The 72,089-nt window shown below is 35.7% G+C and overlaps 2 protein-coding genes across 2 annotated transcripts; both read right to left on the bottom strand.

Annotated features, from left to right (window-relative positions):
- Nucleotides 1–47,276: 47,276 nt before the first annotated feature.
- LOC149174981 (cysteine-rich receptor-like protein kinase 44) lies at nucleotides 47,277–48,331 on the bottom strand. The gene is made up of 2 exons (XM_089422727.1): nucleotides 47,929–48,331; nucleotides 47,277–47,754 (listed from the first exon to the last, which is right to left on the bottom strand). Exons 1-2 carry the CDS (start codon nucleotides 48,202–48,204, stop codon nucleotides 47,440–47,442), a joined length of 591 nt encoding a protein of 196 aa, XP_089278853.1. The 5' UTR covers nucleotides 48,205–48,331; the 3' UTR covers nucleotides 47,277–47,439.
- A 194-nt stretch (nucleotides 48,332–48,525) lies between these two features.
- LOC149174980 (antimicrobial ginkbilobin-2-like protein) lies at nucleotides 48,526–51,651 on the bottom strand. Its single transcript, XM_089422726.1, has 2 exons — nucleotides 50,651–51,651; nucleotides 48,526–49,315 (listed from the first exon to the last, which is right to left on the bottom strand). The coding sequence occupies exons 1-2, from the start codon at nucleotides 51,627–51,629 to the stop codon at nucleotides 49,161–49,163; spliced, it is 1,134 nt and encodes a 377-aa protein (XP_089278852.1). The 5' UTR covers nucleotides 51,630–51,651; the 3' UTR covers nucleotides 48,526–49,160.
- Between the last annotated feature and the right edge of the window lie 20,438 nt (nucleotides 51,652–72,089).

Raw genomic sequence — 72,089 nt, 5'->3', positions numbered from 1 at the left:
AGCCTCTATAGGACCTTAAATGATAAGTTGTGTCTAACTCGATCAAAGGCATTGGCTATCTAACTTTATGATCATGTTTTTTTCTCCTTGAATCACTAGTATAAAATGATGAAATTAATGACTAGGTGATTGAAAAAATTAGTCACTATAGCTTTTCCAAGTGAAATACTACAAAAAATGAGCAATCTTAAGTGATTAACTAAAATGACCAACATAAACGACTAATTTAGTCTCAGGGTTAAAATATATGACTAACTAATAAGTGATACAACTAAAAATGACTAACGTGAATGATTAATTTAGTATAGTAACATAAACATGACTACATAACAAGTAATAAAATAGTACAAATTAGTCGTTTATGTTAGTCATTTTAATCATGTCAATTCAACAATCTAAACTTACAAGTGATAGGGGATTCAAAGGTAGTTATATTGGCTGAAAGGTTATACTTCCTTAACACTTCTTTACTGCATCAATGGACTATTAGAGTTATGGAGCTGATTAGAACCTTCAGGGTTATACCCTTTGATCACATTCACAGGTAATTACATTAAAATATTGATAGATTATCCAAAATGGGAGTGGGCTTATAGTTGGGTCAAATACATTATGAAGAATACCTACAAGGAGAAGTGTTGAGTAATTAGTAGATGACACATTTCCTTTAGTTGAACACTTAACTTTTTATGAGTATACTCTGGAATTGATGAGGCTATTCAGAAGAGATGTAAAGGAATTCTGGGTGGAATTCAATGCACAGTGAGTGGTTTGGGAGAAATGGAAGCCATTCCCCAAATCTACACAGCTGAGAATCCAACAGCGCCTCCCTGTAATTGTGCGTGAGCTCGGCTCCGCAGCATGAGGGGGGCAAGAGCAGTTTAGTGGGGAAGGGATGAATGGATTATGGCTTGCAGAAGCCATGGCCTTATGCCTGCTACGAATTCCTCGACTTGAGCACTAGATTAATGGTGCCTGCAGGCCGACTGTGGCTTGCCATAAATTGGCATGGAAGGGGACACAGGTGGCCCTGTGGCTTGGATGCATGTCGTCCTTCTGTCTAATCTGCATTAATATCAAATTAATCACCCACATTTGGGTTTAAACCCTATGTTAAACACTCCATGCTTTGGTATTGATGTGCAAAATTAAATTTCATGAAAAATATATATTTATAATTTATATAAAACCATACATAAAATACATGTAATTATGGTAAAATTATACAAAATATCCTAGGATTTTCCTCATAAAAACTTCAAATACTTATGACTAGCTTAGATCCATCTTAACCCCATATCTATGAAGCACCGAGATGGATCCAATCTCTCGAGGTGAAAACCTCTTTTTTTAGTGTAAAACTTGAGTAAAGGTGTGCACCTCGAGACATTTGATCCCTCTTAGTGCTTGATAGATCCGGGGTTAAGATGGATCTAGGTTGGTTATATAATACTATATAATATCTATTCTTGTATTTATGTGTCTCTTTCTTATTTGATCTCTCTATTTCACCCCCAAACATGCACATAATCTCTCTCTCTCTCTCTCTCTCTCTCTCTCTCTCTCTCTCTCTCTCTCTCTCTCTCTCTCCACCTTTCCCCTCTTATGTATTTCTTCTTCCTTCCCTCTCTCTCTCCCCCTCCAACTCCATATCTCTCTCCTTCTCTCTCTTGATTCCTCTCTCCCCATTTCTCTCCCACTTCCCTTGATCCGGATTTAAACAGGAACGCAACAAATTACATATATAACCATAAATACAAAGATGCAATAGAAATAACACTTCATTTAATTAATATCAAATACTGAAATATGCTTACAAACAGAATGGAAATAAGACTATCTTGGGTGATGGTAGCTTATCTCTGAGAAGAGATGTGGTGGCTACATGCCTCTGAACTGCATCACAATGAGGCTCAAGGGCCTTTTTATTATTGAACAATAAGAGAAAACCGTAAACAACCAAAGCCATAACCCGAGGAGATGTAACACCAAGAGTTTATTGGCCCTGTTGGGGTGAGTTGGACATCCAACTTCCCGAGGTTGCGACTTGGTCATATTATCTCTGTTTGATGCACATCATAACCTGTTGGAAAGATATCTCCGAGGAATACGACGGAAAATATGATTTTAAACAAAAAGTCGTTGGCGGTAGATTGCCAAAAAAACGTTGTTTAGGGCCTCGAAATGCATCCAGAAGTTTAGGACATGAAAAACTGCTAAAAATAGTAAATTGTGCTACAATTAAGGAGACTGAAAAATTGAAAGAAACAATGGTGGGAGTCCAAGTGGAATTGCTGGGCGGGCACCAATATCCATCTAGATCATTCCTCCCCCCTTAGGAAGCAATGGTCCCCATTGCGTTGAGCTTGTCCATGAGATGAGGAAACTTCTGCTGAACTTGGTGCCTGGTGAGCCACTTGCCCTAGTGAAGGAGTTGGCCTGCTTTGATAACTCGATACAGTTGTATCTTCTACTGGTGAGTGTTCTTGATCTATGTGTCCATGATCCGATCAGTTGTGGCTTCATCCATGCAATCTAGATTTAACTCTGTAGGTGTGAGTTGTTTTATAATGTCCGATGTGTCCAACAATGGTGGGAAGTATGGTCGAAGGTGTTCCACATTGAACATTAGGTGTAGACCAAGGAATGGGTAGTGGTGTAAGGACCATATTGGAGTGGTCTGAGTTTATAATAGGCTATGGTAAGGCATTCCTTTTGCAAATGCAACTAGACTTTGTCACCCACCCGAAATGTGTGTGGCACTTGATGTTGATCATGTCATTGCTTGTACTTGGCATTTGATTTCTCTAGAATGTCATGGAATTGCTGGCAGATATGTTGTATGTGCTCAATGAAGTTGTTTGCCTTATCAACTTCTGACTGGATATGAGCCGAATCTGCCCAAGTAGCTGCAAATGGTATGGCCACATCAATGGGACATAGTGGCTGGAGTCCCAAGCCCACCTGATAAGGGTTGTGGCCAGTCAAGCTGTGGATAGCCCAGTTATAGTTTTGCTGGAAATAGGGAGGGCTCTCATCCCATGTTCATGGATGCTTTGAGTTGTACATGTCTAGAATGTGTACGATCATCCTATTGACAACCTCTGTCTGGCCATCAGTTTTGGGAGGGAAACTTGTGGACTTAGTGATCTTGGTGTCCAACATCGACGAGAGACTGGACCAAAATGTATTGGGGAACCTATTGTCCTGATCTGAGATAATAGACTATGGGATCCCAAAGTGTACCATGTTATATGGAATTTGTATCTACGGATAAACACATTTTATCTAAGTGGGTAGCTACACTTAGAACAGTAGAAATAAAGTGGTTTAACCTTTTCCTATAATAGATAGATGAGATGAAGGAACTTATTTGTGATCTTTCGCTTCCTTGATCTCCTTTGAATTGCTCCTGTTGTTCCCACTTGAACTAAATCCGCTCCACTGGTACCTGCCAACAGAAATAGAAAACGATAACGATCAAAGCATACACGATATATTTACTATAAACTAATGGAATCAAAAACATTGAAACATATATGCATGATAGACATGAACAAGAATATGGGAAAAGGAACAAACAACTTTATTGATGTAGAAGGAAGAGTTACACCCAAAGCAGTTTGATCCCGTGTCACTCCTCCAACTTCAGTCCAAACCCTCATCACACTAAAAGCACATCAATCCAGCAGCATAAAATTACTTGACATGAACTCAAATCTCAAACCAACAGTATTTCTCTACAATTTTCAAATTCCAGCCTCTTGATCACTATGATGAGTGGTCAATTTATAGGGAAATGCTGGTGGTTATGCCATAAATTGGGTATTGAATGGCTTTCCAAAATTTGAGTTAGTTTCCATGGAGAAAGGGATGAAATGATAGATGGGTAATTGATCCATAGCTTATCCAAAGTTGACCTTATAGGATGAGATAAGAGCTGGGCATCCTTCTAGAATGCTCTAGAATCAGAGAATATTTCCAAAATCCAATGTGAATTTCGCTCATTCTCGCCCAACGTAGGTCAAAGAGGGCCTAAGTACACTGCAATGCAGGCCTAAATGGGCCTACCTGCTCTGTAATGCAGTTACCATTGACCAAGGCTACACTGGTGTCCCAAGGAAGCATTTCAGTAGGGTTTTAGGCTAGGAAACTTTCATGGATGGAAGCATTCAATTTGATGACTTGTCTAGGGCATGTAATAATTGAATTAGGGTTTGATGAGCCCTAATTGTACTGATCTGAATGTCAGGAGTGATGTGCCCAAATACACTTGTAACAACCCACACTTGTTCAAAGAAGAGTTTAGCAATGGCTTCAGTTATGATATTCTTCTTGTAGGCCGCTAGAATGGCCATCTTCAAGAATTTGTCAATGACCACAAAAACACAGGCATTTCCATGCTTAGTAGAAGGAATTCCCAACATATAATTGATGGAGATGGATTTCCAAGGTCAACTAGGGGTAGGAAATGAAGTATAGAGGCCTTGCTTCTTGATGGTCGATTTGACAATGGCATAGGCAATGCAGGATCTGATGTACTTCCCTACATCCTGTTGAAGGTCCAGTGAGTAGAAATACTTTTTTAGTATTGCCACTATTTTCTTGACCTTGAAATGCCCAGTGGCCCGACTGTAGTGCACTTCCCAAATCATCTTGGCTTACTCACTTGAAGGAACACAAAGGTGTCCCATGTGGCATAGTAGGGCATCCTGGAGGTGAAAATCTGGAACTTGCTGACCCTCCAAAAGCATATGGTATGCGTGGCCGAACTTTGGGTCACTTTTGTATAGAAGTGGTCAATCAGAAGTATCATGCCCACAAGAGTTGAGCATGGTGGTTAATGCCATGATTGGTGGTCGACTGAGGCGGTCTGCAACATTATTGTTGCTACCCTTCTTATACTTGATATTCAAATGGAACTGTTGCAGGTATGTGGACCACTTTTGATGGTGATCATTCTGCAACTTCCCTTGTGTCTATATGAACTGCAGGGGTCAGTGGTCTGTGTGGATGACCATTTCCTTCACCAAATTGTGATGCTTCCATTGTGAGCAAGTCTGCACAATGGAATACATCTCACATGGAGAACCTACACTACACAAACATACCAAAACTTTATTCTCCCTTCCCCATGTGATTCATCTATATGAACGATATCATGTTGCATAAATAGAGACTTATATTTATCATATTATGTGAATTATAATATCATGTAATTGGTTGGTCAATGTTCAATGTTTAGTTTCACCTTATCTCTTTTAGGTGGCTGATCTCATTTAATGGGTTGGTCAATGTTTAGTTTAACCTTATCTCTTTTGTGTTGATTTGGTATTCGATAAGGAGGTTTTCACATGTTAAGTTTCTTTATTTTTAATTTTTATAGAATTTTGTATAAATCGTGAAGTGTTTACTCTAACATTTTATCCTTTTCTTTATCATTAAAAATATGAAATTATAGTTACACCTTTTCAGCCATGGGGTGAGCAAAAACTGTTCACCTGCTCATGCTCGCTCTCCATTTTCATGTCCTTCTATCAAGTTAAAATCCAATGCGTGGAAAGGTTTTGCAGAGTCTTTTTATTCCTCCTTCGATATCGATGCCTTTGACCAACGCGTATGATATGAAATTGGCGGTTCCACGTATGATATGAAATTGGTGGAACCGTTGGATTGTTTACCATTTGAAATTAGTTTAGGTGCTCATGAATTTGAAGTGCTAGAGAAATGGGAATTCATTAGGGAAGAACCAGAAGAAGGCACTGAATTATTATTACCATGATATGTAGTGCGATCGCCATCATAATTTTCATTTTTACAGACAACTTCTATTAACCCTCACTGATTTTTATTCTTCTGTGTGGAGCTGGTGTGAATTTTGAGATGATGTCCACCACCTGTAGCCGACATCTCACACAACCACATGCTCTTTGGTGGCACGTGATTGCACCTGTTCTTGATTCTTTTATGGGTAAGATATATTGAAAACTTTGTTATTCAAAGGTGAAACACATAACTTATTTGTTGTTGCAGGCTCTTCATTTGAGTTTTCATGTGATAGAAACAATGAAGACATTATGAAAGAGCTTGTTTATTGCATTACATAGCACATATTTTTATACAAAACCCAGTTACAAAAGTTTTGCGAACTATCATTAACATTTTATCTAATTCCGCTGATTATTACCGACTGACAGTTATTAACTAGTTTTCGACTATCACCATCATATGATCAGGTGTGATTAATGTTCTTACACCTTCCCTTAATCATGAAGACCTAAACTTTAACTTTCCTGCTGGTTTAAGTCTCAGCTAGCCTTACAACAAAACATTTCACTTTAGCCTTCTTACTAAAGGGTCCATGCTTTTTGATTTGCTGGTGTAGTTTCATCGTCACCTTTCTCTCTTTCCTTATGAGCTCGTTCAACTGCTCTTTGCTTATGTACTTAACCTTAGCAACCTCTTCTGGATTGGGATGCAAGGTAAGATCCTGAACAAGGCAATCTAATTCACGATCTCCCCACTTTCTACGAGGAGCCACCAAAATGCACTCATCTTCGAACATGAGCAGCCTTTGAACAACATCCATGGTTGTATCTGCAACTGTCGCATCCATCTTAGAAGCAGATCTAATCACATTACTAGCAATTGGGTTCAAGGATAGGCAATTTTTTCTCTCATGTGCAATGGGCTCCATCTCTTGATATTTAGGCTTGATAGTGCACTATCACAATACAACTCCACGTTTCGGGAAACAAATTTACTAACAATGGCATTAAACCATCAAATTTACCCAACACACCGCAATTTTTACTTCAAAATTAAAGGTTCTCTCCATTGAATGGGCCTCTACCTCGACTACAACTAAACACATAGATTACACAGTTGGACAGGCTTACTCTGCTTCCAGCCTCACAACCCTCACAAATCTCAGCCCTCTCGATGATCTCTGGATGCTCACAAGCCTCAACGAGTAGCTCAATGGCTCCTACTCACCACTCAATCACATAATGCCACTGGCCCCAGCAGCCACACATGCACCCGCGACCATGCTACGCGCTCTATTAGCCTCTTGCCACCAAATTTAGCAAAAAATGCTTAGAACTCTGGCAAAAATAAACAAATCATGGGAAACTATCACTAGTTCAACATGCCCTCAATAAGAGTCGTCCTTCACACAACAAGGGATTGTTCTACCTTCTTGCCAGCGCTATGCCTTGAAGCTTTCAGAACCTGTAACTAATAGTCCTCCAAAAGAAATGGGCTCTCTTTGTTACCTAAATACAAGAAACTGAGTATAAAAAATGAGTCTCACCGCTCCAAAGCTTAATCGAAAGCTCTCCACACAACTCAGTTCCAAACTACACAATGCCTCTGAAACTATGGACTCCAAGACTGCACTTAAAAATCAGGAAGGCCCTCAAACTTTTGATTTAACACCATATACTCATCAAGAAATGGTGATTTAATGCACTAGTACCACACACCCAACCACTTCATATAATCGACTCTCCACGTTCTCCACACACAGCAGATATTGCAACACTTTTGTGCGGAAAATACAACATCCCACACCAAGGTTAGCACAACTCCAACATCAAGAAATTAGAACCTTCAGTTGCATGTTTGATCCACGCATTCGCTACATGCTCTCACTTGGTTCACAACAGTGCAGCAAGGCAAGGCCAATGCTCCTCACACACTCAAGGAGGAAATCCTCAGCTCACCTGAGCTCCGATACCATGACAAAAACACTGAAGACTCTATGAAAGAGCTTGTTTGTTGCATTACATGGCACATATATTCATACAAAACTCAGTGACAAAAGTTTTACGAACTATCTTTAACTTCTTATCTAATTCCGATGATTATTGCCGACTGACATTGATGACATTCCGACTTGTTGCTGACTATCATCCTCATATGATTAGGCTGACTATCATCCTCATACGATCAGGCGTGATTAATGTTCTAACATCTTGGACCTCTACAACTTCAATTTTTCTTTCGCTTGGACCTCTGCAACTTCAATTTTTCTTTTACCGGGCATGTCTGTGGGCAGGCGGAGCTATCAGTGAGAGCGGAGGTTCAACTTAAATCGACCCATTCCCAATTTCTCTGTCTCTCTATCTCTGTGATGGGTCACATAATTCTTTATTTCACTCTATTACTGGTATCCTTTAGTCATCTCGATAATAACCTATTGATTGAACCTAAAAACATTGAAATGTTTTTTCCTTTTCTAGGTTGATGTCAATGTAAGGGATTCTGTACATTCCAGCTATTTGAGTCCCCTCTACAACAACTAAACCATTGTTGTCAAGCCTTGATATACTTTCAATATATTCCTCTTAAGCTGAGCTCCTTGAATTCTTCTGAAACAAAATTATTTCCTACGTAACCTTGAGTCTAAATTATTTGCTAGGTAACCTTGAGTCTGATCTGCTGGGTCATAAAGATTTTTTTTGTCTCTTCAGCTGGAAGACAAGGGAGAATACACAGACTACAACCATGTGTCTCAACCTTGAAAGGGATAATTCTGATTTTCCAACATGTCATTCCATGTGTGTAAAGTGCAGCATAGCTAGGAAATATAGGCCCATAATAGCCATCAATAATAATCATGAGTTTACAACAGTAATAACATTATAAAAAGTTTGTTCTTTCTTCCGCTGAATAACACCACCCATAAAAAAGACATCCAAGCACAAACAACATGTTTGACAAGGCAAAACCAAGTAAAATATCGTTGCACAATGCAAATCATTCTATTATCAAAAGCATATGATGAGATGATCATCTCAGATGTGTTCCCAATTGTATCATTCAGAAGGCTTCCAACTGTGGGACTAATGTAAAATGCTTGCTGCTCTACTACAAAACCTAGTCGCTCAAGGGAAGGTGTCATGTCCCACCAATTGAACAAGAAAGCCCATCAATGTTCTTCGTTTTAAAAATGAGCTAAATTCACAAATTTGGTTAATTTTGTTTGAGTGTAATTTGAGACACCAGAGGATGGCCATAAAAGCAAGCTTGTATGTTCAACCAGGTATTGTCCAAATTCTCAGCTTTTAACTTATCAGAAACACTGAAGACTCTTTAGAAGAGCTTGTTCATGCTCTGATACCATATTAGAAACACTGAAATCTCTTACCACCGCGGACATGAGTGGTGCAGTGGTGTTGGAACGTGAAGCTGTGGGTGCATTCTGCAGTTACTAAGGTCTGGTTTATGGTTGCATAGTGAGCCTTGGTTTGGGTCACTTTCGACTTAGTGTCTGTTGCGCTGATGCTCGTGGATGAAGGCACTGATATGTTGCATCCCCTCTGGAGTGTAAAGGAGCAGTTGCAGTGGAAGTTGCAAGAAGTTGCAAGGCATCGATAGCATTGTGTTGTGAGACTTGAGGGCCTGGTCATGACTGTCAAAAGTGCTGAGAATGTGTGGAATTGTTGAGCAACGCGTTGACTTGAAGTTGAGATGTTTTCCAAGCTAAAGATTGGTGTGTGGAATTGCTGGGCAGTGCGTTGAGTTGAAGTTGAGCTGTTTTCCGAGCTGAATTTTTGGTGTGGATTTTGTTCTCTGTCGTGGTATCAAAGCTCAGGTGAGCTATGAGGATGGCCTAGTAGTGTCTGCGTGAGGCTGATCTGAGTTAGAGGAGTGTTGTGTATTTAGATTAACAGCTGTTGTTGAAGAGTGTCATGTTAAGTGCAGACTGTGTGAAGTTGAGGGACCGCTTGTAAGCCTCTAATGTAGTAGAGCCCCGTGTTGTTGCTCTACGGTGTGGGATAAGTGCATATGTGCAAGGTTAAGGGTTCAACTGGCATTGAGTTGTTGTGTGATCGTCATTGAAAGAGGCATGAAAAGAGGCCAGCCCGCTATGGAATAAATCCTCGTTGAGTTGAGCGCAGTATAGAAACATTGACAACATGTGTAGTTGTTGAGGGTGAGCCACTTGAATCATGGAGCCCGAAGCTTGGATACACAGTGGAGTGTGGATATGTTAAGTTTTTGCGTTGAGAGTGAGAGTGTGCTATTGCGTTGAGAGTGAGAACGTGGAGACCTGGTGCAGACAAGGCCGAGGACTGTTGGAAATTTCTGGTAATTTCAAACACAGTTTAACTGAACATAGAGCAATGCTCTGTTTTGTCCACAGGATCTTATGCACAGGGAAGCCAAATAAAATTTCTGAACAAAGCAGAGTTTCTCAGCTGAAATAAACTTGTATTAATTTATAAACTGTCTGGTACAATTTTTTTCCTCTCACTCAGAGGGATTCATCAAAAACTTTCACCAAAAAAAATGCTCTGCCTCTTTTACAACTGATTTTACACTGCTATGTAAAATTTTCATTCACTGCTATGTGAAAAGTTTTTACATTGATTGCTATAAAAATAAAAATTCCTTACATGGGTTTACTGCAAAAAAAAAACTTTCACATTCACTTCTGAGTGATTTTTTTTTTTTTTATTACATTCATGGGTTTTCACATTACATATTCAAAAAAAAAAATTACATTCCATTCCCATTCGTTTCAACGAATAGCTACAAGCACCTGTAAGAAGAATCCCAAATTTCATTCACTGCCGGGAGTCTTTCTTCATTTCATCCCTACTCTGGTTTCATTTTTTTTCGCACTTCAGTGCTCTCTCCTTTCCTCTTCATTACACACTCAATTCACATACAAATGAGTGCACACACAAAGCATTACAAATACGAATGCATATCTTATGCACTGCTGTGCATCTCCCCTGATTTCTATTCGCTGCTGCGAACTCAGTTTCTTTTCATTCCATGTGCAATAAACTCTTCCGCACTGCAGTGCTCTGCTTTTTTCATCCCCGAGTGCAAATACAATTCTAGTCAATGCATACACACCATATGGGTTAACCAAAAACATTACATGCCGTAAAACATTAAAAACTTTACCTAAGACTATGACAAATCATTAAATGCATTAAATGAAATCGACGGTAAAATCAAAAACTAATGTTCTGGAAGGTTGTATGAGATCCATGTGTGTTGACCTGATCGGACGCATTTCGCATCCTTCAGCCACACAACCCAAACGATGTTTACCGCCCGGGGAATGAGCAGTTTTGTATTCGTATAGTGGACGCGTGGCTGGAGCGGATTGTGTTGGAGGCCCTTCAGGAAATACCACTTATGGCAAAAGGCAGTGCGGGAAAGTCTTCGTGGTTTTCTTCAATGGTTTTGCAGTCACCATTTACACACAGCTTCCGGCAACACTGCACGGCAGTTGGAATTAGTATTCCAACACTCCCCTTTAATTTCAACTACTGGGCATTCAGTCATACCCAAACATTTCCTCAAAAAATTCAAAGCTTTTCTGGTCCAATGGCTTGGTCAAAATTTCTGCGACCTGTTCCTGAGTCCTGCAATCTTCTATGACAGTTTCTCCATTGCTCACCAATTCCCTGATGTAATGAAACCTTGTGTCAATGTGTTTCATTCTCTTATGAAACACCGAATCCTTAGATAATGCAATAGCTGAGCTATTGTCACAAAAAATCACTGTTTTTTTTGCCTGCTCTTGGCCTAAGCTCCTCAACATCCTTCTCATCCAAACTGATTGACATGCTGCTGCTGTAGCTGCCACATATTCTGCCTCTGATGTAGACAATGCCACGATAGGCCGTTTCTTAGAAGCCCATGAAATGGCTCTTGGACCCATGTGAAAAACATAACCAGATGTGCTTTTCTGATCATCTCAGAATCCTTTTTGCTCCCTGTTTCAAAAAAAAAATGGTCTTCCTCTTAACAGAGGGATTACAAAACTGCTGTTACAAAAGAGTCTTCCTCACACAGAGGGATTCTCCAAGAGATTATGCTGAAAATAATCTTCCTCTTAACCAAAGGGATTCACCAGTCTATGTTGAAAAGCAACTTCCTCTTGACAGAGGGATTCACCAAAGACAACGGATCTTGCTCTTAACAGAGGGATTCACTGGAGATTGTGCTAAAAAGAACCTTCCTCTTTAACAGAGGGATTCACCAAGACACTGCTTCAAGTGCAGTTCCAAAACAAAAATAAACTTCACTGTCTCTTCTGAAAAATACTCTCTCTCTGTCTTCAAAATTAACACTACTGAAGCACTGTTGTGTCTGCACTGCTGTGCATTTTTCAAAAACAAAATACTCTGTCTCTTCTGGAACAATTACTCTGTCCCAACTTACAAATTTACACTGCTGTGTAAAAACAAGATCTTACATTTACTGCTGTAAAGAAAAATTTCTTTTACATGTGTTGCTGCCCATTACATTTTGTTTCTTCAACAAAAAAAATCTTCATGTTGCTGCATTTTTTCATATTCACACTGTTGTGTGTTTTTACTACATATTCTCCAACAACAAAAACAAGACTTACATTACCCTTTTCACTGTTGTGTGAAAAATTTCATGATTGCACTCATGCGTGCTTCCGTTTTCTACATTACATGCTCCTCCTTCATTTTACTCTGCTGTGTAAATTCTTCATTTCATTTTATTTTTGATTTTACTCACCTTCTGCTGCATTTTGTTTCGCACTGTTGTACGTTTCTTCCCATTTTTCTTATCGCACTGCTGCACCTTCACTTTCATTACATTACATTGAACAATAAAGAAAACTTACCTCACACTTCTGTGTATAATGCATTACAATACAACAACAACAAAAAAATCACGCAACCCCTGTTTTTACCCTCTTTGCACTTCTGTGCATTTCGTTCCCCTTTCTTTATTCGCTGTCGGGTTCTCTCCATTTACATTACCATATTACATGTCGTGTAAAAACAAATAAACTTAAGAACTTTACCAATAACTCTATGGCCATAATAAATTCATTTACTACTTCGGCATGGTGAGGAATTAATACAGTCAGGTTTACATACGGTTTTACCAGACATACAGAGATCAAACAAAAATTTCACTCCACCCAATCTCCATGCCCTGCAGACTTTTCTTCTCTGCTTTTATGGCAGATTTAATTTCATATCTCTCCCCTATAAGAAGATCTTCATCAAAGAATGACTGTTAATATGGTTCAGCAAGGATTTTATAAGAACCCGTTCACTAATAGCTTCAGCAATAATGATCAAGAATTACAGGCTCCCCCTAAGTGTATGCATCATCTCCTTTTGGAAAAGTCTTCTCAAAAGAAACTTAGATTGGCTGGGGAGCTCGAGGGACTTTTGGACTGTATTTCCTTCCTTCTCCATACTTGTGTAACTTTCTTCTTTTGCATAGGTCTAGCTTGTGTAAGATCCCATGTTAAGTTACAATCACGTGCCATATGCCCAATGTTATGACACTTGAAACATTCTACATTGTTCATGAATAAGATTTCATGATTTCTTCCCATAAAATTGTTTCTTGGAGATTGTCGGAGACCATAACATCTATCTCTATGAAATGCTCTACAGTCTTTTGCCATATGACCAAAGTTTGAACAAGAATAACAATAACCAAAAAATGAACTTTGGTACTTGGGAGATGGAGGTTCCTTTGATGTACTTCTGAAGCTTTTCTACCTTGAGATCCTTTGATGATAACCATTGCCTCTTGCCTCTTTGACATTATCAACATTTCTTCTTGGAGCTAGTTTTCTACTTGGAGTAGGATTTCTTCTATTGTAGCCTTGATCTTTCTCCTTGCCTTTGCTGGAACTAGGAGCATCACAATTTCTTTTTGCCTTCTTCACATCTGCTTGAGGGTTCACCTGCATACCCGAGTCTTGATTTATCAGATGGAGATCTGTGATAGCTGAGCATGTCATCCAAGGCCTGAGAGCTCTTCATGATTTTGTTCATCCCTTCAACCTTTTTCCTGAGGAGGGCAATTTCTTCTTCCAATCTTTCACACTCATTATTCTTCTTTGTAAGTTGTTCCTCAGTTTCTTCCTTGCTACGAGTAGCTTCAGATGCTACTATATTAAGGGAGATGATATCTGACTTCATTTTGGAGATTTCTTCATTCTTTGCTTGACTGCTTTCCATTTTCTTCTCGGCTTCTTGTGCTTGTTTCCTGGCTTCTTGTAATTGAGACTTAAGGGAGGAGACCTCTACCTTGTACTGTCCAATCTCTTATACAAGTTTGTTCACTCTCTTATGCCTTTGTTCAAGTTGACTTGACAATATATCTTCCTGCTTATTTGCTTTATTCAATTGATTTGTCATGGATATGACTTCTTCATAATGCTTCCTTTTGCTTTGATCAAGTTCCTTCTTAAGCTTGGCGAGCTCTTCATCCCTTTCTTGTACTTGAAGCTTGATGAGGTCAACCTTCTCATTTTCAGCTTCTATGATGGGTTCAGAATTTCCTTCTTGACTGATGGTCATGGTTAGTGCTCCCTTTGCATGAAGGTCATGAAGTCTGTCCCATATATCCTTTGCTGATGAATATTTCCCTAGATTCTTCTTTACAGAATCAGGTAGTCCATCCAAGATTGTCTTTGCTGCTTTTGCATTGCACTCCTTGGATTCTTTATCCATCCTGCTATCATCAATCACTGATTCCCAAATTTCAATCCCTTCAGACTTTAAGAAAGTCCTCATTTTTATTTCCCATATATAAAAATTCCCATTGAACCTTGGAGCCTCTAATAGAATGTTTTCAAATTGATTGTTTTCTATTTTCGTAGTAGAGGGAGACACATCCTTAGGAGGATTGGAGACTTTCTTCTTTGACCTTGCCATTCTTTATTGTGCCTCAAAATACTTGACTGTGTATTTTAAAAATCACTGACTGTTTTCAACATGAAAAAAAACTTTGAGGAATACCTGGATTTTTGACTGAGTCTTCACTCTGCTGGAGAAGCTGCTGCAGCAAGAAACTATTTCCCTTCATCTTCTTTGACACCTTCAAAGAGCCTGGATCTGCTGTGATACCATGTTGTAAATTTCTGGTAATTTCAAACACAGATTAACTGAACACAGAGCAATGCTCTGTTTTTTCCACAGGATCTTATGCACAGGGAAGCCAAATAAAATTTCTGAACAAAGCAGAGTTTCTGAGCTGAATTAAAATTGTATTAATTTATAAACTGTCTCGTACAATTTTCTTCCTCTCACTCAGAGGGATTCATCAAAAACTTTCACCAAAAAAAATGCTCTGCCTCTTTTACAACTGATTTTACACTGCTGTGTAAAATCTTCATTCACTGCTATGTGAAAAGTTTTTACATTGACTGTTGTAAAAATAAAAATTCCTTACATGGGTTTACTGCAAAAAAAACTTTCACATTCACTTCTGAGTGAAATTATTTTTTTTTTATCACATTCATGGGTTTTCACATTACATATTCAAAAAAGAAATTACATTCCATTCCCATTTGTTTCAACGAACAGCTACAAGCACGTGTAAGAAGAATCCCAAATTTCATTCACTGCCCAGAGTCTTTCTTCATTTCATCCCTGCTCTGGTTTCGTTTTTTTTCGCACTTTAGTGCTCTCTCCTTTCCTCTTCATTACACACTCAATTCACATACAAATGAGTGCACACACAAAGCATTACAAATACGAATGCATATCTTATGCACTGCTGTGCATCTCCCCTGATTTCTATTCGCTGATGCGAACCCAGTACTCTTTCGCACTACAGTGCTCTGTTTTTTTCATCCCCGAGTGCAAATACAATTCTAGTCAATGCATACACACCATATGGGTTAACCAAAAACATTACATGCCGTAAAACATTAAAAACTTTACCTAAGACTATGACAAATCATTAAATGCATTAAATGAAACTGGCGGTAAAATAAAAAACTAATGTTCTGGCAGGTTGAATGAGATCCATGTGCGTTGACCTGATCGGACGCATTTCACATCCTTCAGCCACACAACCCAAACGATGTTTACCGCCCGGGGAATGGGCAGTTTTGTATTCGTACAGTGGACGCGTGGCTGGAGCAGATTGTGTCGGAGGCCCTTCAGGAAATACCACTTATGGCAAAAGGCGGTGCGGGGAAGTCTTCGTGGTTTTCTTCAATGGTTTTGCAGTCGCCGTTTACAGGCAGCTTCCTGCAACACTGCACGGCAGTTGGAATTAATATTCCAACAAGGAAGTGAGTGGTGCAGTGGTGTTGGAACTTGAAGATGTGGGTGCATTCTGCAGTTGACTAAGGTCTGTTTATGGTTGCGTAGTGAGCCTTGGTTTGGGTCGCTTTCAACTGTAGTGTCGGTTGAGCTGATGCCCATGGATGAAGGCACCGATATGTTGCATCCCCTATGGAGTGTAAAGGAGCAGTTGCAGTGGAAGTTGCAAGAAGTTTCAAGGCATCGATAACACTGTGTTGTGATCCTTGAGGGCCTGGTCATGACTGTCAGAAGTGCTGAGAATGTGTGGAATTACTGAGCAGCACGTTGAGTTGAAGTTGAGCTATTTTCTGCGCTGAAGATTGGTGTGTGTAATTGCTGGGCAGTGCGTTGAATTGAAGTTGAGTTGTTTTCCGAGCTAAAGTTTTGGTGTGGATTTTGTTCTCTGTCATAACTGCCTTCTTCATGACCCGAAGCAGCAACAACTTAGTTTGAAAGTCTGAAATAGATGAACCATAAAAACTCAACAATAAACTTCCTGCTATATATATGAGAATCCTCAGAGGAATTCAATCTAGCTACCAGAAGACGAAGTATCCATATTCGATCACTTTGAAAATGGAGTGAATCACTCCCAAACATTTAATGAAAAGAGAGGTATACTCTCGAGCTATTTGTCCCAAACACTCTGAATGTGTTTCCCAAAGTGACTATTTGACATAATACCAGAAACATCACCACTGAATCCATGTCTGGCCTCCTGTATTTTGTCAAAACCTTCCGATCTTCTTCTAAAATCCCACATTTTTCTTATATATCAACAAGGGCACTTTATACGAAGACATTTATAGCTGATCCAATTTTGATGATTTGAGAATGGATCTGCTTCCCCTGTTCAACAATAACTAGGGCACCGCAAGCACTGAGAATGCTAGAGTAGGTGAACTGAAAGGGTTTCATACCAATTTGCTGCATTTACTGAAAGAGATTTTAGAGCATCCTTACTTTGTAGATTATAGGCATATATTGTTCAATTCAAAGGAGGACAAATGCATCCATTGTGAACTCATTATGGTTGAAGATCTCAACATCTGTTTTAGTTGACAGCTGATTTAGCTAAAATAAATTTTTTTATCATAGTGGTTGTTTCCTGCATACAATTAGCTAGTTTTATTCATAAGAGACATGAACGCACTTTCTGGGATTTTTGAACGAGTTTATAATTCCGTTGTTGTACTACAAAGCTATGGAATTTTTTACGTAAAGACATTATAAACATATTTATTAAACACTATACTTATGCAAATATTTTTTAGAATATTTTTTTTTTGGAGAAAAATATTCTGCAAATTAATATATTGTTTTCCAAATGAGTTTATATTTACAATTCATTCTAGTTTTAAGATTTTTAATTTAAAATTTACCCATTTTGTTAAATTATTGAGAAAAAAAGTAAAATTCAATATTTTTACTTTGAAAGCGTCATAATAAATTAATCATTGGGCTTCATGATACTATAGTTATAGTAAAGTTGTAAATTATTTAGTTAAGAACATGTGATTCCTCTTTGAAAATCACAAGTTCAAAACTCGCAAAGGTAGAGTGTGTACATGTTGAATGATTAATATTGGACCATTGTTATGAGGCTTGAAGAGTAGCTACCCCCTATAGTGGGAACCTCATATGGATATATCTCTAGATGTCTTGACCATTTCCAATTCATAAGTCCCCAGCAGTATTGGATTGCAAGATGTCAGTGATAGCTACATGTTCCAGTGTCCCCCAAATTTGTATATTGTCCAAGGTTCATAGCTAGGGTGGTTGACAAAATTAATTGTTTTCCTCCCAACTTATGTTTAGTTCCCACAAGTGATATATTCACCTATTATGATAAGAATAGAGGGGTAGACAACCCTAGGATAGAGGTCCACTTTGATGTGTCTTGGGATGCCTCAGCTGATCTGAAAATTGTTGTGGATATTCCACTGGAAAATTCATCACAACAAATATGCTAAAAATAGACTAAAATCTAAAATATATACTACGAGGGTGTTTTTTTCTTATATGTTTTGCTTATTAATACATAAAATTTAAAAAATGGAGAATAATGAAACACAAACACACCAATCAGAATGAATAGTAAGATATGAAGAAGGAAACCCTTTTGAGACTCCCAACTTCTTTACTCTACTATGATATAAAATGCACTGAAATAGAATGGAAACCTTTTTTCCTCATAGTGGCATGTCATCAACTCTACTATGGAATAAAATGCACTCAAATAGAATGGACACCTTTTTTTCCTCATAGTGACATGTTTATGGCATATGATAGCCAACTTGGGTCAAGCTTGACTTCTTTAACTCTGAACTAGAGTTACAAATATGACCCTTGTAGAGTTTTCTTCATAATCTCCATGCCGCTATCCCCTTTTCCATGAGTAATGGAGGTTTATGCAGCTATCCCCTTTTCCATGAGTAATGGGGGTTTATGCAACATCCTCTCGATTTATGGTGGTCAATCACCATAGAACAACTTATGGGAGGCATAAATTCTGCATCCATACTTCAATTGACATATTTCTTGAATTGTTGGAAAGGTATTTATGTATAGAATAAAATCACAAAGTGCTACATTTAAGTGGAAAAGTTTTAACCCCCACAAAAATGCCATTTAAGGCCTCAAACTCGACCCAAAATGTTACATACCCTCATTATCCAAACTGGTCCTACCAAGAACTAGTCCTATAAGTTGATTCCTTCAAATTTGAGGGGTATTCTTTCTTTTGCCTCTGGCCTTTGGTCTTTGAGGGTATTTTTTAATTTTCCTTTGAAGTCTATTAGAACATAAAGGTTACCTATTCTTCTTAACTTCAAGATGATCTTACCAAAAAAAATTACTCCTTGGGTGTATCTTTGCACCTTTAGGGACAATTGCTAATTTCAACACATTTTAATGATTGGATTTTATCTTATATATATATATATATATATATATATATATATATATATATATATATATATATATATATATATATATGCGAATCAAAATTATTTGAAACATAAATATTATAATTTTAGAACTTTTAAAATTATATAAAACATTATAATAATATGTTTTTTATATTTGAAATTTTTTATTTTTATTTTTAATTTTATTTTTAATAAGGTGTAGTCTAACTTAGAGACTAATTTCAAAACAATTTCAAAAAAGAATGTGATTTTTTGTTGTTTAAAATGCATTTTTGAATGCATAAATGGATTCAACGCTCTCAAAAACCTCTTGGGCACTTGAATTCTACAAATTAAACAACTTAAAGTCAAGTTTTTAAAATTTTCTGATAGGTTTTGGTTAAAATTAACCAAAAAAAAAATGTGATCTATAAGTGAGACTACACCTTTTTTTCCTCTATAAGTGAGACTACACATTTTTAATAATATGTGTTTCTCTCTCACTTCTAGTCAATTATTCATTGGTTAGATTTTATTTGTTGATATTTATATAATAAAAGATATATTTTAATTTTATCATGTTATTTGAAAGTTAAATATCTTATTTGATATAACTTATTATTTTACTTTATTTAATATTAGTATCGTCATATAAATTAAATGGTTGTTAAAGGGATCAATCCAAAATAAATATCCAAATAATAAACTTTTTCACTGGAATTCACCAAACACAATTTAAGGGACACTCTAATTATGTATATTAAACAATTTAAACTCAAGTTTTTAAAAATCTATGTTAGATTTTGATTAAAATTAACCAAAAAAATGATGGTGAAAAAGGTCATTTCGTTTATAAGTTAGACTACGCCCTTATGTTATTATACATCTTAAATTGTTAAAATAATAATAAAAATAAAAATTAAGTAAATTATAATTTTATTTACTATTATTTTTAATGATAAGGAAAATGATTAATATATAAATTAAACATATATAGAACATGACACAAGATTTTCATCCCCATTTTATTATGGAGGTTCTTAATCTCTAAATAAGCCTTGTTACAATATTATGGGCCAACACCTTAGCTCATCAATACCACATGTCCAAAAAACCATAACTAATTTCATATGACAATTTTTTAATTAATGAATTTAATAAAGGACATTTTTCTAATAAATGAATTTAATGAAAAGGAGGAAAAATACATACCTACTTTGAAAATAAATCTCAACCTTTGATTTGTGTATACTACCAAGAATATTTTAGAATATTCATCTCTACCATTCACTTAATAATTATTGATAATTAAATTAAACTTATTAAATCCCAATTCCAAAATAAACATGGTTATCCGTATAATAACTTTCAAATTCTAAAACTTATGAAATGTATTATTATAATATATCTTTATATAATTTAACTTATTTTTTTTGTTTGCTAGGTTATGTGAGTCTTAAGATGACTCATGAGAGTTAGCATGACTAGATTTTTGCCCACATTTTTTAAAAGTGACAAAGCGTCTTAACAAAATACCTGAACACCGAAACATCATTTAATTCATATTATTATAAATTAGTTAATTTGATTAAAACTTATATGATATATAGTATTTTTTGGCTTAATCTAATTTTTTTAAACCATTAATTGAATGATGATAAATTATAAACTATGTTAGGTCGAAATACGTTATTATTTATAATTCTTAAAATTTTTAAAATATATATAAAAAAAAAATTATAATAATATATCTTTTGAATAGTAATTATAATAACATAATTTTATTTTATTTTTACTTACCAAGTATTTAAAAAAATCATTTTAAAAGAGATTTGTATTTCAAAAATTTGATCTCTCAACACTTAATAGATTCAGACTTAAAATATTCTAATAATTTGTTACATTTCTACATATTCTAATAATTAGTTACATTTATACATATTACTTTTTTATTTTATTTTATGCAATTTAATCAAATTAAAATGTATTATAATTATTAATTTTTATTTTATTTTATGTAATTTAATTAAATTAAAATATTTTATTAATTATAAATATTGTATTGATAATTATAATTTTTTTTTCTATCTCTTCAAAAAAAACATATTAGTATTAGATTAGGTTACAACATCTCCGCAATATTAACTTGCTAGTAAATGAAATAAATCTTGGAGTTGGTAATACACTGATAGCTTTGAGGTTTTGGCTTTGAAACGAAAAAACATCATGCTTATATGTGGATCATATTTTCTTCAATCAATATGTCATTTTCGAGCTTTTCTGGAACCATCACCATGTTGTTTTTGTTGTTGTGTCTGCCCACTTGATGAAGTGAGGGTCAAGAGAGGAGTCCGATCAGATTTTCACAAGAGTTCTTTTGTGGTATCTACTCCATGGTGGAGTGGTATCTGCTCCATGCTCGAGTCAGAATCAAGAATGTTGACTTATCCAGTCAACTCTTTTGGATGCGCCAAATTTGTTGCTAAACTCTTACCCATCTAGAAGCTCCATAATATGCATAAGTTTATACAATGCATCTAGACTCTTACTTTCTAATATTCATAGAATGCATGTTAGTTTTAGGTTTCATCTCACTTTTTAATTTATTGCCTAAATTATATATTATAAATTATATTTTTTTCAAAATACATTATTAGCCGTAGGAATAGCATTAAGAAAAATGTGAGCCGTAGAGAGAGGAAATTACCCCACATGTGTGAGTTGCTAGAGAGACAGAGAAGAGAGAAAAATTGGCCTTTTTTTCATTCTTCTTCATCCTTCTTGTCCTTCGCTCACTTGCACAAAAATTATCTTGCGTGAGAGAATGTGAATGTGTCAATGGAGGAGATCAAGCTACTTTTATATAGTAGTCTATTTCAGGTGAATGGATGTGTCTCTTGGCCGAGGCCAACTTGACTTTGAGGGAAGCTGATTTTTCACTTTTGGAGCCAAATTTACAGTTCAAAAAATTCAAATTTTCATGTTTTAAAATTCACAACGGGACTTTGGCTCAAAATACATTTTTCTTTTGACTCAAGCATTTAAAATATGCTTTACAATGATAAATACAATTACATCAAGTGACCAAAGGTACATTATGAAGACCAACGATAGTTATAAAGTCAACGATTCCTAGAATCAAATATGACTATTTAAATGAAGATATATTTAATACTCATTTTATGGTTAGTAAAAGACCAAAATTTTGCATCATGTCACTTGAAAAGTATACTATTATAAAATATGAAACATCTATAGTAATTACTTCATTATATTTTCTTAAGATTCCAAAATATTTTCTATTTGAAACTTCCACAAAAGAAACTATAGCAAAATGCTAAAATGAGTCATTTTAAAGAGTGAAACCAAAGGATCATACATTCTAAAGCCAAATTTTATGAACTAAACTTTATGCTTTGAGAATGATAAATATGCATTGAATAAGAATTCATTTCAAGGAGACCACCTCCATTTATAATATATCTAATGCACAAGACAAGACACCTATAAAAATGAGTCTCCTTTAATATAAATAGGAGATCAGGTGAGCATGATGTTACCTACCACTAAGCCAACCAAACCATAACTAATATACTAATAGTAAATGAGATTAAAGCCTTAAAAATTATTGTGGGAAGAACATGTAGCTCATCATATATTTTTATAATCAATTGTAAACAAGACAACAAGGCAATGTCATTTTGTGAAATACACACCCAACAATTTTAAGTGGGTGCTAAAATCCATCAAAACTATTATATAGAAGAAAAATCATCAGCAACCTAAGATGAATATATTATTGGTCATTAATGGTAAAATACCTCATTCTAATAAGAAAATTGTAGTTAAGGGAGAAATCTAGAATTTTTGGCATGAAAATACTAGGCCTTCATCCAATTAGAAGGATGTGCAAAAGTTTAAAAGATGTTCTAGTGACTATGAACTCCACATTAACACTTTCTTGATACGATAGACAAAACTATGAGAGATTCAATAATGAACACAAAGAATTGACCTAGGTCAGATATCCTTCAAAAAATTGAAACTTTGGTATGTTAGAATATACAAAGATTGAAACACATATTATTGTAGATACCACATAGAATTTGGTTATTATTATGACACATATATACATATTTATTTTATTTTTTATTTCAATTGCCTTGCTTCATTAACTTATTGGATTGTTGAAATATCCATATATATTTTGCAACATTCAATTAGTCCATGGCGGTTCTCTACAAATTCCATGATCAGGAAACATTCTAATTTATATGTTTGTCCACTATGATGGGTAGTTTCATGATTTATCCTTTACACTCATTTGGAACTATGTTACATTTGAGGATATGTGGATCACTTCATTTGAAAATGTATAATTCATTATGGCTAAATACTCCACTTCAATGGGCATTGGAAGACATTGTAAATTTCAATGTTAGGCTTTACCTGCATATTGAAGTGCATTGAAAATTTCTAATATTAGTTTTTACATGCACAACACAAAGTTTTTCATTTGTATATCAAGCCCTAAGCTCACTTGTCTCATGTGCTATTATCACATTATCACAAGGAAGAAGTGAAGAGACCTTGAATCCATTTTGGGTTTCCCACTTCCATGAAACAAGTGGCACAGAAGATTTGTGAGTTTCCATTCTTACACCTAGAAAAAAGACGAGATTGTAAAGACTAAGCACAAGAGAAGATGACCATAGACTAAATAAAACACAAGAGAAACCATGTAGAATGAGAAAAGGAAAGAAAAGGTGAACATAAAGGTGGCAAAGACAAAATAGTGGTTTGGTAAAAATACAACCAGATGGTTGCCACTTAATATTTTTAGACAAAAGTCCAAATTAGTAACCTTGCCCATCCTCAACTAAGAAGTGGAGAGATGTTAAATAAATTTGGAGTTTTCCACTTCCATATCATGAGTGTCATCGAATATTTGTGGACTTTCAATATTATACCTACCAAAAACATTAAACTGTTGAGCAAAAGCAAGAAGACCAAACAATCAACAAAAAACAAGGAAACACTATATAGAATTGGATGAAAAGACAAATTAATAACTATTTAACTTTTTCATAAACTAACAATTTAAAAAAAATAATAAATATTTAAAATTTTACACATAACTTTCGAATCAAAATTAACAAACTTCCCATATATAGAAATAAATAATTTTTTTCCAAATAACCAACCAACCAAAAAATAAAAATAAAAAATAAAAACAAATATCTAAAGTAATAAATTTAAGTATTCATTTTTCCATACTTTTAATATATTCCTTAACCAATAAAGATTTCACTTATCACAAAGTCATTAATAAAATAATTTGATTACAGTATTTTATAATTTTTATTAATATATTTTTTAACAAAATTAAATCATTCAAATTGCTTACATTCCTTATCTTCCCTTTAAAAATACATTCATCATTATATTCCATAATTGAACATTTTATAATAAAGTGATGCTCTATGTGCCACTTTCAAACATACTGTTGCAAATATTTTTCTTAAATCACTGCAGATTTACCACTAGCTTGGTACCAATTCAGTAATGGTAGCATTGGCATTAGATGGAGCCGCAGACGTGGGAGTGAACCCATGACTTGTAGACTCGGTATTTGGGGAAACATGAGAACTCACAAATGCAGGTTTTTTGGGGAAACACGAGAACTCCGTAACAGAATCGGTTGAACGCATCAAAGTGATGGTTGACCTTGGTGGATGATGTGATTACTCAGCTTGTGTACACAAAAGACCAACCTGAATGCATTGATAAAAACTCAATATATTAACTAAATGACTTTCCAGGCTAAGATACCTGGAGAGTGTACAAACACTCATACAATCTCAATATTCCATAAAGAGAGCAACCTAGTACATATAGGCTTTCACACTATTGGGTGGTTTGAACCACTCCCTAACAAATAGGGTCTTAATCCTATTCTAAAGCAACAAACACTTAAACATAGAAAAACTAACTTTCTCCATTAATCCTAACACTCCCCCTTAATGGAGAAAGGGTTCATTCAAAAACTCAAATGACATACAATGCCTGCTGGTCTTAGTCTCGGCTAAGCTTACAATGGTAAAAGACAGATCTTTCATTTTTATCTTCTTGCAGTAGAGCCCATAGTTGTTAATTTGTGGATGAGGCTTCATCTACACTTTCTTTGCCATGAGGTAGTGTTGTATGTTCACCTCATTTCTTCCCTTGTGAAGGAAAGCTTGAATTCTTATTCTCGCCCTTCTCAAAATTATGGCAGGCTGGATAGGAGAATTTTCCTTCTCACTATTTCAAGTGTCAATCATCTGAACAGCAGCAATGATGTCTTCATCATTAAATAATGCAACTTCTGTGTTGACTTCATAAAGACATGGTGTTTCAAGCCATGCTTCAAGAAACTTCAATCCTTCTTCAAACTTAGTTTCTTTTTCTTGCCTCTCAATATATGCACAAAAAAAAATGTTAGATTTATAAAGAGGACCACATTTTCTTTCGTCTTCCTACTCCTTGAGGAGAGCTTTCATTTCTCCATCTGTCCTTACTCCATCCCTCTCTTCTATCATAGTTATGCCTTCAGCCTCTTCATTCAATTCTATTGCTGCAGGCATGTTATGCAATTGATCTGTATGTGAAGATAGACCTTCTTTCTCACAAAATAGTAATTCATCAATAAGATGTTTTTCAATCATCAAATTGATCCACTGATCATGAGGTATATAAGTTTCATCAAAATTCATTTCTGCATTAGGAAAACTTTCAGGTTCTACAATAATGGATCTGTTTCCATCATCGCAAGTTCTAGTTACAGACACACATTCATCGCCCATCATTGCATCTTCAATTTCACAATCAAATATGGGATCATTTTCAAAGGCAATATCTTCAGCATCATTGCCCTCATTCAAACAGTATTTCATCCATAAAACATCCCATAAAAATTTTATAATAAGAATCTCTCAATAATCATATACTATGGTGAGTATGATGTTGTCATCTACTGCAGATGTTATAAGACTTAATGCTGATGCATCTCCACTATCATTAATAACATCTTCCACATAATCTGGTAAATTTACCTTCCATAATACTTTTTTCATTTTATTTGCCCATATTTCATAATTCATACCTCAAAAGGACAGTAAATATGGCATTAACCATTTAATAATCTCACCATGTTCCAAATCTGCATCTTGATCAGCTACAGGTTCATCAGCATCAACCTGAAACACATCACTAAATTCAGCAAAACAATATTTTGCAATTCTCCTTTGATGCTTTCTCCTTAGTTTTCTACGAGACTCTTTCAATTTACTTTGAAGACCCATTTTCTCCTTCTATTTTCTCCCTTGCATCAAGCACGCAAGAACACTTCAACTATGAATACTCCGCTTTCCTTGGGGCATTCAAGTCGAAGCCTCGGCATATACATTCACTAAACGCGAAGGGTTTCTCAGCAAAATTCAACCTCTCCAAAGAGTTGAAGCACTTAAACTATACACAGACCAATGATATTAAACTGAAATACCTCTTGCGAGATTTACAGAGGTGTAAGTCCCCATGTTGATGCTGCAAATTTCCACAAAATTCCACCAAAATGAAAGCTATTGCAAACAATGCAGGTTGTTTCATTAACAGATCCCAATCCGGATCCTTTCCCTCTCAACTTTGGCTTTCGGCATACCGCAAAACCTCCATAGTAGTTGCTTCTAAGGACTAGAATTTAAAAAATACAACCTAATCCTGCCTGGAAAACATTAAACCCTACCTGCATCTAAATGATTTACCACAACAAAATCATCGATCCACAGCTCATTCCATTGTCGATTAGTTACTGATTGTCTGTGGAGATAATAAAATTTGTTAGATGAAGAGGGTGGATGAGGATCAAAGCCCATTACCAGTCCTGGAACACCAACCAAACTCGTCCACCAATTCATGCAATTCATTCAACTACACTCCAAAAAAAAAGAGTCGTTGCCACTGTGCAGATCTAGAGGCACGCCTAGCTGCTCTCATGCAACTCAAAACTAATCCATGATCTTCCTTCGAATTCTCATGCAATCATTAACAGGCAGCATGGTAAAGCCGTCGACAGGTAGCACACAACACTTCCTCTATCTCTATTTGGTGATTCTCCCTCCTGGTGATCCAGCCTCCACACCTCACCCTAGCATCCAACAACCACTACCAAGGTGTATCCTTCTCTTGGTCTCCATGCAGCTTCTCCAACAACAAATTAATGGGGACAGGACTCTACGCAGCTCTAGTGCCTAACCTCTACGCAGACAACATGATCTCAACCTCCGCTGCTCCACTTCAACCTCTACGTAGCCGACTCGATTTTGATCTCCGCTGCAACTGAGCAATGGATCTGAGCCTCTCATGAACTCTTCGGGAATGTGGCTGGTAGAACGTAACTCTTCTGAACAATTCCACTCGCAACTACTATCACACTCATGCTGGTCAAGGGTTATTCATAAACTTGGATTCAACCACGCCCAAGCCAATACGTATCTCTCTCACCAAATGAAAGAAGCCATTGCCTCGAGCCAAACGAAAGAAACCACTGCCTCCCACAATGGGCTGCGAATCATCATTTGTTCTTGCACTCCTACGCAGTCGAATTCTATTCAGGGATCTGGTCTCAGGTCATTGATTCAAACACAATGCAGATTCGACACATTGGTTGTCGAGCAAATCTCCTTCACTAGCTCTCCTCTAGCAGCACCGTATTTTTGGTTGAATGTGCGTCTAATAGCACACACCTGCGTCCTCCCATCAGCCACACCAGGCTGATTTGAGGGAACAAGATTAGCGCTTTCTGAGTAGAGGTCAGCTTTTTTCCTCCTCGATCAATAACATGAAAAATGCCACCGATCCTGATTCGATACAGAGAGAGAGGGCTCCTCCTTTGTTTGCTCATGTACTCCCTCTGAGATCTCTCACTTAGCTCATTCTGTTTGCAGGAGTGGCATACTCCAAATTGACGGAATGTTCAAGCAAACAAGTCACTCACCATACACAGCTCAAGATATGAAAAATAAATATCTCTCTTCGTCATAGTGCTCGACCACACATAACTCTCCTGTGCTCTAACCAACCACTCAAATTCACAATTACAATGTTGCGCTCCAACACACCAGCTTCAGACGGCGGCCCACCATGCAAACGACAGCCCACTGTGCCAGTAAGGTCTCAATTTCCTGCACACTCCTCCGAGCTCAAGGTCAGCATGACTTAGCACCATGGTCTCATGAAGATCTGCATGACTGTACACCAGATAGCTGTGATGGGCGACAAAATGAAAAAATGCAGAAGGGTAACAGTGGGATCGACACATTTGTTCACCCAACACTTGCGACGATTTCAGCTCAGTCACTATCTCCACTCAGCTTATAGGATCAACAATCTTGAAGCTCTGATACCATGATAAAAACTCAATATATTACCTAAATGACTCTCCAGGCTAAGATACCTGGAGAGTGTATAAACACTCATACAAGCTCAATATTCCATTAGGAGAGCAACCTAGTACATATAGGCTTTCACACTATCGGGTGGTTTGAACCTCTCCCTAACAAATAGGATCTCAATCCTATTCTTAAGCAATAAACACTTAAACATAGAAAAGCTATCTTTTTCCATTAATGCTAACATGGATCTCACCACTTGCTTTTCATCGCATATTCCAATAATTTCTTGATCAATTATCCCCACAATGTTTCCTACTTCGCATGACCTCCATACTTGCATAATCATAGAGGCTTCGTCATTATTATCAGATATATATACACAGTGGACACATCCACATGAACTAAATAGCATGGTATTAAATTAAAGGTAGATATGTATCTCACCCATCCTAAAAGAATTTTCATTTCAACTGTCAAATTGTAGTCCGTGTTCTTTCTTCCTGTGATAATTTCGAGGACAAGAACGCCAAAGCTATAAACATTAGTTTTTATAGATACTTTCCCCAACATAGCATACATTGGTGGCATATAACCGCTGCATATATAGAGTACAATTTCAAATATCATAAAATAAGGCAAAAGTTTAGAAATAGGAGATGATAAGTTATTTGAAAAGGTAGCATAGTTGCAACCAATATTGTAAATCTTATGACCATAAAAAATCTTAATCAAGAATATAAATGTACCCCATTTTCCAACCAAAAAATGGTATAAATGTTTGACGTCTTGGGTAATTTCAAGCAACGTCATATGGTTCGTTAGGTGAAGGTAAAATATATGCATGGAAAATGTTTGACATTACTATATGGGAGATTAGAGATGGGTTTAAGGTTATGATCAAGCTGGACTCTATGGTCGGTATGAAGGAATGATTCACTTTGTGGGCTCCTTTACTGCAACACATCCATAATAAGGATATTCTTTATATGAAGCAGATACATTACATACACTCAATGGTTTTTTTTGTCTATATATGGAGTTCGGCATATGTACTAGACATCCAGGAAGGTCTCACACAAGAATGGGTACATTACACTAAAATTTTAATTGAAATGGGCATCACTTTAGGAACAACATGATAAACTGATATGGAATGGAAAGACTAAGAAAGAAGCTCCAATGGTAAAAAAAGATATATAAGCACTTATATCGGAAACCACTAATACAAAATATAGATAAGTGGATTCAGGTCATGTGGAAGTGGGATATCTCGCTCAAGATGAAAACTTTTTTTTGGTTGGCGATGAATGAAAAATATTAACCTAGAATATCCTACAACAAAGAAGTATGATTGGACTTAGTATATGTGGTCTATGTATGAACGGTTTGGAAACATCAGAGTACTTATATTTATATAAGTGCTATTATGCATAAGAGGTATGGTCTAAAACTCTTCTTTCTTTAGGTATAAGGCAAATTTAGTGCAATGGTAACTTGTCTAGCTTTATTAAGAGATGGTTTCTTACCAAGAAAAGACATAAGGTTCTCCCTTTCTTTTTTATTTGGACCATTTTGGGCATCAGGAATGTGGAAATATTTGAATAAAAGATAGGGAAACCTCAGACATATACAAGATAGTATCAACTTGATCCAAAATGGATCCAAAACACCCTCTAAGTATTTAAAATAAAAAACTATCGCATAAGGAAAAACCTTACAAAAGGCGGAAAACACTATCAGGAATGAAAAACATGAAGAAACAATGGAAAACTGACCTATCGGAGGTCAAAGGAATGATGCACAGGAGCTGTCGGATCTGGATGATCAACAGTCCAGATCCGATTGGCATATCTCAATCGGTGAAGGTAGGCAGAGGCTATTGGAGGCTACCATATAAAATTTGCGATAGCAATCAGCGTGGGTTAATGAGGACCATCGATCAAGCACGCAGATCGACAACCCAGGTTAACTCGCGATATCGCATCAGCAACAAATAAAGGAGCACTTACAACGGCCCAGGGGACTATGCAATATGCGATTGCAATCAATCGCAGCAATATTGCATCACAATAATACAACAGAGCGGGGCCGATATAAATATGACTTGCAATAGCCAGACCCAATGGGGTTATAGATGATATTTAACATATTTTGAGATCCGGAAAACAACATTTTTCTGTGTATTTCACATTTTTGCCAAATAAATGAAATACAAAGGAAATGTGCCCAATGCAATAAAACCGGACCCGATGGAACTTATAGATGAAAATATATAACATTTCAAGTCCGCCATAAAGCCATTTTGCGGGATTTTCAGTGTTTTAATGTATTTTTACAAATACAAAGGAAACCATGGCACAAGGGCACTTGCGACTTGTGATAGCGATTAAAGGTGGACCCAATAGGAGTATAGGGTGGATTTAAGGATATTTGAAGTCCGATAAATGGCAATTTGGTGAATTTTCCCGTGTTTTTAGTGTATTTATTTATGTAAACAGAGAAGGCTATTTTACGGGATTTCAAAGGCCCGATGGTCCCTTCCGTTGCAGAACAGGTGGCCACCTTCCCTGAAGACATTATGCCATGATTGGCTAATGCTCAGAGGGGATTTGATCGGACAGAGGCTGGGAGCCAGAGAGCTCGAGAAGGGGAAACGAACAGATGACACCGATTGGATTTTAAGCCACAGAAGACAGAAGATAGAGGAAAGCAGTAATGAGACAAAGAGAAAATAGAGATAGAGAGTGGAAGAAAGAGTCTGTGTACTTAGAGAGGCTCGAGGGATTCAAGCAAACTCCTCCTATTTTGTATCTATGTGTTGAGATTCAATTCAAGCTCACATTTTGTAAAACTCTGTTCTTGAAAGACATAATAGAGAGGTCACCACTGAAGGATGGACCAAGAGATGTAGCCCAAGAGTTTTGGGTGAACTCCATATTAAACTTGATATGTTGTGTGTGTTTGTCTATTATGTTTCTCTAACTGCTCATTGCCTGTATTATTCGCAATATTCTCGATCCGCTGCACTAAGTAATATAGGGAAATCCATACACATGAGTCTGTAATACCTTGAAAGAAATCTAAGATCTTCAAGCGGTATCAGAGCTTTTTGTTTTTGGTTTGTTAAGGTTAGACAAGCTTGTGCTTGATTTTTTTTGAATGCTAACTAGGTCAAAGCTCAAATTGGGAAAAGGAGAACTTGTTGAGGCCAACCCCGAAATTGGAAGAGTTTATCCGAGGAGGAGAATCTCAGAAGAAACTCATTTGGACTCAGAATCTCAATTCATGGACAGTTTTATGGCCATGAGGGCCATGGTGGAAGAGATGTATCGGGAATTTAAGAAGGGTCAAGGTGAAAGCACCTCAACACCCAAGAAAGACAAAGGAGCTGAGAAACCTTCTCTAGATGCCCCTCCACAGGGCAAAGGGAAAGGGGAAAATCCTCCTCCATCATCTCCTCCACCATCTCCTTCATCATTTTCATCTCCTAACCCTGAGAAGAAAAAGAAGAAGACTTCTGTGATTAAATTAGATGTAAATTCTGATTTGCCAATTTATGATGGGGAATTAAATGCAAAAAAGCTAGATAACTGGATTAGACAGATTGATGTATATCGTAGGGTGCAAAACATCGATTCAGAAAGGAGAAAGGTTCAGCTGGCCAGCCTTCGCCTTGGAGGAACTGCCCTAGTGTGGTGGGAAGGCAGGACACAAGCTAATTTAAAGAAGCATGGCAAAATTCTTTCTATCTGGAGTGAATTTGTTTTTACCATTAAAAAACAATTCTATCCACTAGCTTATATGCAGAAAACAATTATGAGTTGGCAAACTCTTCGCCAATTAAAGGGGCAAAGTGTACAAAGTTATACTTATGAATTTAGAAAAATAGCTTTAACTCTAGGCATTTCTCTAGACTCACCTGAAACTTTGTTGAAGTATATAGGTGGTATGCATAGCTATTTGAGGCACACCATTCTCATGTTTAACCCTACTAGCCTAGATTATGTATCAGTTCAGGCTACACATTTAGAGGCTAGAGGCAAGAATGTGAACCCAGAGATTGGGGGATCATCAAAACCCTCTACAAGAAAAAACAAGGAAAAGAAGAAGCTGAGATGGAAAGAGAGGAATGCAAACGTTGTATAGAAAGACAAACCTTCATGCACTCAGTGCAAGAAGGATGGACACGATGATGAACATTGTTGGTCATTGCATCCGGAGTTGAAACCCAAGAAGTTTGATGGTAAGAAGAAGAAGATTGTTGCTGCTATTGAGAAAGACTTGGGATCAGACTCAAGTGATGAAACAACAGTCACAGCTGCAGGTATAAAAGGTAAAAATTATGAAGCATCTACAAGTAATTCTGCACAATCTATTGATAATGAAGATAATGAGAGGAAAAGACATGAGCTTTTTCATATTATAGTTATTTCCAAGCATCAAACGATTGATACTTTATTTGATAGTGGATTACAAGTAAACTTGATTTCTGAAGCAATTGTAAAGAAGTTGGGATTACTAACCACACCTCACAAGAATCCATATCCACTAGGTTGGATATGTGATAAAGCAAAGCTAAAAGTGACTAGAAAATGTAAACTTAGGTTTGCTATTTAGTCAACATTTGTAGATGAGGTTGAGTTAGATATAATTCCCTTGGATATATGTGGTATTGTTTTAGGAAGTCCTTACTTGTATGATATAAAAGCCATTTTCTATAGATCTGAAAATAACTATCAACTCACTAAAGATGGAATAGACTATATTGTAAGAGCTCATAAACTCAAAAATAATTACTCTCTCATAAACTCAGGGTAGATGAAAAGAATTGTAAATTCATGCAAGCAAATTTTACCAATGGTTGTAAAGGAAAAGAACCCTGATAAAACCAATATATTTGAGGGCTGTGATGCTAAATGGAAAGCTGATTTAGCAAAAGTTGTTTCAGAATATGATATCTTATTTCAAGAACCTAAAAGTCTGCTACCCAAAAGGGAAATAGTACATGATATTCATTTGCAGCAAGATGCTCCATTGCCTAACATCGAAATGTACAGGTTATCCTCTTTAGAGAATGCAGAGATTAAAAAGTAGGTACAGGAGCTACTCGAGAAAGGGTTCATAAGACCAAGCACATCACCAGTTGGATCTCCAATCGTGTTGGTGAGAAAGAAAGATGGTTCGTGGAGGATGTGCCTTGATTACAGAGCACAGAATAAAATAATGATCAAGGATCGTTATCCTCTTCCTTGCATTGATGATATATTAGATCAGCTAAAAGAAGCAGTTTACTTTTCCAAGTTGGACTTGTGTAGTGGCTATCATCAGGTCAGAGTAGCAGAACAAGATCCATGGAAGGTTGCTTTCAAAAAAAAGCAAGGACTGTATGAATGGCTGGTTATGACTTTCGGCTTAACTAATGCTCCTGCCACTTTCATGAGAGTTACGAATGATGTACTCAGACCTTTATTGATGATTTTGTAATTGTATATTTAGATGACATTCTTGTTTTCAGTAAAACATGGGAAGAACATTTGAAGCATGTAAAGTAGACTCTAGATGTTTTGAAAAGAGAAAATATCTATGTTAAGTTATCGAAATGTGAATTTGGCAAAACATCTTTAAATTATTTGGGTCATATTGTAGGGGGTGGTGAATTTAAGATAGATCCCTCTAAGGTTGAAGTCATTGTGAACTAGCCTAAACCCAAATCTGCTACAGAAGTTAGGAGCTTCCTAGGAGCAGCACAATATTGGAGAAAGTTTATTGCTAACTTTTCCTTGATTGCAGCTCCCTTACATGCTTTAACAAGATTCAACAAGGTGCTTCAGTGGGGAGACAAATAGCAGAAAGCCTTTGACACCTTAAAATAAAAAATTAGTACAACACCAGTACTAGCACTGCCAAATCTTCAACGTCCATTTGTGATTGAAATAGATGCCAGTGACTATGCCATGGGAGCAGTGCTGACGCAACATGGTAAACCCATATGCTATCATTCTGAGACATTTAATTATGTAGTAGTTAATTATCCCACATATGATAAATAATTGTATGCATTAGTACAGAGTGTGAAAAAGTGGAAACATTACTTAATGGGCAAGGAAACGATCATCCCTACAGATCATCAACCACTTCAATATTTGCACTCACAAACTAAATTGAAGCAATCAAGACACTATAGGTGGATGGGTTTTCTACAACAGTTTTATCTAGTCATTAGATATAAGAAGGGCATACACAATAAAGCTGTAGATATGTTGTCCAAACCAATCATAAATGCATCTACTATACTTAAGCATAACTCAGTAACGCATGAAAGCTACATTGAGCAATATGCTCAAGATATAGATTTTAAAGATGTATATGCAACTTTAAGTTATGGAAAACAAGTAGAAGAATTGGATTATTATGTTAAGGACCAACTCTTGTATCATTTGGGAAAGTTATGCATTCCACAAACTGAAATAGTTAACATAATTCGGGAAGCACATACTTCTCTTATATTAGGTCACTTTGGTGTAAGTAAAATAGTTTCACAGTTGCAAAGGTTCTATTATTTGCCTAGAATGCATGAAACTGTTTCTACATATATTAAAGGGTGTACCATGTGTGCTAAAAGCAATCACAACAATAGAAAATTAGGTTTGTAAACTCCACTCCTAGTTCCTTCTCATCCTTGGGAAACTGTTTCCATGGACTTTGTTGGGGGATTGCCAAAATCTAGAAAAGGTCATGATTATTTATATGTTATTGTGGATAGGTTCAGCAAAATGTGTATTTTAGTACCTTGTAACAAGCAGATTACAGCTGAACAAACATCGAAGTTGTTCTTTCAGCATGTTTGGGTTCATTTTGGGTTACCCACTTTCATTTTATCTGATCGAGATTCTTGATTTGTTGGGAGGTTTTGGTCAAGTCGGTGGGAGTTGATGGACACCAGATTGAAGAAAAGCACAACCTTTCATCCACAAACATATGGCCAAACAGAGGTAGTCAATAGGATAGTGATCCAGTTGCTCAGGGGCTATTGCAGCAAGCATCCCAAGAATTGGGGTGAACATTTGTGTTATGAGCAACATTCTTACAACTGTGCTAAGCACTCTTCTAAACAAAGATCTCCTTTTGAGACTTGTTTTGGTTTTACACCAAAGTCTCCCTTGGATTTTGTCTTTGGAAAAGACATAGAGGTTGATGGACACAATGATTTGGACAAAGCAACCAAGTTCATTGAATAGATCCAAGAAATTCACCAGGTAGTATAGGAACAGCTGGAAAAGAGCCAGGCCATGTACAAGGTGAGGCATGATAAGCATCGAATTGAACATAGCTTCCAAGTTGGTGATCAAGTCTAGTTGTATATCAGCAAAGACAGAATGCAAGGTGAAGGTAAGAAGCTGAAGCCAATAAGGTATGGGCCTTTCAAGATACTTGAGAAAATTGGTGAAAATGATTTTTGCCTTGACTTTCTAGCTTACATGCATATCTATTCCGTAGTTAATGTAGAGAACTTGAGATTGTTTGAACCTTCATTGATTGAAGATCCCGAAGAGCAAAGTTAGTTGCCTTATATTGATTATATGTTTTCTGAATATCTCAGTGAGTTGCAAGAAGATACAGTTCTGGATAGGAAGGTGAGAACTACACCCAGAGGGGATATTGAGTACCTCAGAATTGGACTCAAAGGTTCAAAACCAAGCAGTGCACGATGGACAGAAATTGGACAATTGAGGAAGTTGTATCCTCACTTGATTGATGCTTAAAAACCAACTTTTGGTGGTCCAAAATCTTTTTTAGTTGGAAGGTGTGATCCAAAATGGATCCAAAACACCCTCCAAGTCTTTAAAATAAAAAAGCTATCGCATAAGAAAAAAACTAACAAAAGGTGGAAAACAATATCAGGAACAAAAAGCATGAAGAAATAGTGCAAAACAGGCCTATCGGAGGTCAAAGGAATGACGCACAGGAGCCGTCGGATCTGGTTGATCAACGATCCAGATCCACTCGGCATATCGCAATCAGCGAAGGCAGGCAGAGGCTATCGGAGGCTACCATATAAAAGTTGTGATAGCGATCAGCGCGAGTCAACGACGACCGTCGATGAAGCGCGCAGATCGACGGGCTAGGTTAACTTGCAATATCGCATCGACAACATATAAAGGAGAGCTTACAACGACCTAGGGGACTATGCGATATGCGATTGCAATAAATTGCATCGCAATATCGCGTCGGAGTAATACAACGGAGCAGAGCCGATATAAATATGACTTGCGATAGCCAGACCTAATGGGGTTATAGATGGTATTTAACATATTTCGAGATCCAGAAAATGACATTCTTTTGTGTATTTCACATTTTCGCCAAATAAATGAAATACAAAGGTAATGTGCTCGATGCGATGAAACTGGACCCGATGGAAATTATAGATGCAAATATATAATATTTCAAGTCCGCCATAAAGCCATTTTGCAGGATTTTTAGTGTTTTAATGAATTTTTAGAAATACAAAGGAAACCATGGCACATGGGGCACTTGTGACTTGCAATAGTGATTAAAGGCAGACCCGATATGAGTATAGGGATTATTTAAGGATATTTGAAGTCCGATAACCAATAGTTTGGTGAATTTTCCCGTGTTTTTAGTGTATTTCTCTATGTAAATAGAGAATGCTATTTTTGGGGATTTCAAAGGCCCAATGGTCCCTTCCATTGCAGAACAGGTGGCCACCTTCCCTGAAGACATTATGCCATGATTGGATAATGCTCAGAGGGGATTTGAATGGACAGAGGCCGGGAGCCAGAGAGCCCAAGAAGGGGAAACGAACAAACAGCACCGATTGGCTTAAAAGCCACAGAAGACAGAAGACAGAGGCAAGCAATACTGAGACAGAGAGAAAACAAAGACAAAGAGTGGAAGAAAGAGTCTGTGTACATAGAGAGTCTTGAGGGATTCAAGCAAACTCCTTCTATTTTGTATTTGTGTGTTGAGACTCAATTCGAGCTTACAATTTGTAAAACTCTGTTCTTGAAAGACAAAATAGAGAGGTCACCACTGAAGGCTGCACCAGGAGATGTAGCCCAAGAGTTTTGGGTGAACTCCATATTAAACTTGTTGTTTTATGTGTGTTTGTCTATTATGTTTCTCTAACTGATCATTGCCTGTATTATTCGCAATCTTCTCGATCCGTTGCACTAAGTAATATAGGAAAATCCATGCACATGAGTCTGTAATACCTTAAAAGTAATCTAAGATCTTCATTTTTAGATCACAGCTTATGTGAAAATGAGGTTGAAACAAAGATACAAAGGTTTAAGGTATACAAAGAACAAGACATATGGGGCAATTATCGTGTAGGTGTTTTTGACGGTGCATGTAAAGAGAGACTTTTTGGTTGTGGAGTGGTCATTGCCATTAATCCTAATCATTTTTGGTGGGAAAGTGGTAAGGGATCAAATAACAGCGTGGAAATTTTAGCACTTTAGACAGTTCTAATTGTAAGAAAATGGCTCAGGATAGAAAATATCCAAATCTTCGGGGATGCAAAGGGAATTATAGAATGAGTGATGCACAATACAAATTTCAATCCACTCATTCTAAAAAATTGGATGAATAGGATTCAAGTGATGACGATAATTTTCTAAGAAATACATTTTGAACACATATATAGCGAACAAAATTGGATAGCAGACATGTTGTCAAAGAGAGGGATGAAGAAGCCAATAGGGAAAAAAAAATTCTCAAGATTTGAATAGGAATAGATGATCAACTCAGAAAGCATCAATTATGCATAGTGTTAAAGGGAGGATGCGACTTCTGCCCAAGAAGGACAAGCATAAAGAGAACAATTGAAATTTTTGTTTTTCTTAAGTGATGATGGTAATCTATTTTGTTTAGAGTTAATACTAGTATGTAGAATATGTAATTTTAAATTTACAAGTAACATAGATGATTAAAGATCAAAAAGTGACTTAATAGTGCTTTACTGAACAGTTAATAACTTAGACAAATCAAGTCCGTTTTTTTTTTATAAGTAAATGAAAAAGAAAAAACCTAGACAATGTACTACTCTTTTCTAAATACAAGAAGGTAGCGTTTTTTTAATTTTTTTTCCTACTAAAAAAAATATGATTACAATATTGTCAATCCTATTGAAATAAAATCAGCATAGAGTAAAACATCTGCATTAACAGTGTGTGAGAGTAATGATTTTATTGAAATCTCACTAAGTTCCAACGACTCTTGCAGTACTGATGTGAGTTTGGTTATGAGGGAAAATCCTGGCTAAACTAGAATCTGCTATCTTTGGGTTCAGCTCCTTGTCCAACAACACATTTCTTGCTTTAACATCTTGATGAATAATGCATGGTCTCGAGTCCTGATGAATATTGAGAAGCCCACGAGCTACTCCTAATATTATATTGTAACGCTTCCCCCAATCAAGCTGGTTGCATTTGATTGGGTCTGTATCCATGCATGACATTAATTAATTTGGCATAATCTGGATATACTTGTTCAAACAGTAATAATTTTAATTTTTTGTCTACTTTCATAATAAAATGGAAGCCACTCACTGAATAAAATTTGATCAAGGCTCTTATTGGGTAAGTATTCATAGACCAACAATCTTTTTTATCTCTCTACACAACAACCCATTTGGCATATAAGATTTCTATGTTGAATTTTGGCCCCAAGTTTAATTTCATTTAAAAACTCTTTCTTTATTTTTCTACCAAGTTCCATTCTAAATATATTGAATAATAATAAGTGAGTCCCCAAGGATAACAATCTTTGTGACTTGAACAACCTTTTCTAAAAGAAGAACTTGCAGCAGGCCATGCATTTCAACCTGGTCATTGGTCATATTTCCCAACTTGCATGCATGACTTGTAACAAATTTTACTTCGAGGCTATACAAAAAAATCCCATGAGGTGTAGCTCAATTGGCAATCGCCTTGTTATGAATTAATATGTAAAAGCGTGAGATTCAAAGTGAAAATCCCCATGGGTTCAACCGACAAAAAAATAAATATGAATCCGACAAATGTTATACAACAAACATTAGAAATTGCTTTTACATAAATATTAATTATTCTTCCAAGAACAAAATTTCATTCATGAATCATTTCCACCTAATGTAATGGTATCCTCAGATGCATGAGCTACCCATCTATAACACATTTATTTATCTTGATCATGCAATTTTCTTTATTTTTTATTTATGCCCAAACTATGACATCAACTACAATATACACAAGTCCTATGTTCTAGGGATTTGGTACCCAATATTGTTTTAATAGTTTTTCGATGTAATTCCATGATCTATGCTTCACCAATCAACCTTAACACAAATAATCGACTTATGTATACTACCAAAGAAGGTATGTGAGGTGGTCATTTCCATCCAATAAATCTCCCATCTATCCTCGTTTCATGATTTAATGGGAATCGTATATGCATTTCCTCAACATATCCAATAAGATTTCCATGTTGCACTTGGGTCTATCATATATTGGTTTTCCTATTACATTTAAAAATCCTTCATAATACTTGAGATACATGACATTTTTTCTGCTAAGAATAGGGTTTCTTTCCTTGTCTTAAATCAATGTTCGTTGGAAGATGAATGAATTATGTCCACTATGATATGATCATTGCAAATTTTATTCAAAACTATTAAGTGTGAAAATTTCTGATTCTAACACATCAGAAACCCCTACTGCAATTTCTGGTTTACTATCTCCTACTAGTTCTTTACATTAACAAGCTATTTAATTGCATAAATATAGAAGTAAACACAAATGCAATCTTCACAGATACACAGTTCATGTATTGAAGTAAACAGAAACAATAACACAAGGGACACCGTTATTTTTGGACAATTATACTTTTCCTATTGACGATTCGACGACCGAGATTAAGTCCCTAATCAACGACTATGATTAGATCTAGCTTGATCCTCATTACTTAGAACTTTCTCACCTATTTTATATTAATACACATTAATATTTTTATTTTCCTAAGTTTAGACTTCGGAACCCATTAAAAATATTAATTATTTTAATATCTCTTCATCTCGGTGGAATTTGGCCAAACAATTTCTGAGTCTTGGAGATCTCATGTGCCTTAGCCTCTCCACCAAATTTCATGGCTAGAGGACATCCGATGCCACCAAAAATAAACACTCCCTGTTAGCGAGGAATGTGCTCTAGTAATGCTTCACCATAGAAGCATCACACTGATCCTCTGCATCAGTCCTCCTATGCTGATGCTAGACCTACTACCCCACATCCACTGCACTACTGCTTCTTGTACTACTTCCCATGACACTGCCACTGCCACTACTACATCTTTACTGCAGCTCCCTCTGAACACGTTGCATCATGCTGCCCATAGTACTACCACTGCTAACTGCTGCACTGCAACTTAGTTACTGAGGCGTAAGTAACTAACTTCCCCCAAATATTGACATCACGGTCAGTCTGGAAGCCTCGTGATGTTGAAGCTACCTCTGTTGCTATCCTGTGCTACCTTTGTTGCCACTGTGCTGCTCCAAGTTCTTTTGTCGCCCTTGCACTGCTGCAGCCTCCACTACGTTGCTACAGACTTCTGCACTCAAACACTGCAGCGTCACTCCATCACACCTTGCTCCACCCAACACCTGTCATCATGCTACTATCATTAAGGGCTCCCGTATCCGGATGTGATCCAAGAGTTTGGGTACGTCAAGGATCATACCCCTCTTCTGTAGTCCTCTCAGCTACAACTCAATGTCTCCCCACCTCTTCTCTAGAGGTGCATGAGCACTCATGGCACAATCATCATAAGTCTCGACATCCTTCTCCGCCTTTGTTGGAGCAGCCTTTGAGTCAGAAGCTTCTCCCTTCACTTTCTTCTTAGGGTACTGAGATGCATAATATCCCAGCTCCCCACAATTGAAGCACTTGACCTTGGAGATATCTTTAATCTTCCTCTTTTGAACCCCTTACTGTCCTGCAAATCCTAGATCTACATCCTCCTCCTCCTCTTTCTTGATTCTAACTCCCTTACCGCTACTTCATGCCTTAGTCAACCTCCTAATCTTTTCCTGTCAAAGAGCTGCCCACATCTCCTCCCAACTGGGGAGGGCTGCTATGCCCAAAATGCTTTGGACAAACGTCTCCTAGTCCTCGGAGACTGCATTTAGAGCAATCCTGACCATAAACTCTGGATTCGGTGTAGACCCCACGAAATTAAGTTGGTCACGAATTCCTTGCAACTTGAGAAGGAACACATCTATCTCTTCTCCTTTCTACATCTGATATGACCTCAACTAATTCTCTAATAACATCTTTCGTTCCACGGAAGAGCCTTGGTATAAGGTGGTCAGTGTCTCCCACGTCTCCCTTGTTGTGTTCTTCTCAACAATATGTAGTATGACATGATCCTTCACCCCGTCTAGAATCATGCATTTTGATTTCGCCTCGGCCTCCTCATACTTCTCATTTTCATTCGGGTCAACTAGGACAACTGTGGTTTTCAAGGCATAGTCCTTGATGTGATGTTTATCCAGGATTGCCAGGACCCTAGCCTTCCAGATGACAAAATTGGAAGCCCCATCCAATCTGTCTTGATCACTTAATCTGTTTACTGCCATCTTTACTCCTCTTCTCTAGACTCCCTCTAAGTCTTGACTTCCCTCCGGGAAATCCTCCAGCCAATTGTCGAATCACTCCTCTCGAATCCTCCTTTTCCCCTGCAACTCAGATCTAGATTTCTTGGCTATAAATCTATCGAGGTAGTGCTTCCCTCTACCTTGGTTCAGTCCCCTTAGACACTGTTCTACATAGAAAGAAACAACTTCCCACCAGCTCCTCAAATCACAATCTGCACAACTCCCTTAGCCCCGAAAACTAAAGAATCTGAGCCCTTCAAGCTCTGTGCAATCACAGCTTGGGCTTAATCTTCCCCTCCCGACCAACTACGTCAATCCTTCTTGGCTGAGAAAGATGAAGTGGCTCTGCGTAAGCTTGTTCTGCCCCACTCTGCCTCTGTGCTGGCACTTCTCCTGGCTCAGAATGCTGATGCAGGGTCTGCATGAGCCTAAACGTCATCCTCTCAGCACTGCGTCACTCCTCCTCTTGCCTCTTCAGCTCTGGAACAATTTTGTCTCTCGGGACAATTCCTTCTTTGCTGCAAATTCTTAGATTTATTTGGTTGGTGTCTTCAATCCTCCTTGATCTGCAATCCCTCTGATACCATGTGAAAATTTCTGAATCTAACAAATCAGAAACCCCTACTGCAATTTTTGGTTTACTATCTCCTACTTGTTCTTTACATTAACAAGCTATTTAATTGCATAAATATCGAGGTAAACACAAATGCAGCCTTCACAGATACACAGATCATGCACTGAAGTAAACAAAAACATTAACATAAGGGACACCATTACTTTTGGACAATTGTCCCTGGAAAATCCCAATGCGGAAAACTGGTGTAGCATATATAATGGTTTATTATTAAGTAGATTTCGTGAATACAACTAGGGTGCCAGAAATGGCTCACCCAATAGAGAATGTCCTCAGTGGTATTACCTCTATCCCGAGATAGATATTTTGGAAAATCAGCAACCAAATGATCAACCCCACAGTGACTCTGACTGTTCCTTATGCTAGACAGGGAAAGCTACTCCAAGCATTGCTCTGGAACTTGTCACCCTCTCTGGAACTACGTCACCCTCTCCCAGCTCAAGATTTGCTGATCAACTTAGAGTTCTCCCAACAGAATCTCCTAGCGCTGCCTATGAAGCCCTTTGTGTCCTCTTCATTAGTCTCTACAGCTTTTGCGTTAGCCCCTATAGCCCTCTGCATCCTCTTTGTTGTCTCTTGCGGCCTCTACATTAGTCCTCCTTAGACTGTGTTGTCTCTCCCGACACTTTTCTGCCTCTTTGCTATGTATTCTTCAGCCTTGGATCAAAATCCCTTACTGAATTGCCCCTCACTGCAACTAATCTCTAACTCGATTTCCTCAGCAAACCCAACCCGAGAAAATCGAATTCTTGATTTATCTTGGTGTATCTCCAACTGATCCTCAAGCCTCGTCTTATGCTTTTCCTGTTGACGATTCAATGACCGAGATTATGTCCCTAATCAAGGGCTAATATTAGATCTGGTTTGATCCTCATCACTTAGAACTTTCTCAGCCGTTTTATGTTAATACACATTAATATTTTTATTTTCGTAAGTTTAGACTTAGGAACCCATTAAAAATATTAATTATTTTAATATCTCTTCATACGGGTGGAATTTGTCCAAAAGATTTCTGGATCTCGGAGATCTCATGTGCCTTTGACTCTCCACCAAATTTCATGGCTAGAGCACATTCGATGCTACCAAAAAGCAACATTAAGAACACTTTCTCAATACTCTACCTTATTGTTCCCTTGCTCTATGACAATTAGGTAAGCCTCATTATTGATGGTGTCTTCCACATCCTTACGCATGATCCAATTCCTTCATTTAGTTCTCTTATAATGTCCTCATTCTCTTTTCGATGTAATACATATAGTTTACTCGTGGGAAAATTAGTTTGAGCTTCGTTATCTATATACCACAAGTCAGTTGGCTCTAACGACTCAATATATCTAATGGATTCCTCGTACCCTAATACTATGACATCATTGAGTATTATAATTAGATGTATTGGATAGTAATGAGATGTCCAACCAATGCATTTTTTTACTTATTTCATGTATATCTTAAATAAAATGTTCAATTCACACACCTTGCCACCTAGAATAACCATTTTTTCCAATTTTGTAGTATGTATCCATCATTCCACTCAAGGAAATTTACGATCAGTTATTGACCCCTTTAAAACATGGATACAGTGTCAGTGAACTAGCAATACAGAGCCACAACCTCTAGGAAAAAAACACATTGCAATCTATGAGATTCACGCTTGCCATCAAACCTCTAGGATCTTGGCTCTCAATCATCATTTAAGTCACTCCCCCCCCCACACCAAGGTGCACTACCACTCAGGTTTGGCTTTTAATTCAAAACCCCTACAAATCATTCTAGGATTGACTTCTTTTCATGGTATCTCTAATCTTTCCAATATGGAATTTTGGTTCTCGCTTCTCTGTTCCCTTCTATGGTTCAGTTTTTGTAGCAAGATTCCTCACTTCATCCTCCTTGTAATTCTAATTCTCTCCCCTTGCTATTAGACCAATAAGCTTAATCCCCATGAATCCCCCCTGGTATTACTCTATGAGCTCTATGTTCTTCCCTCCTGCACAGATGACCATTTTTTCAGTGGGACCTAGTTTGGCGAACTCGGGTGTAGAAACCTTGTAGAAGGAGTTTGATGGGGCCAATAAAACTTTACTACTTTAGCATGGAACCTTACACACATATACCTTTCCAATGAGATAAGAATCATCTCAATTGGAGTTTGTATGCAAAAATTATGTCAATTGGAAGATGACCTTCTTGTTTTGACCACCATAATTTTAGAGGATGACATTTCATCCCCTATTATTCATGGGAAAGGGGCTAACCATCTCATCACGATGGATAATGCTTTAGAAGAGTCCATATTGTAACTCTAGTTAAGAGTTGAAGGATTGAAACTTAACCACTAGTAGGCTATCAAGTTCTGTTATAATCGAGCCACTAGGAGGAAAAAGGGTTCCATTTTATGGGAGCGCATTTTTTTCCATAGATGAGTAGAGTAGATGAGAGTTGAGTAGAGAGAGGAGACAGAAAATAGATATGGTTTCTGCACTGTTGCATTCCATGCACCACAAGTCTCTCTCTTTGTACTTGCATCTATTTTCCATGTAGAGAAAAAGAGCAGAGAAACCTCACCTTCTAGTTGGCATTCTTCCTAAAAGGTCTTTTGAGGTTATATCTTGTGTTAATTTGTAGTTCATGAGTTTTATTTCATTGTTCTCTATTTACTACATAATTATCATTTACATACATACGCAAAAAACAACAATTAACAGATCCAAGAATCTAAGGAGAAATAAATCCTCATAGTCTAGATTTTGATTTTTCTAATATATTTTAGAAGATTTATTGTGATGAATTCTCCAATGAGATATCCATGACAGTTTATAGATCAATGATCAAAATATAAAATATTGAAAATAAATTAAATATAAATATAAAAGTATATTGAATTGTTAAACTTGGCCACTGAACCTCAAAAGACCCAGTATGTGATTCAACTAATAATATTGGCAATTGAACCTCAATTAACTCAAATCTACAATCAAAAGGATACATGTGAGTCACTTCATTTGAAAATGACATCCCATTATGTCTAAATACTTCACTTTAATGGAGATTAAAGGACGTTGTAAGCTTTATTACTAGGCTTTACATGAATATCACAAACCTTAGCATCACATAATCAAATCTTATGCTCATTTGGCTCATGTTATTGTCATATTATCCAAGCCCAGTCTTGTATTAGATCAAAAAGCTTGACTTCAATGGGCATTGAAGTGCATGCTATTTTTTCATGCACAACAAAACACCTATCATCACATTATCAAGCATTAGGCTCATTTGTCTCATGTGCTATTATCACATTATTATGAGAACTGAAGAGATCTTGAATGAATTTGGTGTTTCCCACTTCCACCTTGAATGAATTTGTTGTTTCCTACTTCCATGATATGAGTGACATGGAATGTTTGTGAATTTGCATCCCTACACTAGAGGAAGACAAGGTGAATATAAAGGTGAAGGAAGCAAAACTACAAATATCACTTCGTAAAAGGACAACCAAATTGAGAATAAAGAAGACAAAGGTGAACATTTAAGGTGGAAGAAACATAACCACAAGGGTCACTTGGTAAAATGTTAACCAAATTTAGAAATAAGGAGAGACCTTGGTTGCTACTTAACATTTTTAGATATCTTGCAAGTGAAAATTGGCAAGCTTGCCCATGCTCAATGAGAATGTAGTGGGACATTAAATGAATTTGGAAGCGTTAAATGAATTTGGAATTTCCCACTTCAGGGTGTTGAGTGTCACGGAATATTTGTGAACATTCATTATTGCACTTATAAAAAATATGAAATTATTGAGCAAAAACAAAAAGACCAAACACCAAATAAAACACAACAACAAAACAACACTATGTGAAATGAGAAGAAAATGACAAGAAAGTGTTTGATAAAAAAACCATAAAAAATAACAACTAAAAACACAAATTAATAATATATTTTTTTTAGATAAATTAACAATTATACACAAAAATATATAAACATTTAAAATGACTTTCAAATCCAAATTAACAAAATTCCCATATAAAAAAATAAAATAAATAAACAAACATTAAAATCTTAATTTTTTCCACTTTCATAAAAAATAATAAAAGATAATATATCTATAACATATATCATTAAACAATTTATTTTTTTTCAATACTTCCTTTTCCTTTCCCCTTTTTCAAATGTAACTAACTAAAAAATTACTATAAAAAATATCAGACAAAATAATAAAACAATTATATAATAAAATGATTCTCATTAAAGATATTTTATAATTTAAAATTTCAATTTTCTGCACTTTCATAAAAGATAATAAAATATAAAATATCTGTAACATATAACATTAAACAAATATTTTTTTCCAATACTTCTTTTTCCTTTTCTTTTCCCCTTTTCAAATGTAACTAACTGAAAAGTTACTATGAAAAACAAAATAATAAAACAATTATATAATAAAATAGTTTTCATTTTGTTTAGACTAAACTAGAAACTTAGGCCACACAAAATAAAGACTGGAATATCCAAATTCTGAACCTCAGAAACCAAACCACACCACACCACAGAAATGGGCAACCCTTTAATTTCACCAAAATTAAATCCATCAAATTACTCACATTCCCTATCGTCCATTTAAAAATAAATTCATCATTATATTCCATAGTTGAACCTAATATAATAAGGTAGTGCTATCTCTGCCATGGTTGAATATACTGTCACAACATTACTGAAATCTGTCTCTTAAATCACTGCATATTTACCATTACCTGGGCACCAATTCAGTAATGGAAGCAGTGGCGTTAGATGCAGACGCAGACGCGGGAGTGTGTCCATAACTGGTAGCTGGGGAAGCTTGACAACTCACAAATGCAGGCTTTGTGGGATCTGGGATGTCTGTAATGGAATCAAGTGACAGCATCGAAGTAACTGTCGACATTGGTGGACGAAGTGACGATTCGGCTTGTGTACACAAAAGACCAACCTGAATGCATCTCACCGCTTGCTTTTCATCGCACGTTTCAATAATTGCTCCATCAATTATCCCCACAATGTTTCCTGCTTCATATGACTTCCATACCTGCATAATCACAGAGGCTTCGTCATTCTGATAAGATATATGCACAGTGGACAACACATCCTCAATATCGTCATGGGTATCCCTGATAGGTTTGTACATGAACTGAATAGCATGGTCTTAACTTAATTAAGGTAGATATGGTCAGTTGGGAATAAAAGGGAAATTGGATCTTACCCATCCCAAAAGAATTTGCATTTCACGTGGCAAATTGTAATTAGTGTTCTTTCTTCCTGTGATAATTTCGAGGACAAGAACGCCAAAACTATAAACATCAGTTTTTACAGATACTTGCCCCATCATAGCATACTCTGGTGGCATATAACCGCTGCATATACAGAGTACAATGTCAAATATCATAAATTGATGCAAAAATTTAGAAATAGGAAATGATAAGTTATTTGAAAAGGAAGAATAGTTGCAACCAAGATTGTGAATCCATCCCCAGATCATTAAAAAAGCTGAATCAAGAATGCAAAACCCCACCTTTTCTTGAATATCATAAATTAAGGCAAAATTTTAGAAATGGGAGATGATAAGTTATTTGAAAAGGAAGCATATTTGCAACCAAGATTGTAAATCCCCAAATCATAAAAGGGCTTAACCAAGAATGCAAAACCCCATCTTCGAACCAAAAAATAGTAGAAATACAATTACAATATTGTCAATCCTATTGAAGTAATAATTGTATTGAAATCTCACAACGTTCCCGCAACTCCTGTGCTGATGTGAGTTTGGCCATCAGGAAAAAGTTTTGCTAAGCCGAAATCTGCTATCTTAGGGTTCAGTTCCTTATCCAACAACACATTGCTTGCCTTAACATCCCGATGAATAATGCGCGGTTTCGAGTCCTGATGAAGATAGAGAAGCCCACGAGCTACTCCCATTATTATATTGTAACGCTTTCCCCAATCAAGCTGGTTGCGTTTGTTTGGGTCTGTATCGGTGCATGACATTAATTAATTTGGCATAATCTGAATATCCTTGTTGAAACAGTGATAATTTTAATTTCCTGTCTACTTTCATAATAACATGGAAGCCACTTACCGAATAAGATTTGATCAAGGCTCTTATTGGGTAAGTATTCATAGACAAGCAATCTTTCTGATCCCTCTACGCAGCAGCCCAGTAGGCATACAAGATTACGATGTTGAATTTCGGCTCCAAGTTTAACTTCATTCAAAAACTCTTTTCTTCCTTGCATAGATGTGAAGGACAGTTTCTTCACGGCTATTTCTTTTCCATCTGGTGTAGTTCCCTACAGTATAAAAGTTTTGTAAATTATTAAGCTGAATTGTAAATCCCCAATATATTGTTTTCAAACTGCTAATCTACAGTCAATTGTGCGAAGAGAAGAGCCTGAATATCACTCTATTTTAAGATAGTAAATATCATTACTGGAAGCTTGCTTACTTAACCCAGCTTACCTTGTACACAGGGCCGAATCCTCCTTCTCCAAGCTTGTTCTGATTATCAAAATTTTTAGTGGAAGCTAGTAATGTTTTCATAGTAAATATTATGCGTCTATTATTGCGGAGTACGAGTTCTTCATCTTCATCCTTATCTGTATTATGAAAATATAAAATATAAATATAAAAGTATATTGAACATAGTATACTTGTCTTATCTAAAAACCCAGTCTGCAATTCAATTATTAAAATCTCAAATAACTCAAATCTTCCATCGAGACACTTGCACATACACATCTAAAACCTCAAATAACTCAAATCTTCACTCAAGCCAGTCGCACATACACATCTAACGCCCGGTCTAATCATATATAAAGTGCAAATAACTCAAATCTTCAATCAAGCCACTCGCACATACACATCTAACGCCCGGTCTAATCATATATAAAGTGCCAGAGGACACTGGGCAAGTTTTACCATTTTTGGTGGGAACGAGGAATGGGCACTCACAGTCTAGCAGAAGTTAGCAGAAGTTATTGTATTATGGGGACATTATTATGTGTAAAATGGTTGGATATTGAGATTTTAAAGATTTTCTGAGATTTAAAAGTTGTTATAGAATAGGTTCATAGATTTTTTCAATTTAATCCATTCATTCTTACTGCATGGATGAGGGATATTGGGATTTTGGATTCTGGAGCAGAGCTTTCATCAAATCAAGTACAGGCATGTGTACCTTGAACAGAATGGGGTTGCAGACATGTTGTCAAAAAAAGGAATTGCAGCTGAAAAGGTATAATTCACTTTTATGTATATCAACAGGGTTCAGTAGTAAATGAAGGAACTATAAAAATCTTGTAGCATAGCATTACATAATATGCATTTTCTATAAGTTGTAATGATTTTTTTTGAAACTATGAGAGAAATACTATAAAAACAAACAAAAAAGTTATACTAATAGGTATTCAAGTGGAATCATAAATAAATTTTAGGAATTATGGTATGTAAACAAAATTTTGTGTTAAGCTAAAATATAATGATAAATCTGTGACAAAAATGTTTATTAGAGGAAAAAACAAATACTAAACAATCCATTGTAATCACTTTTATTTATGAAAGATGACCTTTTTTTTGGAGTTGTGTTTAGTGCTATTTTTTGGACTTTTAGGTGCAGATGGAAAAATTTGTTGTCAAATCTCTATTTGTGTTATTTAAACTAGTTTTTTTACTGTATATATGGATTCAGCACCCTGAAAAACTCCTAGGGCATTTCTATTATGAAGGGGTTACCCATGAAACTTGTAATTTCAATAAATTTTGGCCGGATTTTAGAGAAATTAGACCTGAAAAATCCACTAAAAAAACTTTCAAAAAATCACACTAAAAACAACTCAGTTTTTTTCAGGCTATACAAGAAACTACCAAACTTCCAGATTTAGATGAGTTAAGGGTATGTGCTACCTTTTAATAACATGCAGTGGCACCCTTACCTTCGTTACCGCTTCTCAATTTTCTTCTCCAAGTTGCGAATAGGCATAGGGTTAACATGAGAACAAAGCCACCCACAACCCCTAAAATTATGGGTGTTTTCTTTGAAGCCTTCATCGCTCTACCATTCTGTTGTGTTGTAATTACACTTCCATTATTCCGTTGTGCTGTAATTACACTTCCATTATTCTGTTGTGTTGTAAGCACACTTAGATTAAAGAAAAGATATATTTCATAACGAACTATGCAGCTTTGACTCAAATACTGAACTCCTGCATATACAGAGGATGTGAATATGACATTGATTGCGTATGACAGACATGTTGTGCAGTCTTTACTGGATATATCTCTAGTGCACTGGACCAGGCCGTAAATTTTTTGAGACGAGGAGTCTGTAGTACTCAAAGCAGATCGTTTCGTTTCAAGGGCTGCTTCAGCTGATAATTTGTTTAAGAAATCTCTAACATCCGCCTGAAAGTTTTTATTTGGAATATAGACACCCGTGTCTCCCCTGAAGTCCTCAGGGTAAACAGACCCTAAACCTGTGCTCATTTTTCCGATGAAATTGTAGTTTTCATAGCGTAAGAAGCATTCAAAAGGCCAGAGACTACCTCCAGTCACATGCGGACAATTTTGTTTAAGCATATAAGTTGCAGATTGTGAACAATTGTAGCATTGGTCGACTGTCATGTCTTCCCTGCATTGGAGGAGGCCATATACTTTGTCAGAACTTTGGCCATACACAGAGATGTTAAACCCTGTTTGCTTCGCACCTTGAACAAGCCTAGCAAACACTATATTCAGATTGCTCTCAAACGTACTCCCTTTAGTATATTCAGAGCTGCCATTGCAGGTACTTGTGGGCGTTTCTGTGGCTGCGTTGCAAATCTGTCCGTGACGTGTGATATTAACAACAACTACAATAACTAAACCGATCAGGAGAGAGGATGCACAATCTCTTCCATGGATGCTGAATGCCATCGCACAATGGAGAAGCTGCACTGCACTGCACTGGAGCTATTTTTCACATTCCCAATTGAGCTATTTTTAACTGATAAGTTGTATTTATTATTATTATTATTATTAATGATAAAAAAATTTATTAATATATAAATTAAATATATATAATAAGCAACAGTACATATCTTTTGTTATTATGGCTCAATGTTTTAGCTCGTCCAAAAAACCATAACTGATTTCATATGGTAATTTTTTAATTAATGAATTTAATAGGAGATATTTTTTTAATAAATAAGTTTAATGAAAAAAAAACAGATACCTACTTTAATAATTAAATTAAAATTATTAAGGAATTTAGACTTCTGTGATCCATAACATTGTTTAGATAATCTTCGGCAAAATCACATAACCAATCTTTTGTCGACGCGTTTCGAACCAACCAGTGTGGTTCATCGTCAGTACAAGTTGAAGAACCAATCCGGCTTAGCATGATTAAATAGATTGTGCACAACGACTATAATGCCAACCGCTAAATTTGACCAAAAAATCCTAGTCAAACCACTAATTAGTTATTAACATGCTAAAACAGGAAATAAAGGAATTCATTTGCTAATTTAAAAACAAATAGATATAATTCATTATTATTAGCTCAAATATTAAGAGAATTCATAATATAATATTCATATTTAATATTTTTTAAATTATAATGGTCATTAATAAATTATATAAAAGAAAAATTATTCAATATTTATTAATTAATATATTTACCATTCTTAAATACCATTAATATATTGGTCCGATTATTCTCGTCACTCTTATTAATCTTATTCAATAATACTTTGTTAAAATTTTATTTACTTAATAGAAATCATTTTTATTGTTTTATTTTATTTAAAATTGTTTTCATTATCATATATATTTTAAAATTTGGCCTATAATTATTTGTTGAGCCCTTTCTTTTATTTATCGTCAATCTAATATCCATATTTAATATTATTTCAAATATAATGGTTATTAATAAATTACATCTTGTATAATTTCTATTATTATTCCAATATTATACAAATAAATGGTAATAAATCACTATTATTCTTAGAATTTAGTTACATTAGGTAATTGTGTCTTTATTTAAAAATAAATTAATTAATGGTCCATTGGTAAAATGTATCGTTTTTATTTATTAAATATAATGGTCCATTCGGAATTAAAATAATAAGTTATATATAATAATATATGCTTATTAACTAATCTATATTTACTTTAGTATTTTTGTTAAATCATTATTATTCTTAGAATCTAGTTACCTTAGGTAAATATCATAATTGAGGGTAGTTTAAGTCCATGTTTATTAATAATAGCATAACTAATATTCTTGGTATATCATATATTTATTTATAATACTTTCTTATTTATCCTTTAAACCTAATGGTCAAATAATTTATATTCATTAATAATCAATATTAAATTACTATTTGTTTATTCCAGTAAAAAGTTAAGAAACGGGAATATTAATTCTAAGGTTATAGTAGAATATAAATAATGGAAACATAAACCTGATTATAATATACCCAATAAACGGGATAAGGTCAATAAAATAATTAGCCCGAAATTAATTGATAATTTATTAATAACTCAAACACTCTATAATAAGAGGACTAACCCGGCAAAAGCAAACCTAAAGGAAAGGGAAGACAGAAACCCTAAGACCTAGGAGGACAAGGCTGGGACCCAGCAACTGCTAATCTTCCAGCCATCATCCCTATTAAGATTGTTCGGCCTTTTCTCAATCTCTAGGGCCTCTCTAAATTTGTGATGGTGAAACTGCGCAACTTTGGCAATGACTTGAGCCTCCTCTATACATACATGATGCATAGTCTTCCCTGCATGCTCAGCCAGGGCTGAGGACTTGGTCCTACCATGTCTTCAGTCAGCCGAATGCTCGCTAATCCGCTGATTGATAGAGCGACCCGTCTCACCAATATAAGAGGTCCCACAGGAACAAGGAATGACATAGACGCCCTTCATGTCCTTAGGGTCAATCGGGTCTTTCACAGACCTGAGGGAGCCACGAATAGTGTTGAGAGGTCTAAAAGTTGCGGCCACATCATACTTCCTCAGAATCCTCGCAATCCTGTCCGTGGTCCCTTGGATGTAAGGAAGGTTCACACCCATGATATGATAAACCCTCCGGATTGAAGGCTCCTTCTTGGCATTGAGGAAGGCTTTTTGACCGAGGTGCCTCTTGTAACCATTCTTCTCAAAGACTTCGAAGAGATGAGCCTTCTCCGTTTCTAGGCTCTCCTCATCCGAAATTCTAACAGCACGGGTGGCAAGCGTGCTGAGAACCCCTAACTTCTGAGCTGGGAAATGATGCGAAGAAGCATGTAAGTATTGCTCAGTATGCGTCTTCTTTCTAAACACCTGATGAGAAAAGGAACCATCCACCTTCTTAGAGATGAGAACATCCAAGAACGGAAGACAACCGTTATCTTCTTTTTCCATCGTGAATTTAATGGCGGCGGATTGGTTATTGAGGTGACTGAAGAAACGATCCAGCTCGTCATGACCATGAGACAAGACAACACCAGTGTCATCAACGAATCTTTTCCAAAGCTTCGGTAAGAGACGAGAGGAGGCCAAAGCCTTAGACTCAAAATAATCCATGAAGAGATTAGCGACGACAGGGGATAAGGGGGAGCCCATGGCAACTCCGCAAGTCTGCTCATAGAATTCTCCCTTGAAGCTGAAAAAGGTAGAGGTAAGGCAAAGCTCAACTAACTTAGCCGTATCAGGGTCAGTTAGCTTATTAATTACCTTCATGGACTCATTGATAGGAATACAAGTATAAAGAGAGACCACGTCGAAACTTACGAGAATGTCGTGACGATGAACCACACAGGTTGGTTCGAAACGCATCGACAAAAGATTGGTTAATGAACCACACAGGTTGGTTCGAAACGCATCGACAAAAGATTGGTTATGTGATTTTGCAGAAGATTATCTAAATTAAAATTATTAAATCCCAATTCCAAAATTAATAATTAAAATTATTAATTATACATATACTTATTAATTTTTATTTTATTTTATGTAATTAATACGCTCATGAAAGAAGTATTGAGTGACTTGAAACTCTGAAACGCGGTGACTGAATGTCAGTTCAGTCCTATGCTTTGCAGCGGTCTTTGAGGAGCGGTCTTTGAGGAGCAGTCAAAAAAAAACAGAAAGAAGAAAGTGCAGTCAAGAAATTAAATTCAACAAATTTATTTAAAATTGTTTGTAAAGTCGTCGTTTGTGGCAATAAACATTGAAAAGCTCTCCACTATTTAACACTTAATTCAAACAACGATTTCGAAATCATCATTAATGTGGAAATCCGTTGGTGGTGTCACTTCAATTGCGAGAAACAAGTATAAAGTCATCTGTCGTTTGTGGTGGGAAAAGGCATTAACAGCTAAACAGAAATTCCCTTATCGAAAATGAAAGAAGTCCCCACAGGCGGCCGGCCTATGCTCCTGTGAATGTCATATGCTTGTTGCGGTCTTTGCGGAGCAATTATAATTCATTCAACAAATTTATTTAAAATTGTTTTTAATAATTTATGTACTTACGTAAAGTCGTGGTGGTGTCACTTCAACAGTCATCTGTCGTTTTTGCGGTCTTTGCGGAGCAATAATAATTCATAAAAGAGTCGAAAATTGTGTACTCAGGAAAGTTACTATTTATTAACAAATAATAATCTTCTTCTCCTAATAAATATTTATATACGCTGGACTGGGTGTTACTAATAAATATTTATATAGTTTCTCAAACAAAAGAACTAGAGATTAAATGTGTAATCATTTTATGATTCACATTTTAAGAAACAAAAAAAATATAAATCTTTACTTTCATTTCCAATAAATTTAATGATAAAATATTCTCTTTTATATTCAGATAATAAAAAATATACTTAAAATTTATTATACCTTCACAACTATTCAAAAAATAAAATATCTCAATTTAGTATAAGTTTCAAATTCCAAAAAATATATAAAAATGATAGTGATATATTTTTTTATAAATTAATCCATATTGTAAATTAATTTTAACAAATTGTATTTTAAGCAAAAGTAACCAAACCATCGATGGTCAAATTTAATTACAAATACGCTAATGTAATTATTAATTCAATTACAAGCACACTAATGTAATTATTATTAATTAATTGATATTTTAAATATTAATTATTGTATAAATCGATTACAAACACACTCATTTGATTGTTATTAATTAATTAAAATTTTAAATATTCACGGAAACCATTTAAACATATCATAAATTTAGCTCATTCTAAATTACCAAACTCAACTTATTTTAATAAATTGATAAAAAATATTATAAATAAAAAAATTAATTTACAAATTTCATATGTTTGAGACTAATTATAATTATTGAATTCAATAAAATTTAAAAAAATATATTTATTACTATATTTTAATAATATTTACGCCCAAAAATCTCTGGTAAACCTGATATAGATCACAGAAGTCTCAATTCAACAATTTATTAACTAATTAATTATTATCACTTTTATTATATTTATTGTATTATAAAGTAATATGCAATTTAGTCATGGGATACCCTTAAAATTCTTAGAAACTCACAAACACATTTTATTAAACAAAAAATTGTGATTGATCGAGAAGAGCTATTTCTCTAAACATTATGAATCACAAAGGATTAAGTTCAGAAATAATGGTGGAATTTTATTAATCGAAATATGTTGCCAAAGCTCACAATAAATTGACATCTAAAAAAACTATAGCTTTGGTATGTTCTATAGTAATTTGGACAAAAACTAGAGCCTCGAGTGAAAAATAAATTAAGATCTATGTATTCCGAAAGCTTCTAATAATATAAATTCTATAATAGACAACAAAAAAATTACATGGTATATATAACATTTATTTTATCATGGATAAGGAACATCACTAACCCTCTAGAAATAATCTTAGCCTACTCCTTGTATCGAGGCATTCAAGTAAGGAAGGACTTGGTCCATGTGAATTCTTTGGAGTGACAAAATGAATGGAGGAGGGTGAGGAGCAAAAATTTGAGAATTACGTAGCTTTAGCACTTCTAGTTGATTCTCAATCCAATCCAAATCATCCTTGAATTCATGTCGATGTTGAATCAATATATCCATTGTTATTGTGAGCTCAGTCGCTAGCTACTCAATTTAAATTTGTAGATGCCAAATGGAGTCATGGAAATCGTCAAAGATCATATTAGAGACCAAGAGGGAGATTCGTCCCATACTTTGAGGCATGGTATGCCATGGATTTATTGGAGAAAAAAATGAAATAGAGTGAAATACCAGACGAAGAAAAAGATGTCCAAACAGAGTTGTTTTGAGAGGCAATAGACACCCCGAACTATCATAGGTGATAAAAAATGTGAAAAAGCCCCCATCATCATAAAAAACGTGGTCCTTCCCATGGAGCTAATATGAATTTTCTAACTTAGGAACTTGTCCACCATAGCTAATGAGATCTACCAACCAAATCAATTTATTATAGCGTTCATGTGTGCTAATATTACAACCCATGGAAACCATCGAGAGTAGGTATTATGCTAATTCTCCACTTGTTTCTTCCATCATATGACATCTCATGAAATTAATTTTATCATGGGATGGGATGTGTGTATATGTGAGAGTTAATATGTACGGAGCCCTATGAACATGAAGCTGCTATATTGGCTAGAGAATTAGTGTTAGACTTGAGGTACCTGTGCACATGAAGGAAGTCCAAAATCAAGAGGAGGAAACCCCAATCGAATATGCCTAAAGATTAATATTAGCTTAGGATCTTGAGGGGTAGGGCATGTTATTAAGTGTCAAATTAGGTTCTTTTAATCGCCAATGACTCATAGAATGTCATGTTTTCTGGTGGTTTCTAGGTTCAATCCTTGAAGCAGTGAATGTGATTTCACTTGGCTTCTAGTGACTAGACCCAAAATCCAAGAAAATAAAGTATGCATTTTCCTCTAAGGCATAGAACTACCCACATCCCATCCCCCATCGCTGAAATTACCCCATGGTTCCACTTTGAGGCTCCATTTTAATGGAGGACATATGCTTCTTACTTCTTTAACCATATTTGAGGGTATTTATGAAAAAGTGAAAACTCCAAGGAGGATTATGACCATAGGAAAAGGGTTAAGAAATCATTGAATCAAGATTTTTTTGGAGGATCTAACAATTTCTTGTTAGACAGTAAAATTTGTGATGTTGTGAGATGTTTTTCTAATAATGACCTCACTCTAAATGCTACTTCTATTAAATGACTTCAAAGATCATAAAAATCACTCTATTTCATTCCAACTAGACTTTCCAATGAAAGTATTTTTGAAGGGTAACCCATACCCACCTGGGAATTGAATTTTAAAAGAAAGAACTCAAGTAGAGCTTGGGCCAAGAATCAAAGAATTGGTTCACAAAGTAGGCCATTGAACTTGATAAGAAAGAGCATGGATGGAATTTTTCCATACTGATTTTGAAAAATCACATTTCAAGAAAGGTTCGTTAATGTTTCAGAGCAGAGGTGACACAATGCACAAATTGAAGGCACTTGCATGCTCCTTCTGCTCATATTTTCTATGGTAAGAACCCTTTTCTAGGCTAAGGTCCAGTAAAAATTTTGACCTTCATAAAACCATCCAAGTTCTGTATCTTTGAAAATATGATTAATTATGGAGAGATTCCATTGGGATAGCATTGGAATTTGTATTCTTTGTTAACTCAATAAACAATATTCCCCCACCTTGTGTAGTGTTGATCTAAAATATGGCTAGGATCAAATCCTTTCAAATTTGAATGAAGAATTTCAATAGTGGGTTTGAGGTGGTTAGGTGTGTTTCCTAAGTTCCAATCGAGCCATTCTCTTGTTCTTGAACAATTTGAAATGTCAAAGAGATTATTTCTACCATCGTATGATAACCGTACTCTTAGTGGAAGGAAGTTTGGATTGTTAGTTTAGGGGGTAGGGGTTCTGATTATATTATCATCCCAAAGGTTGATTTTATTAGCATATTTAGTGGCCCAAGTGATTCCAAGCATATATTAGGATGAGTACTCCCTATAAGAGTTTATATATTTCAGTGTCTCCCTTCATTGATGGGACTAGATCCAAGCAGCGAAGGCACTGTTCTTCAAAATATTTTTTTATGAATGACCTTTTCCACTCATCATAATTTCTTGAAAGAAGCCTTGAAAGTAACTTAGCACCAAATTCCATATTCATGAGGGAAGGATATTTGAAGCAATAGTCCTCCATTGATTTTTGGGGAATGAAATACAACCCAATTTACAAGATGATACCACTAGGTGTTAGATTTTCCTCCTTACCACAAAAACATGTATATCTATTTTGTTGTTACTTTTCAAAAGAAAATATGAGCTAAAAAGTCCGAGAATTGATAAAGGAGGAGACTTGAGAGAACAAATTGAAGAAATATTAGTTGACCAGTGAGATTTAGCCACTAAGCGCCCAATTGACTAAATTTGTATTTCATCTTCTATAAGACATGAAGCATGATTGGATGGAGGGAGGCTATAATAGAAGAGTCCCACCCAATAAAATCATTCCATCGGTAAAATGAGAGTGTAACATACCTATCTATACACACCAAGCCCACCTTAAAAAAAATTATAATTAATTTAGATATTGCACTCACGCGATATCCCCTTGCTTCTATTTTAATATTTGACACAGTCTTGATCTCTATCCAATATTCTTTTACAATAATTGGGTACAAGTTTAAACCTTAATTTTTAACACAACATTTTCCTACTCTATTTCTGTTACATTTATAATTTCCCATATACTTTCTAATTATGCTTTTCATTCAATGATTTTACTACTGCTATGCTAAACTATATTTTCCCTCAGAATCCCTATAAATCCTGCTAATTCACCATAATTCATATCTTCATTATAACTGTAAGTGTATCTAATTAGGCTTACATAGTCCTTATATTCCTTATTAGAATTAATATGAAGGCTATTCCAACATATATACATTTTCAAGATTGTTCCCACAATTATATATATATATATATATATATATATATATATATATATATATATATATATATATATATATATATATATATATATATATATATATATATATATATATATATATATATTTGGTTTGTGTTTTAAAGCTATCTATATAATAAGCCTTACACTATGTTTGAGGGGAAATAAAGACTTATTATGTGGTTTTCCTTGTAAACATGGAATAATTTCGTTAAGCCTTGAGGATGGATCCACCTACACTCACATGGCCCAACATTGAAATATGTGAAACTTCAATTACCGACTAAGATCATTTTTGGGTTTAATCGATAGTATTCAATCTTTAAGGTTTTGTTTTGGTCGTAATGACCTTCTTGTTTGCCAAATTGTTTGGTCATTTGTTTTTCATTTTCTTTCAGAGAAAGCCTTCTAAGCTCCATGACTAGATTCCATTCTTTCACCATTAATGTTTACAGACAATTGGTATTATTTTCTTTTGCGAGTCTATATTCGTTTCACTGTGGTGAAATTTTTTTTCGGCTTCATTTGTTTGAACCGGTGAGAGACAGAGCCATTTGAGGGTTTGTAATTATATTTTTTAATGTATCTATTCTTCTTTGCCGATATATCTCCCAAAATGTTAACCTAACCGCTCATTTATCCTTCTTGGGTTTTTAGGTTAAATATGTCTCCATTTTGATACTAAAACTCTCCACGGTCTTGGTCTTTGGCAAAATTAATTGGATCGCTAGCATAATGCATTTGTGATTGCTCCATGTTTCTAGGTAATTTTCACCCTTCACTTTTCTCAATTACTATGCCTTTTATTTTGTTCATATTCAACAATTTTAACCCTCTTTTCCTTTATACACAATTTTTTACAGAGCTACAAAACACTTCTCACCTTCTTTTGATAATTTTTCACTCCTCGGGAAGGGTTTTTGTTGTCGGCAAGGTGCCATGTCTCAAGAAGGTTTTTACTTTTGGCAAGTAAATTTTTTTAATTTCTTTAAGGGAAAATCCCTTAACATTTTTCTTGCAGTTGTTTTCTTATACTTTGGTTGATTTTCTTTGAATTAGGGATTCTCACGTTGAAGCCCTAACATGCCAGGGTTTTATATAACCGTTGGTCGATCTTAGCATTATTCTTTTTCGACTTCTATGTTTATAAATACTCTGTAAAATCCACTTTCCCTTATGTGATGATTTTTTTTTTTTATACTTCAGAGTTTTCATCCTATTCAAGGTTGCTATTTTGGGTGACCCATTACCATATTTTTAATGGGTTTAACATTTGTTACAAGTAGAAATTAAGGGTCTTTTGAACGAGGTTTTTTCTTAGGTATAACCCCTTTTATATTTAAAAAAAATAACTGCATAATATTGCCTTTAACAATAATTTCATTTGACAAACCTTTGGCTTACATTTTATTTGCTTGATAATTCACATGTATACTAAACCTAGTCAAATCATTTACAAATTCTTTCATTTGTTCTAGAGATTGTTCAATTTATTTAATGCGTTTGGAATCCTCCCTACAGGTTAGATGCTCTTTGAACCTCTTGTTCATTCTTATGCATGTCGTTGAGTCTCTCTTGTTGAAAATAAACACCCCAGATATATGCTTTAACTTACACTATGGAAAATTTTTCATATTATTACCCTAAGAGGCATTTATTTTTGGTTTAAGGATATAGTTCGCCAAGTGCATTATTAAAGAGGATTAAGTTTGAAATTCTTTAGTCCAGAATTGTTATTCTATGTAATCACTCGGGGGGGGGGGCATGACCTGTAGATAATTTTACCAAATGGGTTGAAGCAATGCCTACATACAACAACACCGATGAAACAACTGCATTATTTATTTTCAATCATGTCTTTGCCAGATTTGGTGTGTTGCAGGCTATCATTACAGACCATGGAAAACATTCCTGAAACCACATGATGTCTGAACTTAGCACCAAGTTAGGCCTTCAACATGATAGCTAGAATCCCTATTACCCACATGCCAATGGGAAAGTAGAAGGCATTAACAAGGTTTTGAAAACAATGTTGTAAGGGATTCACAAAATGAATTGGCACCTAATTCTTTTTCAACTTTGTTAGCATACCACACATCTGTCCAAACTGCAATTGGACTTACACCCTTTTAGTTGGTGTATGGTCTAGAAATACTCCTTTCCATCAAATGTAAGATTCCATCTTTAATTCTTGTCATCAAGATTCTTCCCGTAACTTCCACAAAAGAAGAGTTTTTTTTTGCATCTACCACACTTAAATGAAATCTGGTGCAATGCCACAATGGCCAATGAGGCCCAAAAGAAACACACTAAAGCATAGTATGAAAAAAATCTTAAGCCGCGTGCCTTCTTGGAAGGTGTCCTAGACCTTTTGTATGATTAGGAAGCCGATAAGTTAGGGGTTGGCAAGCTCAAACCAATGTGGCTAGGCTTGTATATAATCAAACGTGTACTTGTGAAAGGGGCTTATGATCTCATTGATTTTGATGGAATCTGTTTGGCTCAAGCCAGAAATGGATTGTACCTTAAAAAATACTATGCCTATATTACCTTTACATAGTCACTGTGTACATATTGTATAGGTGTGTTAGTGTGTTTGCAGTGTGTTTCCTTCAAATTTTCATACCATGTTTGATAATCTTGAGCTACATTTGATTTGTAGATGTTTTTGTTCCCTCAACCATATGTTGGTTATGCCGATGATGCTAGCCATAGTACTCAGAACCTTTCCTCCGCAACATGGGTTATTTATGCTCCGAATGGCAAGTTAGTGGGTTTACAAGGGATTTATATTAGTCATTAAACGAATAATATCGCTGAGTATAGCGCAGTGATCAAATTATTTTCTAAAGCTATTTTGCATGGAATTTGCCATTAGATGGTTAGAATTGATTCACAACTCGTAGTACTACATCTAAACAATGTCTATTTAGTACGAAGTCCAACTATGTTATGTATGTTTTTAAGGTTTCGCCTTCTAGAATGAAATTTTGATTACATTCAATATGAACATATTTCTAGAAGTCTAAACACATTAACTAATGCATTAGCCAATTATGTTTTAGAAAAACATTTGCAACACATAAATATTTCAATAAAATAACACACATTGAACAAGAAAATAGAGAAAATAGGAAACATCGATAGATAACTATATATAAAGTTTGGTTTACAAAAAATGTGTCTAAGACACATATGGACACAAAACCTATAATATCAAAATACATGAAGAAAAAATATGGCTCTAAGGCCTCATAGTAGACTAGTCTCAATGATGATCGCAATAACACACAATCGTGCAGACAACCTTTCACAACAACTGACTGATGCGATCTAGAACACCAATAATGTATCACTACAAATGCATAGGGATATCATTGACCCTAGTTTCTGGCACAAAATGGGTCAAACCCTTAACATGGCACTCAAACTCGGAAAAAGTCTCAGTTATGTTGAGATCTCGCATCTCCTCCGCTGCTCCTACAACAACACTAGTAGGTGCAAGTTGCAAATCTCCCTGTTACTAAAGATATAAGGAGCCTACTAGTCATACTGGTCTAATATCGACATGTGAAAACTAATAATTAGTGTCTGATACATAAAAAAATAAAAAATAAAATTCTAAAATATAAAAAATAAAAAAAACATTCAAATTGACATTGTTTTACCTATATCACCCCATTTCTCACCTTCAGGTAAAACGAGCTTTGGGTCTCCTCGGAAATCAACTTCAGCATATGGATAATCCTTGATCATGATAAGTTGTACCTACAACCATTGAAACAAAATAGGAGTGAAACTAATTGCAGATGTAACCCCTTAATGAGACATGAGATCTAACCGTTGTCTCATCCGTGGAACTCTAGAACCTGGAATCTCGAGCGAAATGCACTGAGGACGAAGTAGTTATATCCTCACTAGAGAAAATGATATCGGAATAGAACCATATCCAAAGTTCTTCAGTCGCCCATCCTTTTCTCTGTTGAGTTGTTCCTTCGAATTTTCCAACACCCCCTCACTCTAGTTAAACGCAGTGGGTTCTATGCATTTTAATGCATATTGCATTTGGGACTTAGTAGCCAAATGCAAAGAGACACTGCCAACCAATCGAGCAATGGTGAAAAGGATCATTGTGAGAGGTAGTTGAATCACATCCTTAATATCTATATTTATATCCTTTGTTGGTTGAGAATGGGGTCTACATTACACAACTATGTAGTCCTTGATAGTTTCACCACCCCTCCTCATGCCAGATAATGATATAGGAGCTCCTATCTGAGAAAACCCTTTCAGAAAATAGATATCTTCTACCTTTATCGTGAGAGTATGTGCTTCAATATTGAAGCACTGTTCCTGAATATCCCATGCCATGACCAAATGTTCTAGTAACTCAAGTTGAGCTCCCATGCATAGAATCTAGAAAAACTTGAGTCTACAATTCCTTAAGGCTTGTATTGTTGTCGGGTCACTGGAAACATCCAAATCTTGAGACTCATGTTCTCTTTATCTCCATCTTAGAACCATTTCTGCTCCAGTTAATATCTATAAAATCAAAAGAAAAACACTTGGAATCAATATTGTGCAAAAATTTGAGAAGAATATAGCTCAAAAATCTTAAAATTTTTATATTGCGCCCATCACACCTTCCTTTCAAGGGACAGAGCGACCCAACACACTCTTCCTTCTTGGCAGGTGCATTGGTTCACTCTTCCTAGTGTGGATCAGGCATACCGAATGCACCTTTTGATACAAATAGGGTGCGATGCACCTAGAGTGAAAATGTATGCCCTAAAATGCGAAGAAGTCTCAAAAAATTACATGAAATGAAAAGTGGAAACTGTGAAAAAGGATAAAAAGGACAGATCTCCTACCTGAAATTGACGACACTGGAAATGGTCCACTGGATTACTTGAAATCACTTGTTGAAGTTTGAGGGTAAAAGGTACTGATAGATCATTCACAAGAGGTAAAATGAAAATGGTAATTTTCTTTTTACTTTTTCCTATTAATAGTCAATTTAATTATTAATTATTTATATTTTAATAATTTTGACCTAATTTTACCATATAGCATACATGTTTAATATTATTTTGATGTTTTGACCAGGTTAAAGTCTAATTGAAGGATCAGATACAAAATATAAGTTAAATACAGGCCATTTTGATGAAAGAGCACACTTTTATCACTTTTTTGGGCTCTGTCAACTTACAAAAAAGGAACCCCATGGAGTCTACTTTCAGCTTTTTTGAGACTCCCGAAACATGAAATATCTTTGAGCACTTGTATTTCGAACTCGTTAAAGTAAATGAAAATATGTCTACCCAGTATAAGTTTAACTCTTTTTTGGGCTGGGATGGACTTTTACGAAAAATGAATACTTTAGTTAAACATGATTAAAAGGTTCTCCTTAATATTGTTTTGTGCCTTTTCAAATTCAAGAGGCTAAATTTATGAAAAGGAACCTTTGGAGTTTCTTTTTCACGTCTTTTTCAAACTCTCTAAACATGAAAAAGAAGTTAAGTTACACATTTGTTGGACTCGTAAAATCATCGAACAATGTTGGACTCGTCAAAACATTATGAGACATAACCACTCCTTCTCAGGGTTCGTTAAATATACTTAGAAGGATTCATCCCAATGATGAACTTATAGATCAAGCATATGTTATCCTCCTCAAACTTGTCAAAAATAAAGAGCTACTGATGAGAAATAGTTGGGGAAATTGGGAAATAAGGTACTTAACCTATTAATGGAAGTAAGTCTCTCTTGAACAGGACACTCTTTCACTTCATCTCCATGACTGTTGGGTTGGAAAATATGCTTTCCTCTTTGGTTAATAACACCATATCAAAAGCTTCCACAATCGTTTTTGAGTCAATGTTGCCAACTCCATAAAGTGTTGTCGATATATTCAAGAGAACTACTTTAGTTGACATCTACTACAATTCTCTTAAGAATTCATTCATGCCCGTCGATCCTTAACCAACTCTGCATCAACATCATTCTGTCTCAAATATTGGTACCTATTTCATGTCATTGATGAGGGATACATCAAGGCCCTCCTATGATGGGTCGATTCCTGTCGATATTAATTCATTATCCAAGAATTTAACTTAGGATCTTCCTTCAGTAACTTGGAGCTTGCATACATCAATGGAAAGTTTCCTTGCTCGTAGCGATAGGTCCTCATCATTGGCCTTCGACTAGAAGAATCTGTGTGGTGTTCGACTTCAGCTCATTCATTCAAACCACACTGATTTTACTATAGTACCTTGAGAGCCATTATCATTATCAGTGGTTTCTCTCACATATGTTAGCGACTTTCATCATTGGCTGGTAATTAGATTGTTTTTACCATGTTCGACTCTAACTCATTTATTTTCATGGTTAGACTCATACTATCGAGTGACAAGGTAGAAGACCCTAAATCTAGTTCTATCCATTGAGAGTGCGATTTCAGGATTCATACAAGATTAGAAATTATGATGGCTACGATCATCCAGACAATCATCCAAGTATTGTTCAACATTCTATCATCAGTGGATGAGACTTCTTAACCTTTGTACATGTATTATTGGCTTATATCCTGAGCATGGGTATGCGTCCCTCAACAATGATATGATAATGATAATATGTGTTGTAGCAAATGATGATCTCGACCAATTTTTTCTTGATCCGGACTTGTCACAAAGTAAAGCACTTCATTCCTCAACCACTACTTCTGACTTTGTACTTTAGGGGGAAATATGTTACAAGTCTGTTTGTCACATCCACTCAAAAATCTTGAAAACCAGATAAATTAGCATCCTTGAAAACTTTGTCATTATCCCTTTGCAAATCCCTAAGAATCACCTTTCCAAAACATCTGAGTTTATGGGTCAATTAGCTCAAAAACATTATTTTTAGCCCTAGTGCACCCTGCATGCCTATCCACCTACAATGGTTTCAAGTTGCATAACTAAGCACTTGCGCTAATCAGAGTAGGTTTCTGTACTTTGCAAGAGTGATGGCTCTAGAGTTTTGAGAAAATTAAAAAATATTTTTGAATCTTCTCCTTCAAGAAGCTTCTAAGATGGTTTTAACCATTTACCATGGATAGAGATCTCAAATTCCTATCTAAACCTATTCTAGCTGCCTTATATCTTGTCCCTAGATATTATATTCCCTCATATGTGGATCTCACGCCTAGATTGGTAAATCCTAAACTACCACTTTCACCCTATAACTTTATTGCCTCCCATAGACTGAGAGTTGGATTTTGGAGATTACTAGTGCCCTCTTACTACTGTTATGAGCTTAAGGAATAATCATCCATTTATGAATTAGGGTTGAGTGTGAAGGTTTGATTTGTTGCAAGGTTTGCTTTTTTGTATTTATTAATACAAAAAACACTTTGTTTTACTATACTTGTGTCATGTTGATGCCTATGTATTTCAATGCCATGTTTCCTCATTGATTAGAGACATTGTATTATATGATGTGGATGTTGTAGTTCTCTTGCTTGTTTTAATCATTGTTGTAGGTTTCATTTATAGCACTTGGAGCTAGATTTGGAGCTTATAAGCAAGGAGAAGAAGAGGACTTACTACAAATTTTGGGTAGGTCTCTTTTCCAAATTCTAATCTCTCTAAGGAAAACATAGATCTTTTTTCTCTTTTTTATTCTAGATCAGACCACTAGATCTAGGGAGTTCATTTTTGTCCACAGAAGTGAATTTTCCACATAACAAAAGGTTATCCATTATTACCAACATAATCATCTATCATCAACATCCGCTAGTGTCAATGTCATTAGAATATCAAGACTCACTCTTCTAGAGATATTGGTCCTCAAATCCCTTTGTCTCTACCTAGGTAAAGAATGTTGAGACCCTCAACTAGCAAGCACTCACCCACCCTTCCAAGTGAGTCCTCTAGGCGAAGGCCTCACTCAAACCCTTCTTGGTTGGTGATCAGGTCTACATTCTGAAAGGACATCACTCCACCCTTCCTATTGTGTGATCAGGGTCCAAGACCTCACTCCACCCTTTTAGTGTGTGATTAGGGTCCATAAGCTAAAGGACCTAACTCCACCATGTCTGATGTGTGATCAGAATCCAGGACCTCAGTCCACCATTCTTGGTGTGTGATCAAGGTCAACCTCCAAGGGACACTCACTCAACATTTCCTATTGCACTCTTTAACTCACTTGGATCCATTCTCCCTTCCTAGAGAATGCCCATCCATGTTGTAGACATATCAACACTCCCTCTCAATGAGAGGGATGATATCCATGAGCCCCAACTTGTCTATGAAGTACCCAAACTTGTCTCTAAACAATGGCTTCGTTAGAACAATAATTGTCTCTCTCAATAGAGATGTACTCAGGCCTTATTCTCCTCTTTGCACCATGTCACAGATATAGTCGTACTTGATCTCAATATGCTTTCACCATTCATGAAAAGTAGGATTCTCTAAATGATTCACACAACTCTAATTATCGTATTATATCACTGTTGGTTCCAACTCTTGGATGAACAATTCTACAAACAATTTTTGGAGCCACATTTCTTTGGTACAAATGTCATTGGTTGCAATGTACTCTACTTCAGAAGTGCTAAGTGCGATCAACCTCTACTTACTTCTCATCCATGATATCATAGCAGATCCCAAACTGAAGCACACTCCCAAGGTGCTATTTCTGTCCTCATCACTTCCTACCCAATCAATGTTTGTATATCTCTGAAGATTTACAATCTTGTTTGCAACATACCTTAAGAAATAGTTCATCATACCACACAAATATCTAAATGTGTGCTTTATTGCGATCTAATGCTCGTGTCTCAGTTCTACCTACAACTGGTTCAAGGTGTTCATAGTAAAGCAGATGTATGACCCTGTGTTAACCAAATGCATCAACATACCAATCAACCACCGATACATAGATCGATCTACCAATCTATGTTAGCAAAAGTACTAAGAAGGGTGGGGGGGATCAATATTTTAAACTCACTTTAACTTTTCATTTCATATTCTGATTTTTATACGCTACTGTAATTTACACAGTCAACATATGTACACGACTTTGGTGAAAGAAAACAACATATATCCAGTTACTAATTCTTCATAAGTTCCATCAGATCTTTATTTTTAACCAGTCAATTATTAATTTCATCAAACATATAGTATGCAATAAAGAGAATAATAAACCATCACACATAAGCAAAACAACAACACATGAGAACACTGTTAGGTGATTTGATTGTGAGTTAAATCCCTATCATTAAATTGTCAACCCTCAGTTCGTGAACTGATGAGGCATATGTGTACTATATGTACTAGGTGATTATTTATCAGAATAGATTAATCTAATGTAAGAAACTTGAAACTAATTACAAAGAAAATAATGAAAGAAAATGAAAAGCAAGTGCACACATTCTCTCTCAAGCATGTTCTCTCTCAATCACTTTCTCTCTCAAAGACTAGCTTTATGAAAACCAACAATTCTAATCTAAGCTATGAAATGAAAAAGTAATTTAATATAGTAGTCTATGAGATTATTAATGTGAGATTACTAGTGTGCCAATCCAATCCAAACATAAGAAAATTTAATCAATCTTAACAAAACAACATTAATGAAATAAACATAAAAACATATAATCAAAATAACATAAAAGAAACTAAACTAAAGTTGCATAAATGAAATAACCTAAATATTTACAACAAAGGAAAGATGTATGTAAGCTGCATTTGATGGGGGCCCTCCACTCCTCAACAATCACACTGAATGATTATCAAAGCATGGAGATCAAAGCAAAAACATGTATTCCATAAAATGATGTTGGAGGAAGCTCTAAATATATTAAAATGATTAAACTCTCTTCCTATCTATCCTCAGTTTAAAAATTACATTAATCATTTCTTCTCCATTATTCTCTATTCTATAATATCTCATATCTTGGATGGAACACCTTTGAATGAAGGATGCACTCCTATTTATACAAAAACTTAAGATAACTAATCAATAAATGTAGATCCAAAAATCTCCCCTAGATCCACAATTATCTCTTGTGGTTTCAACCAATTACCTAAAAATATGAGATACAAATCCTCTTACACATATTTAGGAGACACATATCAAAACATCCATGATTCTTCTCCTTTGAATGTTCTTAGTCAATGATCCATATCTTGTACAAATATTCCACAAATCTTCATAAATTGAAATTTGAATTTGTGGTTGAGTGGCCAAATAAGACTCTTCTAGAATCTTCAGGTAGGCCTTAGACAACATCATAAAACTCATCCCACTTTTAGATATAGATATGAAAACATGCTAATTTACTAACATTTAATCATAAACTCTCTTAAAATACTTAGAATAAATGACTTGGAAAATAATAATGATAAACCCATATGATCATGCAAATGGTATTAATGTAGGGTTACGAAGCTGTAGAATATGGTAAAGAGCTACGAAATATGGTAAAATGATAGAAATGAGGGTGAAATACGATGACATTTTGGAGGCCCAACAAACACCATGATTTTAGGTCAAAAACCAATGTGGGAGGAAACCACCGTTGTCGTCGCCTTTGTCTTCTTTCTTATTATATAAATAAAATATTCTTACAATATTGTATTAGCGTGAACTTTTTCCAACATGTAGGCACCCACCTATAGGAGGATACAACCTCCATTTGTTATCCAACAGCCACTGGAAGGGAGCTCCAACCCCCTGATCTCGTTTATCGACTACTACCGGAAGGGCACACTTACCCAGTGAACAAATTTACTAGCTACCACTTGAAGGAAACTTTGACTCCCTTACTGAAGGCTCCAACCCTCATCTCCTCTTGTGGAACATGTTTCATAATATTTCATACTGGATCCACATGACCCAAAACATCAAAACCTGTAGGACACCTTTCATCATATTTTCATATGGGATCCACTTCCAACATTAAGCCCAAACCAAGTAACAAATCTAAAACCAAATACTAAATCAAATCATCCAATCACTGAACCAATTGAATCACTATAACATGAGTAAACCAATCACTGAATCTCAACTAATTATTGCAACCAAATCAAACCAATCCATAACATATATAAACCATCTAGATTAGTCATCATGACAAGTACACATAACCCATCAACTGTAATCAACTAACAACAATGAAAACCATGACCATATTAATCTTCAAATTTTATACACTAATATTCAGAATAAACCCTGCGTATATATGCACTTCCTCTATATAAGACCTGCATACAGATCTCAAATCAATGACTATTGAAATCTCTATCAAACTGAATTACTAGGCAAGTTATTGAATATTGAATCACAACAGATGCATCAATATTGACTTATTGAAAACCCAAACATAATGCAACATCATCACTAATTAATATACCAAGCTTCATTCAACCCAATCAACATTGTCACACCTAGATCATTAAGATAGAGACATCATTGACAAACAACAAAAAATAGAGAAGAATGCATTAAATATCATCATCAAGCCATAATGAAAAACCCTAGAACATATAAACAACATCCATGAAACATATTGGCGTATGTATGTGATTACCATGTATAACACCCACGTAGAGATCTCAACCTACATAATAAATTCATAGAATTTTTACACCACTATACGAAACCATATTCGTGTATGTATGCAACTATCTAGAGACAAACCTATGTATAGAAATAAAAAATTTCACTGCAAACACAACTTCACTCTCTGCAACCTTCACTGTCAAAACTATAGACTTCTGAATAATTTATTTCGATGACAACATCAAAATAATCACAGATTCATCATTATTAGTTACTTTGACATTTGCAACAAGTAATTCAATCAAGAATATATCTCAACATACTTTCAGATCTTTCTGATTGAGTCTTCTCCTTACTCCCTAATGCACACTTGTGTCAGATCAAATCATTCATAAACAATCCATTACTTACACACCTAGCACCTTGATCTCCATCTCCTTATATAGCTTTTGCGTTAGCCAATACCTCAGATAAATCCTTTAGCAATGTCGTTAGTGTAGAACCTCTAACTTGCACCTAATTACCTATCATTACCTACAGCTTTTCCTCACTTATCCCTCTCTTTTGCCCTATTTTCCTCATAAACCTACCCAGATCATTACATTTGATGTCTTTAAGCATGATTGGTTAACTTTGCTAATGTATGACTCTTTGTCTAGATTTTTGACATATGCGCAGAGATTCCGCAGCTGTCTGGCAATTCCACAGCCATTCAGCAATTCCGCAGCTATCTAGTCATTCCGCAGCCTTTTCATTGATCTCTATGTTCCACGTGTCATTTTGAAAAACGAATCACATGGGCACGTGGGAATGAAGGTGTTAAAGGTTCCTATGCTATTGGTTCGGTCAG

The sequence above is a fragment of the Pinus tabuliformis genome, chromosome 4_1 (assembly GCF_031772625.1).
Source record: "Pinus tabuliformis cultivar Carrire ecotype Pingquan chromosome 4_1, CPIR1, whole genome shotgun sequence".
In the NCBI taxonomy this organism is placed as follows: Eukaryota; Viridiplantae; Streptophyta; class Pinopsida; order Pinales; family Pinaceae; genus Pinus; species Pinus tabuliformis.
The sequence above is the reverse complement of the archived record's forward strand: the minus strand, read 5'-3'. Positions and strand labels throughout refer to the sequence as shown.

Coding starts and splice junctions, on each gene's coding strand:
- LOC149174981 (XM_089422727.1), bottom strand. CDS start 48,204: ATGATCTGGGGATGGATTCACAATCTTGGTTGCAACTATTCTTCCTTT. Junction 47,755..47,928: donor TGCAAATTCTTTTGGGATGG/GTAAGATCCAAT, acceptor GTGATTATGCAG/GTATGGAAGTCATATGAAGC.
- LOC149174980 (XM_089422726.1), bottom strand. CDS start 51,629: ATGGCATTCAGCATCCATGGAAGAGATTGTGCATCCTCTCTCCTGATC. Junction 49,316..50,650: donor ATTGAGAAGCGGTAACGAAG/GTAAGGGTGCCA, acceptor TTCATAATACAG/ATAAGGATGAAGATGAAGAA.